The following is a 72,089-nucleotide window of genomic DNA, read 5'->3' as shown; positions in this document are numbered from 1 at the left end:
TCACGAAACATCGTATGGAAGTGTCAAGTGTATGGCACTCTTACGAAATGACCGAGGCAATTCTGCCGGCATATCTTTCCAAAGCGATAAAAGATTTAGCCAGTATTTTTAATCGGCCTTTGAGGCAGGGGGTGGTCGCCGCTTTTTCCATATATAGGGTTGTCTTCGCCCTTTTGGAGATTATGCTATTCTGAGTAGTTATCCTCTTTTATAAAGTTCTCCTTTCCTGCGTTAGGTCCTTCCTCATTTCAATTTTGATGCCCTTGATCAAGTTCCCACTCCAATTCTTTAGTTTTACCATATTCATGGTTGCTACATCTGGGTCCGCTCGGTAAGGAGAAGAGAGCTCCACCTCTGGGCACTTTGTTCTGGGAGGGTATCTCCCATTATAAAAGACTCCCAAAGTTTGAGGTTATTGGGAGTATGCCTCGAAGTTCATTTCGTTAATAGGAGAGGAGCACCTTGAGTTGGTGAGGAAGGACTGTGGATGGGGAGAAAAAGTAACATTACGAGTACCTTCCTCAGAGGAGAGCATCATGGACTTTGCCGAGGGATTTTTGAACGTGTACACGTACCCCTTTATGTTGGGCCCCCTCGATGGGGTTGTGCTCGATTTCTGTCAAAAGTACCAGGTTACCTTGGCGCAGATTCACCCATCATTTTGGCGGATAGTATTGATAATGAGGTTCTTTGCGGAAGAAGTAGGTCTTGAATTCACTCTTAGTCATCTTATCAGGTTGTATCGGTCCTTTCACCATCGAAGCCTACTTACCCTGTGATACCGATCCACCACGCCTTTTGTTGTTGATGACGAAGAAGACGAGGATCGGGGATGGATGAGCTGATTCATCTGGGTACAGATTGTCGATATTCCAATAGAGTTCCTGCCATTTCCTGAGGAATGGAATTTTACATGTAAGTGGTACGCTCTTGCCTTCGTAGTTTTGTTTATAGCGAAGGCGGGCTCCGTAAATGCACCTTCTTTTCCTTTTCTGCAGCGATTTTGTAGATGCCGGGCGAGGTTCCCATTCTGCCAGATTGGGTTCAGAAGTTGGCGACCCACTCGACTTACAATGATCGTAAGTGGTAAGCTTTATCTAAGGATAGGTGGGAGGCAAAACATCACGGTACGTGCTATGTGATTTGATCCCCCTCCCCTCTTTCTCTCAGAAGGGCGCTTTTTCTTTATGCGTACTAACTCTGTCATCTTAGGCATTGGAGAGTCCCTTAAAGCGAGGTCGTGCCCTTTAGGAGAGGGAGAAAGACTGCCGGCTTCAGGATTGAGGGATGATAATAATAACAATAAGCAGGAGAGGCCTTTGCAGGACGACAGTGATTGTAGCAAGACTAGTCCAGCCCAGAGGTTTAGATAGGGCACATCAGCCGAACTGCAGCACCTGAGGTCTCTGGCTCCGGAGAAACAGTCCCTCCTCTGCTTCCATCTTTCTTCACCATCGAAGGTGCTTCGAAGGGGGACGGTTCTCTGCCACTGGCTTCTTCTCCTGTCGAAGGCACTTCAAGGGAAGTTCGACGCCAAGGGGCGCGTATATCGGGCGACCGTGTCCCAAACCAGGGTAGATGGAGCCAGACCAATAGATGTACGCTCAACTCTTGAGGAAGCTCAATGGCTTTACTTGGAGGCAGGTTTAGGTCGTTCGTACTAGTTTTATAGTTTTGTAATTTTCACTTTCTTACCATGTTTCTCTTCCACAGGCTTCTAATAAGCTCAAATATGAGATGCTTCGCCATGAGGCCAGATTGCGAAAAGCCATTGACGGGTGATAAGTTGGTATTTTACCAATATATCTTGTCTTTAAACCTATACTTTTGATATGTTTGAGTGATAAAATCGTGTGTTTAATGTCATTTACTTCTATTTTATAGGTTGTATGTGATTTAGAGGTAATGGTTAAGAAACCAAGTCAAAATAAGTCAAAAAGAAGCTAAAATGGACAATGAGAAACTACCCAGTGGTTTACTCTTCGCGAATGCGAATGTACAACACGAATGCAAAGAAGCAGGCAGCTAGACCTTCGTGAACGCAAAGTACACAATGCGAACGTGATGAACCTGAACCTGGACCTTCGCAAATGTGAAGGACCAAACGCGAATGCGATGCCTGAGGAAAGCAAACCTTCGCGAACGCGAAGGTGTGATCCGAACGCGATGAAGAAACTGGCGTGAAAATTGGGTACTTCTGGAATTTCACATTTTTGACCCCAAACCCTTTAATACCCAAACCAGCTCATTTGTAAAAGCTCTTTGGCTTATTTTCAGTTCCAATAGACTAGAGAAGAACAAATTTTGGAAGCTAGGGTTTGTACACACACTTGGGTTTTGAAGATTTCAAGTTTGTGGTTAAGGATTTCTTATCCATTTATGTTGCTTTCTTCATTTCCTTGCTTTATATTGTATATCTAAGTGTGTAGTATTTTATTCAACACTTGAATCTTGTTTATGGAAATATTCATGTTTAAAGTGTGGTTTAAATACCTTGTTGTGCTTATGTATTGAATGATTTTTATCCTTTTATGAAGTGGGTTATTGTTACTTTAATTATTCTTGTTCTTTAATGTTTCCAAAGAGATTATCTAACCCTAGGACTCGCCCATGAACTCCGAATTAATTTTGGAAAAGATAATTTGGGGTTGGAAAAGATTAATTAACTAGAACTTGAGGCTTTAACCCTCATTTTATAGATTCTACCTAGGAATAGGATTGAACTACTTGTAGCCATTCCGAGGGAGCTTCATCTCTTAATTAGGTTAGGAATAATTCAATTAGGAAGTCTTGTTAGTCTTCGGAAGAAGCTAATTAAGAATTATTATCTGTGGCTAATTAACATAAACTCGCTCATATTTGTAAAATCGTGAAATACATTGGATCGTTACTTGAGTGTAATTCCCGATGCATTCATACTTGTAGCCATTGATCATTTTACTTGCTTTCTAGGTTAGTTTACATTTCCTCGTTGGATAGAAATATTTTCAAAAATCAATTCTAAGCGTTTGGCATTGCATAACAAGTGATAATTCTCTTACATTCCTAATCGCCTACATATTGTTCTCTGTGGGATTCGACACCGACTCATAGTTGGGTAAATTATATTGCATACGACCATGTACATTTATTTTTTAGTAGTGGATTTGGACGTCATCAAAATTGGAGAAATCCCTTAGGCTTCTTTGCGATGAAAGGGAAGATGAGTTGGCATGTTTACGGTATGAGGCGAGTCAGAGGTCGAATTACGAGAGCTACCTGAAGGAGCAGGTAGTTTTGTTCTGAGGAAGTGAGTGTTCCTTCTTCTAGCTCCTAAGGCTAATGTTTTGTTATTTCAGTTGCAGAAAACGACAGAGGACCTGGAGCACCTTTGGAATGAAGTTGCCCAAGCCAAGCGCGAGTACGATGAGTTAAAGGCTCAGGAGGACACTCAGGCTTCAGCGGGGACGGGTGCTCTGGCTAAAACCTTCGCCTTTGAGGTTCAGCTTCGCTTAGCTTATGATAATAGATTGGTTTGAATAGATATAATCACAAAGCTCGAGTTTGAGCTTTTGACGATAAAGGCCGAGGTTGTGGATACCCGGGCTAAAGCCGTAATGAGCCGAACTAAGGTTGACAAGAAAGTGGCGGTCTATTTAAAGGACGTTGCCGATGCTCAAGTTGAGCTGAGAAGGACTCTTGACTGCAGGGGCAGGAGCAAGGATTACGCTCGGTGTAAATCTCGAAGGGAAACCCTCGAGGAGATCCATGCTAGGGGTTTTGACCTCTCGGAAGAGGTGAAGCGGGTGAACGCAGACGAACATGGCGCTAAGTCACTTCTGTCCAACACAGAGGATAGGGAGGATGAGGCTGAAGGTCCATAGTCCCCAAGGGGGACGTAGATTTCCTTTTCTGTTTACATATATAGTACTTTCAAAGTACATTGTAAATGGAGTTTGTATTTTCTCGCATATATGTATAAAAGAAAAACCTTGCGGTTTCGTTTCTCCTGCATTTCCTTTTGCCTTGATTTTAGCCAGATGAACTGGTCTTTGAGTTAAAAGGAATCCTTATATTCGTGGTATGGCCCTGTGGCTCATTAGGCTGGCCCGTAGGCTCTTACATGCTTGGTCGATATGACCTTTTTAGTATAAGCCGACGTTCGAGCTCTTATGCTTGTGCTCTTAGGCATGTTTGGTCAACTATTTTGGGTTTAGTCTCCGAGTTGGGTATCGACTCGAGCTCATTCAACCCTCAAGTTTTTGAATTTCAAGTTGGTCCTTAGGCTTTTACACTTTGGGTCGGTACGACCTTTTGTGTAGGCTGGCGACAATGGCTCTTACACTTTGGATCGATACGACCTTTAATATAGCCTTTTATTTTCCCTTGATAAGGATTTTTTGAAATAATGTTTTCCTGACTGTTCGACAGGTTGATAAAAACCTCGATTGTGAGTCGTTATATCGAGATGATCGAGTACCTTGGGAGGTTTGGCTTGGGGCTGAGTATCTCGAAGCCTGTATTTAGGAGCTGACATAGTCGAAGCTCTTTTGCCTATGTTGAGGGTAACCTGTTTAACCGGTTCTTTTCGAAGTATATTCAAAGTAATTGAAGGCCTATGATTTTATAGCGATGGTCAGGCATCCCCGAGTCATGTTAGTTTGGCTTTTACAGCCTTGTGACCGTAGTCATTTGTGTTTGGCCAGAGCCTTTCAGTCCCCCGAGTGAAGTAGTTTCGGAGTCTATATCGAGGGTATACCTTTTTAGGGGTCTTACAAGTTCGATATATACCCTAAACTTTAAGATCGGGATTATGCCTTTAGAAAGGTCTTACAAAATTTACATGTCTTTGAGGTCTTATAGTTTTATTTACTTGGTACAAGTATATTTCATGCCTTACTTGAGGTCTTATAGGTATTGTTGTTGCTCACTTGGTACAAGTGCAGTTCATGTCTTGCTTGAGGTCTTACAGATATTGTTGTTGCTTTATATAGGTCTTACGAGACCGAGGCTGCTCGTATGTGGTCTTATGGCCTCGGACTTTGATAAGTCGATGGAGATGGCCAGTGACGGTAGTCCCCGAGTCATCGTGGATTTCTCGGCCCGGGATCCATTACTTGTATACTTGGTATTGCCTCATTGAGGGCTTATGATTTTGGGGTTTCCGACCCAGAGGTCATGTGGCCTTGGGTTTTTGACGCCAGTCCCCGAGGGTTCAGGACGTTTTTGGCTCTTGAGCCATTTATTAATCTCGATGTTGCCTTATTGAGGGATTTCAAGTTTGAAGCTCCGACCCGGGGGTCATATGGTTTCGAGTTGTTGACACTAATTCCCGAGTGTTCGAGACTTTTTTGGCAGAGGAGCCATTTTTGCAAAAATACCGAGCTTCTTTGGAATGCAAAATGCTTTTGGAAAGTATTTTTTGATTACTTGGTACAAGCATACATGCCTTTTGTTGTTTAGGGCACAGTTATTCTATACGGACACGGTTCGTTCGACCGTTTGGCCGGGTACATTATTTTCCTATCGAGACCCTGTTTGGTGCATCTTGGCTTATCCGAGTACGTGACCTTCCGAGGGGATACCCCATAGTATTGGAGGTTGATTGTAAAAGAAGCTTTGAATACTTGTTGATTTTTCCTTAGGTAGCATATAGATGTTGCCTCGTTAAAAACCTTGCCGGTAAAACCCTTCTTGGGATAAAATCCTAGTCGAAGGAAAAGAGTGCAACGCATGCTTTTGAAACCTAAGGCCTTCGAGTTGGGAAGCGCTTCGGTCATTTTGATTAGATACTTGTATTCAGGTTAGTATAAATTGTAACTAAAAAAAGGGGAAAGGCCATACCTTAGTGCTGATGGCGCTTCGGATCTCGATGTGGTTCAATCGTTTGTTACGAGGACTCGGTACGGTCCTTTGTTTTGTTTAGTCGGTCTTAGCCGAAGACATAGTTTTCTATCACTATTTTACTATTTTATTACCCTTTGGCTCCTTCGAGGGTGGAGGTACTGGTGTCGGCGTCACATCATGCACCGCGAACATTTCTCTTGCCGCATGTTGTTCCCCGGAGACGGTTTTAATCCCATCCTTTGTTAGGAATTTCATCATTTGATGGAGGGTGGATGGTACTGCTCTCATGCAGTGTATCCATGGCCTTCTGAGCAAGGCGTTGTACCTCATATCTCCTTCGATGACATGGAATTTGACATTTTGGGTTATGCCGACCACGTTGACTGGGAGGGTGATTTCCCCTTTCGTTGTTTTGCTCGCCATGTTGAATCCATTGAGGACTCAAGAGGCGGGCACAATTTGGTCAAGCAGTCCAAGCTGCTCTACCACCCTCGACCTGATAATGTTGGCCGAGATACCTGGATCCACAAGTACATGTTTGATTTGAAATGTATTCATAAGGAAAGAGATTACCAATGCATTGTTGTGAGGCTGAGACAAGGTCTTGATGTCCTCGTCACTGAATGTGAGAGCATCCTCGGGTATGTAACCCCAAGTTCGCTGTCTCTAGTGATGGATATTTTTGTTCTTCTCATCATGGGCTCCTATGGGGCATCGATGCCTCCCAAGATGATGTGGATGACATGTTGTGGCTCATTTGTTTCGTTCTTCTTGGTCGCCTCTCTTTCCCGAAACTGATTTTTGGCTCGGTCGCTAAAGAATTCTCGAAGGTGACCTTTACTGAGTAGTCAGGCTACTTCTTCTCAGAGCTGGTGGCAATCCTCAATCCTGTGGCTATGCGTGTTGTGAAATTCACACACTAAGTTATGATTTCTTTGCGAAGGATCTGATTGCACAAGCCTGGGCCACCTGGCGTCTTTGATTTTACTGATAGAGAACATGATGTCTGATATGTCGAAGTTGAAGTTGTATTCCGGCAAGTGAGGTGCCTTCGTTGGCCCTGTATGCCTATCGAATCCAGCTCTTTTGATGAGTCCCTGAGGATTCTGGCCTCGGTCCATCCTTCGATCATAACGGGGTATGTTGCGCCTCGAGGCATTTCTTCTATCTTCGGTGTATGGCTGGTACCTTTATTTGTTTGGCTTTGGCTTCTTTGCTAGAAGCCTGCTTAGGTATACCCAGCCCGAGGGGGATCCTAGTTGGTCATCCACGACCCTGATTATTGATTGATATCGGTTGTGAACATCCAGGTCACGGCGGGATATTCAACTAGGTTTTGTTTCAGTTGCCTCGAAGCCACCGAGCTTCGTTCATTCAGGCCTTGAATGAAGACTTGTACTTCCCAATCATCAGAGACTAGTGGTAGTTCTATTCGTTCCATTTGAAAGCGATATACGAACTCTCACAGTATCTCATTCTCCCTCTGCTTGATCTTGAAGACGTCGGATTTCCTTGTTGCTACTTTGATGGCACCAGCATGTGCCTTAATGAAAGAATCTGCTAGCATGGCAAATGAATCTATCGAGTTTGGGGCCAGGTTGTGATACCACATCATTGCCCCTTCAGAAAGCGTTCTCCAAACATCTTCAGTACGACACACTCGATCTCGTCGTCCTTTAGGTCATTGCCCTTCATTACACAAGTGTAAGTGGTAACGTGCTCATTGGGGTCGGAGGTTTCGTTGTACTTCGGAAGGTCTGGCATTCTGAACTTCTTTAGAATGGGTTTCAGGGCCGCTTCCAGTGGGAACGGCTTCTGTACGAACTTCTTTGAATCCACACCTTTCTGGATTGGGGGTGCGCACGAAATTTGGTCGACCTTGGAGTTGTAGGTCTCGACCTTCTTGTCGTTAGCTTCTATCTTCATCTCGCCCGATTCGATCCTCCTTGTGAGCTCCTCGAGCATATTTACAATGGCGGGGTCAGCTGCCGACCTGTTGTTGCTTGATCTTTCTGGTACCTGCTCGGCTAGCGGAGCCATCCCTGGTGCTACCGTGCTGGGAGTTTTCTGGTGACTTTGCAGCTGGGCAATCACCAGCTGTTGTGCCTGCAACATTTCGAAAATAATGTGAAGGCTAACCTTCGGTTCTTCCCTAGCTGGGGATTTCTGAGCTTCTTGTTGGTCTCCTTGGTGCACACTCCTATCAGTGTGGGAGCTTATATCGACGTGTTGGGCATCGCGTGAGACCGCGTCCACGGGAATTGGTTCTGATGCGTTCTCAGGGTTTCGTGGTGGTACACCAACACCTGGAACATCCACACCGTTCTCTCCATGGTTCTCAAGATTGTTGTTTACTGAGTCAGACATTTTGACCTAAAATCAAAGATCTTGGGGAAGAAAAAGTGTGAAAGATAACTTGCGCTACGTAGTAAAACCAGCAAGAAAATAATCACTATTATTTTTAGTCCCACGGTGGGTGCCAAACTATTTAACGTAAAAATGGTAATAACAATAAAATTTGATTTTGTGGTTCTAAAAATATGTGATCTATTTTTATGCTAGTTGTTAGGGCAATAGATGCTAAGTGATGTACTTGGAATCAAGATAAGAGCTTAAAACAAGATGTTAACCAAACCGAATGGTTGTCGATCGGGGCTTCGAGCTTGCTTATTCGGGGCCTCGGGGTCGAGTCTAATGTCCTGTCGAGGGTAGTAGATGGAGACTAGCAGTTATAATAAAATAAATGATGGCTATTTATGGCCAATAATAAGCAATAAATGAAAAATAATAAATAGAACACAATGGATATGAACAATAAATGCAAGTAACGGGAGAATATGTTAGAGAGTAGAGACAATTTCTTATGTATTTAGTATTGAGCAACAGGTGACTACAAAATGACAGAGATCCCCTTTATATATGAGGGGAAACCCCAACATAGTACAAATATATTAATTACAAAGATATGGAGATGGTACAGCTAGTTAATGCCATGATGCACGCTTAGACTAGCTTGACAAACTTTGTCGGCTCTAGCTATGCGCCTTGGGAACTTCCCATTTTCTCTCTATAACCGTCGGTCTGTACTGACCTGAGGTCGAGTGTCGATGGCCCTTGAGGGATGAAACACAACCGTAGTCTCGAGCCTTTGAGACTTGCTTACGAGGCATCGTAGCGATGGAAATTGGACCCTCCGATTTTACCGTATATAGTTTGTCGCCTAGTGTTTTACATTTTGAGCAACCTAGGCTTAGTCTATAACTATCCCAAATAGAGGTACTAATATGTGATGACCCAAAAGGTAATCTCTTGTTTAGGAAGGCAAATCTATGTTCTGAGGCCTTAAAATCTCATTTTCATCCTTCTCGATTTGAGTGCACAGTCCGACATATACCCGGAAAGCCCTTATGTGAAAAATTTTAGGAAATAATGAATTTAGTTTAAAAGATAATTTTTGTTGACTTCGATCAACGTTTTGGGTCAACGGACCTGGACCCGTGTTCTGACGGTCCCGCAGGGTCCACAGTAAAATATGGGACTTGGGCGTATGATCGGAAACGAATTCCGAGGTCCCTAGCCCGAGAAATGAATTTTTTAAGAAAATTATTTGATGGAAAATATAAGGAGTTTTAGAAATTGAATAATATTTGAACTTGATGGTATCTGGCCTGTATTTTGGTTCCAGCAGCCGGTACAGGTCCGTTATAATTTGTAAAATTTGATAAGAAACGGAAGCAATTTGACGTGATTCGTACCTTTAGTTGGGAAAATAGGAAGTTTGAACTATCTTGAAAGTTTCATCAGTTTTGATGTTAAATTCGTTGTTTAAGATGTTATTTTGGCGATTTAATCACACGAACAAGTTTGTATGATGTTTTTAGACTTGTGTGCATGTTTAGTTTGGAGCCCCGAGGGCTCAGGTGAGTTTTGGATAGGCCACGGAGTGTTTTGGAACCTTAGGGAAATTGATGGTGTTTCAGATTTTGCGAAGTCTAGCTCACAATTGCGAAGAATCATCGCAATTGTGATGATTAGGCTGGACAGGGGACCTTCGCATTTGCGAAGTTCATCGTCGCAAATGCGACATGTACAGTAGCCGCAATTGCGAACATTTGTTCACATTTGCAGAGGTAGCAGGCCAGGCCAAGCTTCGCATTTGCGAAGCATTGGTCGCATTTTCGAGTACGCAATTATGAAACTGTGATTGCAAATGCGATACCTGCAACTGTTCAAAAACCAATTTTGACGGAATTTTCACTTCACTTCTCAAATTTTCAAACCCTAAGCTCCTATAGTCGATATTGAAAAGTAGAGTTCTTCCACAAACCATAGGTAATCAACTTCTAACTCATTTCCTTTAATCTAATTCATCTTTTTACAAGATTTTTTCACAAAATCTAGGGATTTTCATGAAGGAAATTGGGTGTTTTTGGGTAGAATTTAGGAATTTTGAAATTTGGGGATTTAGACCTCAAATTGAGGTCGGATTCCAAAACCAATTGTATATTCGAGCTCGGGGTTGAATGGGTAATCGGGTTTTGGTCCGAACTTTGAGTTTTGACCAAGTGGGCCCAAGGTCGGGTTTTGACGTTTTGGAGAAAATGTTGGGAAACCTATAATTAAGCATTGGAGTTGAATTTTTTAGTATTTATTGATGTTGTTAAGTTAATTATGACTAGATGCAAGCGGATTGGAGGTGGAATCGAGAGGTAAAGCGGTATTTGAGGCTTGATTGTGGCCGTGGAATCGAGGTAAGTGTTGTGGCTAACCTTAGCTTGAGGGATTAGGTATTGTTTGCCCTATTTGATACTTGTTAGTCTTTTAGTATGACATATTGGTGCGGTGATGAGTATCTATACGTCGTTGTCAGGTCATACCATGCGAGTGAGTTATGTACTTGTGACAGTTGTGTTTCTTTATACATATTTTCATACCTAAGCTAGTTACTCTTCATGTTGAACAAGTTTGGTTATATTTTCTTGTTATTGGGTAATTGTTGAGTGTTGACTCAAGTTGAGACTTACATTATGAATTTAACTGTTAAAACGATATTGGTTATAGTTGATTTCCTTGCCGAGATATTATTGTTTCTATTGTTTGGGCGAGGAAAGAGTGGTAAAGCACGAAGGGTGATGTCGTGCACATTCATACTTATTCATATGGTGAGGAAGAGTGATAAAGCACGAAGGGTGATGCCGTGCAAATTTACATTTATATTGATCCATATGGTGAGGAAGAGAGATAAAGTATGAAGGGTGATGTCGTGCACATTTCTATTATTCATATGGTGAGGAAGAGTGATAAAGTACGAAGGGTGATGTCGTGCACATTTCTATTATTGATTGCATGGTAAGGATTGAGAGTAAGAGCATGAAGGATTATGTCGTGCATTTTTTATTTATTGTGATTAATTGTTATTATCGGTAGCGTTTTAACTGTTTAATTTCTGTTGCTACTATGATTCCTTATTCTGGTACCCCCATAGCATGTTGCCCCTTCCCATTAATTTATGTTTAGCTTCTATTATTGTTACTCTATTTGTATATTATTTAACTGCACAGGTTTATGTTAGTTCCATGTTCTAGCCTCGTCACTACTTCACGGAGGTTAGGCTCGACACTTACCAATACATAGGGTCGGTTGTACTGATACTGCACTTTCTATGCAGATCTCGGTGTCGGCCTTGTGAGTAGAGTTGGGTGGCTACCTTCAGTCTATTGGAGACCCAAGGTAGTCCTGCAGGCATCCGCAGGCCCTAGCTCCCCTTCTATCCTATTTTTTTCTGTTTTATCTACTTTCGAGACAGATGTATATTTCTTGTTCAGACCAATGTTTGTAGTATTCGTAGACCGTTTGTGAGTTGTGACACCAGTTTTGGGTGGAGTTTTATTATGGTTTTGTTATTAGTATTAATATAATCTGTTAAATTCTATTCTTCCGTATCTATTCCGCTGATTTACATTTATTAGTTTGTAAATTGTTAAAAGATAAAGGAAAAATGTTAAATATTCTGTAACGTTGGCTTGCCTAGCGAGTACAATATTAGGCGCCATCATGGTCCCGACAGTGGGAAAATTCGGGTCGTGACAAGTTGGTATCAGAGCTCTAGGTTGCTTAGGTCTCACAATTTACGAACAAGCTAGGTAGAGTCTGAGGGATCGGTACGGAGACGTCTGTATTTATCCCCTAGAGGATACAGAGTTTATGAATAACCTCACATCTATTCTTCTTTGTCATGCAATTTGCTTTCTCAATGCTAATTGAACTTCTACTATGTTCTTTCGTAGATGGAGAGAACATGTACCACTTCATTAGCTGATCAGCAGCTCGAGCCCCCAATGGCAGCTCCTACGAGGGGTAGAGGACGAGGTCGAGGCCATGATAGAGGCCGAGGAAGGGGCAGGGCTCAGCCTAGAGCAGCAGCACCAGCGGCGGAATCTCAGGTAGAGTTTGATGATGAGGTTCAGGCCCAGACTGTTCCAGCGAGCCCAATTCAGCTTCCAGAGGGGTTCATCACTACCTCGGTACTCCAGGATGCTCTCGTTCGTCTAATGGGCCTTATGGAGAGTGTCACTCAGGCATGCATATTTCATGTAGCAATAACCATCTCTCAGGCTGGGGGAGGAGCATAGACTCCCTTTACTCGCACTCCGGAGCAGGTGGCTCTCCAGTTTCAGACTCTAGTAGCTCAACCAGTGGGGGTAGTTCCACCGGGTGTTGTAGCTCAGACCGGTGATGGGTCAGCTATATCTTCAGATGCTTTGTGGAGATTAGACAGGTTCACCAAGATTTTCACTACTACCTATGGTGGTACATCTTTAGAGGATCCCCAGGACTATTTGGATAGCTGTCACGAGGTTCTCTGAAACATGGGGATAGTGGAGACCATTGGGGTCGACTTTACTGCTTTTCGTCTGTCAGGTTCTGCCAAGAAATGGTGTAGGGATTATTGTTTGGCCAGACCAGCTAGGTCACCTGCTTTGACTTCAGACCAGTTTTCGCAGCTGTTTCTAGAGAAGTTCCTTCCCGTCACTCAGAGAAAAGAGTATCGCATATGGTTCAAGCATCTTCAGTAGGGTTTAATGACTGTCACACAACATGAGAGGAGGTTTATTAATTTGGCTCGTCATGCTCTTCTTATACTTCCCACCGAGAGAGAGAGAGAGAGAGAGAGAGGGGGTAAGGAGGTTTATTGAGGGAATCACTTAGCCTATTAGATTGCAGATGGCTAAGGAGACGGGGAGCGAGATTTCTTTTCAGGATGCGGCCAATGTGGCTAGGCGGGTTGAGATGGTTCTAGCTCAAGGGAACGGTCAGGGGTCTGACAAGAGGCCTTGTCATTCTGGCAGATTCAGTGGTGCCTCGTCTGGAGGCAGGGATTCTTTTGGTAGGGGCCATCCTCCCAGGCTGTTTCATTCAGCGCTTCAAGCTTCTCATGGTGCCTAGGTGGTCATGGTTCTCATATATAGTATTCTGATCAGCTACCCTAAAGTGCACCACCAGCTCCTATCAGTGCACCTCCGCTCCAGATTTTTCAGGGTGGTCATTCAGGCCGTCAGGGTCAATTTCAGGGTCAGCAGTCTCAGCAGCCGAAGTCTTATTATACTTGTGGCGATCTATGGCACATTGCTAGATTTTTCCCTCGAGCCTCGAATAGTTCTCAGCATTAGGGTTCTCGTGCCATGGTTCCGGCATAGGGTGTTCCACCGCCTACTCAGCCAGCTAGGGGTAGGGGTCAGGCAGCTAGAGGTGGAGGTCGAGGTGTTAGAGGTGGAGGTTAGGCCACTAGAGGTGGAGGCCAGCCAGTAGGAGGTCGTCCCAGGGATGTAGTTCAGAGTGGTGGGCCCCAGCCCTGATGTTATACTTTCCCAGCCAGGCTTGAGGCTGCGTCCTCCTACGCAGTTATCATAGGTACGGTTTCAGTTTGCGGTAGAGATGTTTTAGTTCTATTTGATCCAGGGTCTATATACTCTTATGTGTCATCTTATTTTGTTGCATATTTGGTTGTGCCTCGTGATTATTTGAGTGCTCATGTATATGTGTCTACATAGGTGGGTGACTTTGTTATTGTATATCGTGTCTATCGTTTGTGTGTGGTTGCCATTTGGGGTCTTGAGACCCGTATAGATCTCCTACTTCTCGATATGGTGGATTTCGATGTCATTTTAGGGATGGATTGGTTGTCACCTTATCATGCCATATTGGATTGTCATGCTAAGACCATGACCTTAGCATTGCTAGGGTTGCCTCGGTTGGAGTGGAGAGGGACTCTTGGTCATTCTACAAGCAGAGTTATCTTTTATATGAAAGCTCGGTGTATGGTCAATAAGGGGTGTTTGGTTTATTTGGCATATGTTCGTGATTCTAGTGTTAAGGTTCCTTCTATGGATTTTGTGCTAGTTGTTCGTAAGTTTCCAGAGGTATTTCTTGCAGACCTGCCGGGGATGCCACCCGACAAGGATATTGACTTTTGCATTGATTTGGCTCCGGACACTCAACCCATTTCTGTCCCGCCATATCGCATGGCCTCACCAGAGTTGAAAGAATTGAAAGAACAGTTGCAAGACTTGCTTAATAAAGGCTTTATTAGACCTAGTGTCTTGCCTTGGGGTGTTCCGGTATTGTTTGTTAAGAAAAAGGATGGATCGATGAGGATATGTATAAACTATTAGCAGTTGAACAAAGTCACATTCAAGAACAAGTATCCATTGCCGAGGATTGATGATTTATTTGATCAGCTTTAAGGTGCCAAAGTATTTTCGAAGATTGATTTGAGATCTGGCTACCATCGGTTGAGGATTAGGGCATCCGATGTCCCTAATATAGCTTTTCAAACTCGATACGGGCATTATGAGTTTCTAATGATGTCATTTGGATTGACAAATGCCCCAGCAACATTTATAGATTTGATGAACCAGGTGTTCAAGCCCTATTTGGATTCCTTCGTGATTTTTTTCATTGATGATGTCTTGATCTACTCCCACAGCTGGGAGGAGCATGAGTAGCACCTTCGAGTCATTCTTCAGACTCTGAGAGACAACCAGTTGTATGCTAAGTTTTCAAAATGTGAGTTTTGGTTGAGTTCAGTAGCATTCCTAGGTCACGTCGTATCAGCAGAGGATATTCAGGTGGATCTTAAGAAGATTGAGGCAGTCAAAGACTAGCCTAGACCCACATCAGCTACAAAGATCCGGAGTTTCTTGGGTTTGGCGGGTTATTACCGTCGGTTTGTGGAGGGGTTTTTATCTACAACAGCTCTAATGACCAGGTTGACCCAAAAGTGTGCCCAGTTCAGGTGGTCGGACGAGTGTGAGGCGAGCTTTCAGAAGCTCAAGATAGCTTTGACTATGGCGTCGGTGTTGGTATTGCCCATAAGTTCAAGGTCATATAAAGTAGATTGTGATGCATCTCGCATTGGACTTGGTGCGGTGTTGATGCAGAATGGCAAGGTTATTGCATATGCTTCGCGACAGTTGAAGATCCATGAGAAGAATTATCCAGTTCATGATTTGGTGCTTGCAACCGTTGTTCACGCGCTGAAGATTTGGATGCACTATTTATATGGCGTGTCATGTGAGGTGTTCATGGACCACAAGAGTTTGCAATACTTGTTCAAGCAGAAAGAGCTAAATTTGAGGTAGATGAGGTAGTTGGAGCTATTGAAGACTATGATATCACCATCTTGTATCATCCTGGGAAGGCCAATATAGTGGCCGATGCTTTGCATAAGAAGTCAGCCAGTATGCGCAGCCTTGCATATATTCCAATTGGTGAGAGACCGCTTGCTTTGGATGTTCAGGCTTTAGCCAATCAGTTTGTGAGGTTGGATATTTCTAAGCCTAGTCGTGTTCTAGCTTGCATAGTCGCTCGTTCTTCATTATTTGAGCGTATCAGAGATCGGCAATATGATAATCCTCATTTGCTTGTCCTTAGAGACACGGTGCGGCACGGAGGTGCCAAGCAGGTCATAGTTGGAGATGACGGAGTTTTGAGGATGCATGATCGAGTTTGTGTGCCTAATGTGGATGGATTTTGTAAGATGATTCTAGAGGAGGCCCATAGTTCCCGGTATTCTATTCATCCGGGCACCGCTAAGATGTATCAGGACTTGCGACAACATTATTGGTGGAGAAGGATGAAGAAGGATATTGTTGCGTATATAGCTCGGTGTTTGAATTGTCAGCAGGTAAAGTACGAGCATTAGAGACCTGGTGGTTTGCTCCAGCAGATTGAGATTCCTGAGTGGAAGTGGGAGCGTATCACTATGAACTTCGTTGTTGGACTCCCATGGACTCAGAGGAAGTTCGATGCAGTGTGGGTTATTGTGGATAGGCTGACTAAGTCAGTGCATTTCATTCTTGTGGTAGTTTCCTATTCCTCAGAGCGGTTGGCAGAGATTTGTATCCGTGAGATTGTTCGTCTTCATGGTGTGCCCATGTCTATCATTTATTACCGAGGTATGTAGTTTACCTCGCATTTCTGGAGGGCAGTACAGTGTGAGTTAGGTACGTGTGTCACGCCCCAACCTTGGGAGGCGTGGCTAGCACCCGGTGTCGCACTGGCCCGAGCGAACCACTCTGTAACTTATCCCTTCCTTTTGTGACTATCATGGCCAATATGGCCACAACTAGTAATGTACAATTGTAAGTGGACAAATGTTATATCAATTAACCATCGTTCAGAAAACATGAATTCATATGGGTCGTCAAGGCCTCTGACATACTGTACATAATAAACTTATGTCTACAAAGCCTCTAAGATTATTTGACATAAAATGGGACAGGATACCGGCCTACCCATAAGTCTGTAGCAAAACTCTGGCACGATATCTTATAGACACGGCTGCACTCCAAATGAGATGGAGTCTTACCGATCCTTCGCTGAATGCCAATTCCGTCTACTATGAGGGCTCGTCAAACTGATGGTCTATACCTGCAAGCATGAATCCAGTGTCCCCAATAAAAGGACGTTAGTACGAATAATATACTGAGTATGTAAAGTAGAACTGAAACATAACAATAAGTTAATATTTATTTAAAGACATATAAGAATCAACCTGTAAGTCTGGATAACTCTGTAAATCATGAAATAATTATAGTGTCATGCATATGGGTATGAATATCATATCGTGCATAGGTACATGTGCTCATAACATCATCAAGCCTCTGAGGGTATCCCATCGTATCATCTCGGCCACTATGGGCAAAATCATCAACGTATACCAGCAGATCAGGTAGTTGTGCGTATATAATACCGTAACCTTTTTCCCATATCCCATATACATATATTTACATATATACGCATATATAACGTCATCTGGTACCACTATGGGCAAAATCATCAATGTATACCAGCTGATTAGGTGTTAGTGCATATATAACGCCGTAACATTTATATATATATATATATATATATATATATATATATATATATATATATATATATATATATATATATATATATATACGCATATATAATGACATCTGATCACGGGTCAATGTACATGTATAAATGAATGAAATGCATGAAAAATATGTAATAATCTCAATATTCCTTCTGGATAAACTTTTTCAACTGCGTATTATTCTGAGACCCACGAACAGAAGATATAATAATATGTCACATGGGGAATCAAGAACACAGAGACCCCTAATATTTATATGAATAGAGCCGTTTATGAAAACTTTGCATATGCTCGTTTCTTCTGTATAACTTGGATCATGCCAAAAAGAAAGAAGAGATGGCTTTAACATACCTCAACCTCAAGAGAACTTCCACTACAAGGTACAAGCCAAGCGGCAGATACTCATGCACTCTCCATACACGATTATGATAACTGGACTAGATCTCGTTTAGCACAGTGTGGTAGATATGTCTTGAGTTAATATGCACTCTGAATACACATTTCTTTTATTGGCTTCACACAAGGGAGCTACCTAACGAGAACGGCTTTTCAACATGGTAAGTTACTTCAGTGAATGATGCATTGTTGCTTTCATAATTATGAACCAATAAGGTATACATATGTGCAAATACCATTCATAATCCCTCGTATAGAAGTCCCTATATCACATCATTGGTTTGATACATCTACGCTCCATGACAGGACGTACATTTTATTTCTAGGAATAAGATACCAAATCAAATACAGACCGTGTCTGACAGAAAATTGGTGAGATACGTCTTGAACCAAAAAGAGGTTGTCGTTTGAAAAGTTAGATTCATTTAACCCCTTGATATTCCTTGCGCCCAGACACTAAACTACTTAACTCCATTTGTTTCCAAGAGATGTCATTCAGTAAACTTATTACTACTAAGTATAAATAGGTATATAGCTAGATATAAAATTTATCCTTACCACTTCCCAATCTGTTGAGGTTGGCGATCTAACTATTGTGCCAACTAATATCGATAGAGCTGCTATAATACAAGTCCCAATATTTTACAAGCCTCCCGCAACAGAACTCAATCTTAAAACCAAGCCAGATATCTGATAATTAATGTATGTTAGCCTTCTGTTAACATTTATTATATTCCTTCAAGATTATGGTCAACCTCGCAATCCATAAGGGAGTCTAATGATAGTAATCCTAAGATTTTTTGTACTATTTTTATTCCACTTTCTAGGCTTCCTAATCTTAGTCACCCAGCAGTTCAAATATACACGCAAGCAAATCGAGATATAACTTTGAATAATTAAAAGTCATACCAAATTTTTCTTGTTAACACAAAATTAGACAGAAGTAGCAGTAGTGCAATAGAAAACACATGCAAGCGGACAAGGTACATTTCAACATGTTTCTTATATACAACTGCAAATATAATAAATATATTATGTACCTATTCTTTTAAGTAGAAGTATAATGTACATTTTGGATTCCTGAATAATAGATGACATATTATAGAACACCTGATAGATAAATAAAAACTTATAGAACACCCATAGATAAATAAAAATTGCTCGATCATTTCAAGTATATCATCAAATAGGGTGTACTTGACAGTGACAACTATTCATATGGATGACAGAATATCCAAAGTAGCCACAATAGGGTGTACTTGTCCGTTCCAAAAAGAATGACCCATTTTAAATTTGGAAACAATTTAGCTTAAACTTATAATTCTACCCTTAATGAAAAACTTTTATAACCACACAAATACTATGGGTCCCTTTTTAACTTGTTTAGGACCACAAATTCCAAAAGTCTTCATTTTTTCTTAAACTTCGTGCCCAGTCAAACAGGTTCACATAAATTGGAACGGAGGGAGTATTTTTTTTTAATGGAACCTAAGCACATTATTTACTTATTTTTAATGGAACAGAAGCACATTAATTTCTTGATAATGTGTAGGTTCTTCTCTCAAGTGCTTTACCTTTTGATTGCGGTACCAAGAAATGGGAACATACTTCATAACTAAGGAGGAACGAAAAAGAAATTAAGTTAATTGGTTACCCAAGCAAATCATATTTGTATCAACCAAATGTCCAAAATCATTAATGTAGGATTAATTTCCAAGCATGCATTTATAAATTAGCGACAAATACTGATATGAATATACAATAGAATAGAAAAAACTAATATATACCCATCAAAGTCCCATTATACATAACCGATTGCATTAAACCTGGATATTCCTATATATCATTATTTATGTACCTATTTTGTTATCACTTTAGAAAGTTTAGCAAACACCTGGAATTTTTTCTTGTTTCACAAAAAGGAGCACAAGATCATCCAGCATTAAAAATGAATAGCTCATCGACCTATAAAGCGAAAGTAAAATTAAACAATTTCACTTTTAGAATTAAAATTAAACAATTTAACTTTTAGAATTAAAATAATGAAAAATGAAGCACAGTTAAAGAATATAAGCTGGAGGTTCTATGAACATGAAAAAAATTATGCTTACCCTAGGAGGAAATTAATATCGGAATGTCTATTTGAACCATTCAATCCTACCCCCTTCTCTGCATTGCCGGATTTTGAGAACACCCAAAACGAAAGCTTAATTTTACAAAAACAAATACATAGATACATAATAAAATATGTACACAAAAATCAAATCAAGCATTAACACATAATAGGAAAAGGGAAAACACACAAATCAAGCATATACAGAGAGACACAGATAAAGAAACAAAAGAGAAAAGGAAAATCTTTTGGAAGAGAAGGGCGGATGCAGAAACAGAGGAACTTTCAAAAAGAGGACTGAAATTCGAGGCAGTACTGAGTTATATTTTTTTTATCATAATGCCAATATTTGTTATTTTGTAGAGAGTTACACGTGTATTACACATGTTTATTCACCAGTGAGTTAGGCCAATATTTTAGTACAATCTATACAACATTTTGTACAGCTTTATACTGCCTTGTTCGTACACCCACTTCACATTTATATATAGTAGTAAAGTAATATACATATATATATATATATATATATATATATATATATATATATATATATATATATATATATATATCAGTATCAAGGTTGTTAAACTTACGTGGTGTAACAACGTGGGTCGAGTTGAGCACAACATTTCATTCTCAAACAGACGGACAGTCCGAGCGTACTATTCAGATTTTGGAGGATATGCTCCGAGCATGTGTTATGAAATTTGGAGGTTCTTGGGATCAATTCTTGCTATTAGCATAGTTTGCCTACAACAATAGTTATCAGTCGAGCATCCAGATGGCTCCTTATGAGGCATTATATGGTAGGCGGTGTCGGTCGCCGGTTGGGTGGTTTGAGTCGGGAAAGGCTCAGTTGTTAGGTACAGATTTAGTTCAGGATGCCTTGGAAAAGGTTAAGATCATTCAAGATAGGTTTCGTACAGCTCAGTCCAGGCAGAAGAGTTATGTCGACTGTAAGGTTCGTGACATGGAATTCATGGTCGGGGAGCGAGTGTTGCTTTAGGTGTCGCCCATGAAGGGCGTGATGAGATTTGGAAAGAAGGGCAAGCTAAGCCCGAGGTTCATCGGGCCTTTTGAGATCCTTGATCGAGTGGGAGATGTGGCTTACAGACTTGCATTGCCGCCGGATTTATCAACTGTGCATCCAGTCTTTCATGTATCCATGCTTCGGAAGTATCACAGGATCCATCCCACGTGTTAGACTTTAGCACCGTTCAGTTGGACAAGGATTTGACCAACGAGGAGGCACTACTAGAAAATGGTCCTATTGGAACAGTTATTTAGTAACGGTTATGCAACTGTTACAATAAATAACATTTTGGAACGGTTTTAATCGTACCAATAGAGTCAAAATGCTTTTGGGACACTTCTAGAGAAAAACCGTTCCAATAGTATAACAACTGTCACCATAAGTTTAGCTATGGAGACGGTTTATAAAGGCAACACGATAAAGTAATTTGTGGGAACGGTTTATGAAATAAAAGTATAATGGAACGGTTTATTTTTCCCCCTTAATTTCCCTCCTACATATTTACTCCCCGCCAATATTTTAATAACTTAGTTTAAGTTATATTTTAATTAAAAAAATATAGAAAAACCACAAACCCTCAAAACAGACGCTATTTTCTCTAAATCTGAAACCCCCCAAATCTCTCTCAATTTTCAACCTTGAAAATCCGACGACTGGCTGCTCCGGCGAATGACGACATGCTCCGGCTAATGACGACTGACTGCTCCGACGACTGGCTATTGGTATTTTCCCCTGTTCGATATTTGTATGGTTGTTAGCTGAGTATTGAAATTGTTCGCAGCTTCTTCGATCTGCTTTCTTCTTTGGTAATATTCTTTGTAAACCCATTATTCTACATACTTTTTGTAATTTGTTTTGCTAAAAAATTGTTGTTTTGCTCGAATTTTGTTTAAGATTTTTAGTTTGTAAAATTGGGGATTTTGTTGGTGGGTTTTTATTTCGTGTTAGAAATCCATGCTCGATGTTTGCTATCAATGTTCGATGCTCGATGTCTTCTTTGTTATTTTGTATCGCTAGGCTCTTTATCGTTGTATAAGCCAATTGTAAACATACGTTGATGCCTTGGTTTCTAATTATTGGTTAAAAAACATGAAATACCTATTCTGAATGTGAAGAGTTTGAAATACAATTCTTGAAATTGTTCCTGTGATTCACGCTCTAATATCCCGACTCCACCTATCAATCAGTTCACTACCTCGAAGGAGGTCTGTCTTCGTGTTCTTTATTGTTCTTTAGTTTTCTGTTGATTTGATATGCTAAAAATCTATTTCATTTAGTGGTGGTAACAACTATATATTTTATCTAAAAAAGTTTACATACTATTTCAGTTATAAATAATGTATCAACAATAGTAATATGGTGATTTTCTTTGGCTCGTATAACTGTAAGACTTTCTGTTCAAAAAAGAAAAAGAGGTAACTCCTTAAATATTGGAACTCTGAAAAATTCCAGATATGTATATTTCTTTCTTCTTCTTCTTCTTGGCCATTGCTATTTTTTTCATCTTTCGATCTGCATTACTGCTGTAATTTTCTTCTTTCTCTACGTTACTGCTGCAGTTTTTCTTCTTTATCTGCATTATTGCTGCAATTTTTCTTCTTTCTCTACGTTATTGCTGCAAAATGTTAATCACTGTTTGCTGTGATTTTTCTACTTTCTCTGCATTAGTGCTGCAGTTTTTCTTCTTTATCTGCATTAGTGCTGCAATTTTTCTTTTTTCTCAGCGTTACTGCTGCAATTTTTCTTCTTTCTATGCGTTATTGCTGCAAATTGTTAATCACTGTTCTTGGCTGGTTGCCGATTTGCATTATAACATTATCATTTGTTGTTTCTGTAAGTACTGTTGGAAAGTGTTACAAGGTTTACAAGGTGTTACAAGGTTTAATGTGAGTTTTTACATTTTACTATTGGAAAGAGTTACTGTGAGTTCTTACACTTTATACAATGTAGCTTCTTACTGTGAGTTCTTACATTTTACTAAAATGTAGCTTTGGAAAAAGTTCTTACTTCCGTTCTTTCATATGCCTTGTGCTTGGAGCTTGTTATGTATTTCATAAATGAATACACGTGATTGGAAATCTCATATCTGAATCTAATAGCCACTATTTGTTAAAATATTTGCTATCGTTGTTCGATGTCTTGTTCGTTATTGTGGAAAATCATTTCGATGCTCCTTTTCTTTTCTCCGGTAATATTGCTAATAAGCCTACTATTTTGCTTTCTGTTGTTAGTATTATATGATACATTTTGTAAATTTTGGTTTGCAAAATTGGCGGTTTAGTTGGTGGAATTTAAATTTCGTGTTAGAAACCATGAGATTTGCCTTACGTAACTGTTTATGTGATGGTTTTGGTGACTGTTAAATTTTGCAACAGTTAAATTCATATAATTTTGATAATAAGTGACTTTTTCAATCTTTCTTATTATTTGATTTTTTATTAAGAGTATATAAACCAATTTTATACTAGTTGTTTTGGTGTTATGTAGGATAAAATTAATTTAATGGATAATGGAGATAAAAGGTGGATGGGCCTTCGAAGGTCAACTGATGACTACATACAAGGAGTGAATAAATTTTTTGATAAAGCATTTGAACGAGCTTCCCAAGGAAATCAAATATTATGCCCTTGTAAAGTGTGCGCTAATTGTTTTTGGCATCATAGGAATGTGGTGGAAGACCAATTGATTGTTAATGGTTTTGTTCATAGATACATCAAATGGGTTTTCTACGGGGAAGGATTTTCCTCGAGAAAGACTCGATGTCGAAGCAGTAATGATGAAGGTTCTGACATGTATGACGATATTGATGGATTACTTTATGATACATTTCGAAGTGTCGAGGATGATTTGGGACATGAAGGAGTGAGGGATGGACCATCAGAAGATGCAAAAAGATGTTTTAAATTAGTAGAAGAAGGGAAAGAAGAATTATATCCAGGGTGTGAGAATTCTACAAATTAGGTTTTACGATTCGGTTGTACTTGTTTAAATGCATTCATGGGATGAGTAATGTGCCATTCACAGACTTGTTGGAGTTGTTAAAAGAGGCATTTCCATTTGCTCAGCTACCCGAGTCTTTCTACAAGGCAACAAGCATGATAAAAGATTTGGGTCTTCATTATGAAAAAAATACATGCATGTCCTAATGATTGCATGTTATTTTGGAATGACAATATAAATGTAGATACTTGTTCTGTGTGTGGGTCTTCTAGATGAAAGAATATTGTTAATGTCTTGACTAATAAAAAGACCAAAACCCTTGCAAAAGTTTTAAGGTACTTTCCATTAAAGCCTCGGCTTCAGAGGATATTCATGTGTCCCGAAACAGCTGAAGCTATGAGATGGCATGCCACTGAATGACCGAATGATGGAAATATAAGACATCCTACTGATGGTGATGCTCGGAAGGAATTCGACTCCTTGCACCCTGAATTTTCTAGCGACCATCGCAATGTTAGATTGGGTCTTTCAAGTGATGGTTTCAACCCGTTTCGAACAATGAGCATTTCCCATAGCACATGGCCTGTTAAGTTAATGAACTATAATCTATCGCCTTGGATTTGCATGAAGCCAGAGTATATAATGTTGTCAATGATCATCCCAGGTTCGTCATCTCCGGGAAATGATATAGATGTGTATCTACAACCACTAATTCTTGAATTGAAGGAACTATGGGAATTCGGTGTAGAAACATTTGACGCCGAATCCAACCAGATGTTTCAAATGCGTCCAACGTTAATGTGGACAATTAGTGATTTTCCTGCACTAGCAATGCTTTCTGGATGGAGTACAAAGGGAAAATTTACATGCCCCACTTATAATTATGGCACATGTTCTCAATATCTCAAGCATAGTCATAAGATGTGCTACATGGGTCATCGGGGCATTTTTGCCTCCTAAACATCCGTTTCGAAGAGATAAAAAATCATTTGATGGTAAGGAGGATCATAGACTTGCACCTACTCCTTTGTCGGGTATAGAAGTCCTCGAAGAGTTGCGTGAATTCAAGAATGTCTTTGGAAATGGCCAAAAGAAAAGGTCTCGGGATAACAAGTGTCCATGGAAGAAAAGATTCATCTTCTTTGAACTACCATACTGGGAAACTAACAAATTGAGGCACAATCTTGATTCGATGCACATTGACAAAAATATATGTGATAGTATTCTTGGGACATTATTGGAGATAGATGAAAAGTCAAAAGATCATGTAAATTCTCGTTACGATTTGCAAGAAATGGGAATACGAAAAGAGCTTCCACCAATACAAGATGTTGTAAGTGGAACAATTTCATTGGCTAAAGCTTGTTTCTACATGAATCTAGAAGAGAAGAGGCCATTTTGCACCGTCTTTAAAATGGCAAATTGCCAAAAGGCTGTGCCTCGAATATATCACGTTGTGTGCATGAGAAAGAGATGAAAATATCGGGGTACAAGAGTCATGATGCTCATTTTATAATGCATTACTTGCTCCAAGTTGTTGTTAGAAAATCATTACCCAAGAATATTTCTTTGGCATTGATTAGGTTGGGAAACTTCTTTAGAGCCATATGTGCTAAGGTTGTAAGGCGAGAGGATATTGATAGATTGCAGACTGAAATTAATGAAATTACATGTGAGCTTGAAATGATCTTCACTCCAACCTATTGTATGCAGTAGTATAACTCTATAGTGTTGTGCCAAATTGCAAAAATTCTGGTGCTTCTTTTGCAACTAATATCGATAGAGCTGCTATAATACAAGTCCCAATATATTACAAGCCTCCCGCAACAGGACTCAATCTTAAAACCAAGCCAGATATCTGATAATTAATGTATGTTAGCCTTCTGTTAACATTTATTATATTCCTTCAAGATTATGGTCAACCTCGCAATCCATAAGGGAGTCTAATGATAGTAATCCTAAGATTTTTTGTACTATTGTTATTCCACTTTCTAGGCTTCCTAATCTTAGTCACCCAGCAGTTCAAATATACACGCAAGCAAATCGAGATATAACTTTGAATAATTAAAAGTCATACCAAATTTTTCTTGTTAACACAAAATTAGACAGAAGTAGCAGTAGTGCAATAGAAAACACATGCAAGCGGACATGGTACATTTCAACATGTTTTTTACATACAACTGCAAATATAACAAATATATTATGTACCTATTCTTTTAAGTAGAACTATAATGTACATTTTGGATTCCTGAATAATAGATGACATATTATAGAACACCTGATAGATAAATAAAAACTTATAGAACACCCGATAGATAAAAAAAAATTGCTCGATCATTTCAAGGATATCATCAAATACGGTGTACTTGACAGTGACAACTATTCCTATGGATGACAGAATATCCAAAGTAGCCACAATAAAGAAACGAAAAAAGAAAAAAAAGTCAGAATTTCACAATTCCAACTTCACCTTCTTAAGAGCCAAAAAACTAATAATTAAACATGAAAAGCATTTAAGTCTTTTCAATCTGAAATTTCCCGTCAAACTCAATTATTCATCGCCACACTTAGATTTGACAAACAAGATCAAGCACCATGTGCTAGTTGCTTTCACAACTATTTTATAAAACTTGTACTCCCTCCACTTTAATTTATGTGAACCTATTTCCTTTGTTGTCCGTTCCAAAAAGAATGACTCCTTTTTAAATTTGAAAACAATTTAGCTTAAACTTATAATTCTACCCTTAATGAAAAGCTTTTATAATCACACAAATACTATGGGTCCCTTTTTAACTTGTTTAGGACCACAAATTCCAAAAGTCTTCATTTTTTCTTAAACTTCGTGCCCAGTCAAACAAGTTCACATAAATTGAAACGGAGGGAGTATTTTTTTTTTTAATGGAACCTAAGCACATTATTTACTTATTTTTAATAGAACAGAAGCACATTAATTTCTTGATAATGTGTAGGTTCTTCTCTCAAGTGCTTTACCTTTTGATTGCGGTACCAAGAAATGGGAACATACTTCATAACTAAGGAGGTACGAAAAAGAAATTAAGTTAATTGGTTAGCCAAGCAAATCATATTTGTATCAACCAAATGTCCAAAATTATTAATGTAGGATTAATTTCCAAGCATGCATTTATAAATTAGCGACAAATACTGATATGAATATACAATAGAATAGAAAAAACTAATATATACCCATCAAAGTCCCATTATACATAACCGATTGCATTAAACCTGGATATTCCTATATATCATGATTTATGTACCTATTTTGTTATCACTTTAGAAAGTTTAGCAAACACCTGGAATTTTTTCTTGTTTCACAAAAAGGAGCACAAGATCATCCAACATTAAAAAAGAATAGCTCATCGACCTATAAAGCGAAAGTAAAATTAAACAATTTCACTTTTAGAATTAAAATTAAACAATTTAACTTTTAGAATTAAAATAATGAAAAAATGAAGCACAGTTAAAGAATATAAGCTGGAGGTTCTATGAACATGAAAAAAATTATGCTTACCCTAGGAGGAAATTAATATCGGAATGTCTATTTGAACCATTCAATCCTACCCTCTTCTCTGCATTGCCGGATTTTGAGAACACCCAAAACGAAAGCTTAATTTTACAAAAACAAATACATAGATACATAATCAAATATGCACACAAATATCAAATCAAGCATTAACACATAATAGGAAAAGGGAAAACACACAAATCAAGCATATACAGAGAGACACAGATAAAGAAACAAAAGAGAAAAGGAAAATCTTTTGGAAGAGAAGGGCGGATGCAGAAACAGATGAACTTTCAAAAAGAGGACTGAAATTCGAGGCAGTACTGAGTTATATTTTTTTTATCATAATGCCAATATTTGTTATTGTGTAGAAAGCTACACATGTATTACACATGTTTATTCACTAGTGAGTTAGGCCAATATTTTAGTACAATCTATACAGCATTTTGTACAGCTTTGTACTGCCTTGTTCGTACACCCACTTCACATTTATATATAGTAGTAAAGTAATATACATACATACATATATATATATATATATATATATATATATATATATATATATATATATATATATATATATATATATATCAGTATCAAGGTTGTTAAACTTACGTGGTGTAACAACGTGGGTCGAGTTGAGCACAACATTTCATTCTCAAACAGACGGACAGTCCGAGCGTACTATTCAGATTTTGGAGGATATGCCCCGAGCATGTGTTATGAACTTTGGAGGTTCTTGGGATCAATTCTTGCCATTAGCATAGTTTGCCTACAACAATAGTTATCAGTCGAGCATCCAGGTGGCTCCTTATGAGGCATTATATGGTAGGCGGTGTCGGTCGCCGGTTGGGTGGTTTGAGCCGGGAAAGGCTCAGTTGTTGGGTACTGATTTAGTTCAGGATGCCTTGGAAAAGGTTAAGATCATTCAAGATAGGTTTCGTACAGCTCAGTCCAGGCAGAAGAGTTATGCCGACCGTAAGGTTCGTGACGTGGCATTCATGGTCGGGGAGCGAGTGTTGCTTTAGGTGTCGCCCATGAAGGGCGTGATGAGATTTGGAAAGAAGGGCAAGCTAAGCCCGAGGTTCATCGGGCCTTTTGAGATCCTTGATCGAGTGGGAGATGTGGCTTACAGACTTGCATTACCGCCGGATTTATCAACTGTGCATCCAGTCTTTCATGTATCCATGCTTCAGAAGTATCACAGGATCCATCCCACGTGTTAGACTTTAGCACCGTTCAGTTGGACAAGGATTTGACCAACGAGGAGGCACTACTAGAAAATGGTCATATTGGAACAGTTATTTATTAACGGTTATGCAACTGTTACAATAAATAACATTTTGGAACGGTTTTAATCGTACCAATAGAGTCAAAACGCTTTTGGGACACTTCTAGAGAAAAACCGTTCCAATAGTATAACAACCGTCACCATAAGTTTAGTTATGGAGACGGTTTATAAAGGCAACACGATAAAGTAATTTGTGGGAACGGTTTTATGAAATAAAAGTATAATGGAACGATTTATTTTCCCCCTTAATTTCCCTCCTACATATTTACTCCCGCCAATATTTTAATAACTTAGTTTAAGTTATATTTTAATTAAAAAAATATAGAAAAACCACAAACCCTCAAAACAGACGCTATTTTCTCTAAATCTGAAACCCCCAAATCTCTCTCAATTTTCAACCTTGAAAAATCCGACGACTGGCTGCTCCGGCTAATGACGACTGACTGCTCCGACGACTGGCTATTGGTATTTTCCCCTGTTCGATGTTTGTATGGTTGTTAGCTGAGTATTGAAATTGTTCGCAGCTTCTTCGATCTGCTTTCTTCTTTGGTAATATTCTTTGTAAACCCATTATTCTACATACTTTTTGTAATTTGTTTTGATGAAAAATTGTTGTTTTGCTCGAATTTTGTTTAAGATTTTTAGTTTTTAAAATTGGGGATTTTGTTGGTCGGTTTTTATTTCGTGTTAGAAATCCATGCTCGATATTTGCTATCAAGGTTCGATGCTCGATGTCTTCTTTGTTATTCTGTATCGCTCGGCTCTTTATCGTTGTATATGCCAATTGTAAACATACGTTGATGCCTTGGTTTCTAATTATTGGTTAAAAAACATGAAATACCTATTCTGAATGTGAAGAGTTTGAAATACAATTCTTGAAGTTGTTCCTATCAATCAGTTCACTACCTCGAAGGAGGTCTGTCTTCGTGTTCTTTATTGTTCTTTAGTTTTCTGTTGATTTGATATGCTAAAAATCTATTTCATTTAGTGGTGGTAACAACTATATATTTTATCTAAAAAAGTTTACATACTATTTCAGTTATAAATAATGTATCAACAATAGTAATATGGTGATTTTCTTTGGCTTGTATAACTGTAAGACTTTCTGTTCAAACAAGAAAAAGAGGTAACTCCTTAAATATTGGAACTCTGAAAAATTCCAGATATGTATATTTCTTTCTTCTTTCTTCTTCTTCTTCTTCTTCTTCTTCTTGGCCATTGCTATTTTTTTCTTCTTTCGATCTGCATTACTGCTGTAATTTTCTTCTTTCTCTACGTTACTGTTGCAGTTTTTTCTGCTTTATCTGCATTATTGCTGCAATTTTTCTTCTTTCTCTACGTTATTGCTGCAAACTGTTAATCACTGTTTGCTGTGATTTTTCTTCTTTCTCTGCGTTAGTGCTGCAGTTTTTCTTCTTTATCTGCATTAATGCTGCAATTTTTCTTTTTTCTCAGCGTTACTGCTGCAATTTTTCTTCTTTCTATGCGTTATTGCTGCAAACTGTTAATCACTGTTCTTGGCTGGTTGGCGATTTGCATTATAACATTATCATTTGTTGTTTCTGTAAGTACTGTTGGAAAGTGTTACAAGGTTTACAAGGTTTAATGTGAGTTTTTACATTTTACTATTGGAAAGAGTTACTGTGAGTTCTTACACTTTATACAATGTAGCTTCTTACTGTGAGTTCTTACATTTTACTAAAATGTAGCTTTGGAAAAAGTTCTTACTTCCGTTCTTTCATATGCCTTGTGCTTGGAGCTTGTTATGTATTTCATAAATGAATACACGTGATTGGAAATCTTACATCTGAATCTAATAGCCACTATTTGTTAAAATATTTGCTATCGTTGTTCGATGTCTTGTTCATTATTGTGGAAAATCATTTCGATGCTCCTTTTCTTTTCTCCGGTAATATTGCTAATAAGCCTACTATTTTGCTTTCTGTTGTTAGTATTATATGATACATTTTGTAAATTTTGGTTTGCAAAATTGGCGGTTTAGTTGGTGGATTTTAATTTCGTGTTAGAAACCATGAGATTTGCCTTACGTAACTGTTTATGTGATGGTATTGGTGACTGTTAAATTTTGCAACAGTGAAATTCATATAATTTTGATAATAAGTGACTTTTTTCTATCTTTCTTATTATTTGATTTTTTATTAAGAGTATATAAACCAATTTTATACTAGTTGTTTTGGTGTTATGTAGGATAAAATTAATTTAATGCATAATGGAGATAAAAGGTGGATGGGCCTTCGAAGGTCAACTGATGACTACATACAAGGAGTGGATAAATTTTTTGATAAAGCATTTGAACGAGCTTCCCAAGGAAATCAAATATCATGCCCTTGTAAAGTGTGCGCTAATTGTTTTTGGCATCATAGGAATGTGGTGGAAGACCAATTGATTGTTAATGGTTTTGTTCATAGATACATCAAATGGGTTTTCTACGGGGAAGGATTTTCCTCGAGAAAGACTCGATGCCCAAGCAGTAATGATGAAGGTTCTGACATGTATGACAATATTGATGGATTACTTCATGATACATTTCGAAGTGTCGAGGATGATTTGGGACATGAAGGAGTGAGGGATGGACCATCAGAAGATGCAAAAAGATGTTTTAAATTAGTAGAAGGGAAAGAAGAATTATATCCAGGGTGTGAGAATTCTCCAAATTAGGTTTTACGATTCGGTTGTACTTGTTTAAATGCATTCATGGGATGAGTAATGTGGCATTCACAGACTTGTTGGAGTTGTTAAAAGAGGCATTTCTATTTGCTCAGCTACCCGAGTCTTTCTACAAGGCAACAAGCATGATAAAAGATTTGGGTCTTCATTATGAAAAAAATACATGCATGTCCTAATGATTGCATGTTATTTTGGAATGACAATGTAAATGTAGATACTTGTTCTGTGTGTGGGTCTTCTAGATGAAAGAATATTGTTAATGTCTTGACTAATAAAAAGACCAAAACCCTTGCAAAAGTTTTAAGGTACTTTCCATTAAAGCCTCGGCTTCAGAGGATATTCATGTGTCCCGAAACAGCTGAAGCTATGAGATGGCATGCCACTGAATGACCGAATGATGGAAATATAAGACATCCTACTGATGGTGATGCTCGGAAGGAATTCGACTCCTTGCACCCTGAATTTTCTAGCGACCCTCGCAATGTTAGATTGGGTCTTTCAAGTGATGGTTTCAACCCGTTTCGAACAATGAGCATTTCCCATAGCACATGGCCTGTTATGTTAATGAACTATAATCTATCGCCTTGGATTTGCATGAAGCCAGAGTATATAATGTTGTCAATGATCATCCCAGGTTCGTCATCTCCGGGAAATGATATAGATGTGTATCTACAACCACTAATTGTTGAATTGAAGGAACTATGGGAATTCGGTGTAGAAACATTTGACGCCGAATCCAACCAGATGTTTCAAATGCGTCCAGCGTTAATGTGGACAATTAGTGATTTTCCTGCACTAGCAATGCTTTCTGGATGGAGTACAAAGGGAAACTTTACATGCCCCACTTATAATTATGGCACATGTTCTCAATATCTCAAGCATAGTCATAAGATGTGCTACATGGGTCATCGGGGCATTTTTGCCTCCTAAACATCCGTTTCGAAGAGATAAAAAATCATTTGATGGTAAGGAGGATCATAGACTTGCACCTACTCCTTTGTCGGGTATAGAAGTCCTCGAATAGTTGCGTGAATTCAAGAATGTATTTGGAAAGGGCCAAAAGAAAAGGTCTCGGGATAACAAGTGTCCATGGAAGAAAAGATTCATCTTCTTTGAACTACCATACTGGGAAACTAACAAATTGAGGCACAATCTTGATTCGATGCACATTGAGAAAAATATATGTGATAGTATTCTTGGGACATTATTGGAGATAGATGAAAAGTCAAAAGATCATGTAAATTCTCGTTACGATTTGCAAGAAATGGAAATACGAAAAGAGCTTCAACCAATACAAGATGTTGTAAGTGGAACAATTTCATTGGCTAAAGCTTGTTTCTACATGAATCCAGAAGAGAAGAGGCCATTTTGCACCGTCTTTAAAAATGCCAAATTGCCAAAAGGCTGTGCCTCGAATATATCACGTTGTGTGCATGAGAAAGAGATGAAAATATCGGGGTACAAGAGTCATGATGCTCATTTTATAATGCATTACTTGCTCCAAGTTGCTGTTAGAAAATCATTACCCAAGAATATTTCTTTGGCATTGATTAGATTGGGAAACTTCTTTAGAGCCATATGTGCTAAGGTTGTAAGGCAAGAGGATCTTGATAGATTGCAGACTGAAATTAATGAAATTACATGTGAGCTTGAAATGATCTTCACTCCAACCTATTGTATGCAGTAGTGTAACTCTATAGTGTTGTGCCAAATTGCAAAAATTCTGGTGCTTCTTTTGTTCTTCTAGTGCTTAAGCAAGCAGAAGTGATCTTGAACAGATAAGACTTAAGACAAGAAATGAGACTTAAGGCAAGATAATAGTTCTGGTGATTCTTTTGTTCTTCTTTCACTTTGTTGTTGCTGCATATATTCTGCCTGTTGCTATTGTTATTTTATCTTCTTTCACTGATTTTTCTTTGTCATCACTACTGCTTTTATTTTAAATTTTGTTCTTGCATATGACCTTTGTTTTCCTTTTTTCCTTTGGTTTTTCCTTGTATTGCAATCTGAAACCTTTACTTGGAAACCATCATATATGCATCTTTTCCAACTTACCATGTGAGGCTCAAGTTTACTCTGAAACTGTCCTAAGCTGCGCATTGCCATAGTTTACTCTGAAACTATCATACGCATATCCTTAACTTATCATATGAAGCTGCACTTTATTTGGAATTCTACTGTTGTCATTTATATAATACCTAATAAAGCTATTTTTATTTGTATTCTTCATCAGATTTGATAGATATGAGTCAAGAAAGACCTTCAAAGCCCAAAAGAAAGACAAGCGCAACATACACAAAACCTGGAACAATGACATCTTTGGCAAACCAAATAAGGACTTCGTTTAGCCAAAAATATGTTGTTCCCGCTAGACAATCAAACAAAGAGCGGCCGAATATTATTGTAGAGAATCTGCCAGGAGCAGTAGCCCATGCACAAACTAGATCAACCACTTCTGCAAAATATGTTGCTGCTGCTAGACAATCAAACAAAGAGCGTCTGAATATCATCGAAGAGAATCTGCTAGTGCCACAATATTCAGAAGTACCAGCCCATGTACAAACAAGATCAACCACTCCTACAACAAAAGTAATAGAGGAACAAGTAGAGGAACAAGTTTAGTTGGATTCTACAACTCCTGTTGAAGATGAACAATGTGAAGAACAAGGTAAGAACCTATAGACTTTATCTAAAAATATTTACATCCTATTTCAGTCATAAAAAATTTACCAACAATAGTGATTTGGTGGTTTTGTTTGGTTCGAATAGTTGAAGGCCCTTCTAATCAAACAAGAAAAAGAGGAAAACGAAAGATGAAAAGTGTACATGGACGACATGAGCGTAAATTGATTTTACTTAACAACTTAAATCAACCCGTCGGTCCTCGTGACGCAGTTGTGACAGAGTTTGGAAGCTTCCTCAGCACATTGGCAAGGAATGCGACTCTATGTCCTCTTGATATTTTGGATTGGAGGAAGATGGACACAAAAGAGGATATATGGGAATATACCAAGGTCTGAACTTCTTAAGTTTTAATTTTTGATTGAAAATCTTTCATATTTTCTGCACTAACATATTTGACACCAATTGTAGGATAAATATGATATTCCTGAAGCTGCAAAAAAATATACTTTGGAAGATGCTGCTGTAAATGTTTTCAATTGCTAGATGGTAAATTATAGGAGTACATCCTATTCATTCCTTCCTTTAAATTACATATACACATTCTCAAAATATCTGATGGAGCAGCTCTTTTCCCTGGTACCTGGTCGTAGGCTTCTGCTGTAAATGTTTTCAATTGCTGGGGTTGAGGCTTTTGGAGCAGTTCTATTAAGAATAAAAGAACATTATTTTAACAGGAAGCATTAATGAGATTGGTGCTTTTCATGTTTATTGTTGTACAAAACATTAGCAGAATTATGGGCCTGCTCATCGTGCATCTTCAATGTTTCATCACGCACCTTCTGCACCTTCTTTTTCTTCTTCCTTGTTGCTGCCTTTGAAATTGGTGTATTGATCTTTTGTGCATTGGTAGGACTGGTATTTTGCTCATCACAAACCTCGTAATTGTCCAGTGAATCAGCTTCGTTTCCTTTCTTCTCCTCAACCTGATCTGCCCAGCTTTTGGATACATACTCGTCTTCATCTTCTTCGTATTTCTTGTCTAAATCATAATCATATTCTCCTTCTTTATAACCAATCCTTTCCTTAGGCTTTTTTGTTGCTGAAGACATCATCGGCAGTGTTTGTTGATGGTGTGATAAGTGTATTGAGTTCCCTGATCGACCAGCAAGGTCATTAGATGGTATTTCATGATTGGAAGTATTCAAACCAACTCCAACATACTCGTTCCTCAATGGTAAATCAGCTTTAGGTGCTTCGGGGATGAAGTTATTAGTGAGTGCATTGAGAGGATTCAAATTCTCCAGTATTTTAGCTCCTACTGTCATGAGGTTACCAGATACTGTAGTTCAATCCCCCTTCATATTTTTATCCTCGTTGCTGCCCAAATTATGTGCATTCAGTTTGGCTATAGATCTGTTAGCATTTCCAGCAGAAACAGCACTGCCACTGAGATGTGGTGCTCCTGTTGACTGTACTGCTTGTTGCCCAGTCCTATGATCTTTTTTATGCACCTCACCTACTGGTTTTTCAACTAAATCAACAAGTAGAGTTAGGATCCCCAACAGTAGGTCGATCACCAGTTGCATTCAATGCAACAATAGCCTCCAACTTTGAACGTACAATAGCTGCTTCAATTCCAGATTTCTCATGTCCTACTAATACATTTGTTGCATGATTCGAAGACAGCTTCACCATAATAGCTTGATGCAATCCCTCCTCCTTTGCGAATTCCATCCGTTCCTCCATTGAAAACTGAATTGTTGGAACTCCATGTATAACTTCAATAGGTTTCAAGTATTTTTGGTTCAAAGTAGCGGCTGTTTTTGCTTGGTACAGGCGTGCAACATATGTATTTTGATTGTTATTGTTTTGGATGCTCTCTTCAATGGTTGGAGGGGGCTCTCCCACAGCCAAAGGCTGGGGAGAGAGAGGAGCAGCCATGGCTGCGGCCCTAGTTCACCATTCTTGTCGCCAGAGAGAGGAGAGAGGAGAGAGTGTAGGAGTGGGTTTAACAGGAAGCATTATATATGACTCCGGTACCTTTCTGTTTGATATTTTAACAGGAAGCATTATATATTTCATTGTTTGATGTTTCTTTCTGTTTACAAAGAATATCTAAAGCTAACATTGAGAAACGGAAAAAGTTGAAGAATTCTCACACTGCTGGAAAAAGAAGTTTTGCTTTAGTTCGCTCTAAGTTGGCGTGTAACTAGCAAATCGCGGCAAAAAAATTTCAATTTTAGCTTTTGTTTAATTCATGGCAGATCGCTAGGAATGCTAACTCACTTTCATGTAACTAGGAAAAAGACAAGAAAACTTCGGATCCTTTATCAGCAAAGGAAGTCTTTGTTGCTACAAGGAAAAGAAAAGTTGGGCGATCATACAAGTCCGCGGATGAAGATACAACTAGTAAAATTGTGCGATTAATTAATGTTATATTGAGATCAATTATTTGTTTCTATTTGGTTACTTTTTATTTACTTGAATTATATTTTTTTGATATTGTTTTGTAGGCTGAAATGGAGGAAATTGAAGCACAACAAAACAAAAATGGCAATGAGTCTGTTGAGGCATTTGCATCTGTCATGGGACCTGAACATCCGGGACGTCTGAGATTGTATGGACGGGGGGTTACAAGAACTTCTTTGAGAGGGAAAGTAAGATGTTTTGAACCCTCTTCGAATACTTCAAATTCTATACAAAAATTGGAGGAGAAGATACAAAGAATGGAGGAAAAAATTGAGGAACACAAGGCAACTATCCGTCAAGAAGCTGTTGCAGATGTCCTTGCACGACTTCAGCGTTTAGGAATTGATATTGATGCTAACATTATTCTAGCGGCATTGGGTGATAATTCATTGGGAGAAGCTCCATCTGCTCAGCAAACAGCACTGCAACCAATTTGTCATCCATCTACTGGTACCAACAAAGAAGGCCAACTCATTCCAGGTATTAACTCATTGAAAATTTAATAATTTTCGTGAGATCTACTGTCTTAGTTTGGTACTTCATGTGCGCATTCTGTATATTCTGGGCCATGCCAAGTGCCATCCAATCACATGCAACATCCTTGAGAGTAATAAGTTAAGTTTTGATAGTTTAAAATCATAAATAGTTATAAAAAGAGAGTTCAGATTGTGGAAGCTAGCTGCTTTCTTTTTGTAGCCAGAAATTGGATCCATTCCATGCCCATATAAGTGTCAGTGTGTCTTATTCTTCTGCTGGGGAAAGTAAGTGAAGGTCAACTTCATTTTGTTTTCAATACAAATTAACTTCAGTTGGCAAGTGAAAGAACTCTTATTCAGTCAAACACAAAAGTTATGCGCTCCAGGCTTTAAGATCATAATTTACTTTCCCAATGAATAAGTTAGTATATTTATGAAGTTCTCTTCTATCTGACGGAGGGTATTTAAAACAAACTTGTTAAGGGTAAGATATGGGCAACATATTTTTTGAACATAAATATAGAATTGGATAAGCAGAGTAATAAGATATAATTCAGACCTCTCCAAATTTGGTATCTGCAGAATTCCCCATTGCAGAGTCCCTGATCCATTGAGTGAGTAATTATAGAAACCGTGTATATTGAAGAAATCTTACTGAATGGAGAGAACAAAATTTTGATAAACATACTTTGCATCGACACTTTTAATGAATGTTGAAAATACTCGACATTTACCATCAGTGGATGTTGTTGCTAGGAGAATCTGCAGGAATATTGTACCAAAAGTTCTGTTTAACAGACTAGCTAACCCTTACACTTAAATAAAGCCACTGAACTTATAGTAGCAAGTGTATCAAACATTTAGTTAAACCATTATCTTGACACAAAACATAAGATTTACCAAGATTTGGCAGTGGGCTGAAACAAGCAAAGTTAGCTTTGTTATAGGGATCAATATGAATGGACTGCATAAAGTATTAACAAAATGTAGGGGTGGGCATAAAATCCGAAAAGCCGAATTCCGAACCGAACCAAATTAATTTGGTATTTCGGTTTCGGTTTTTTCGGTATTTCGGTCTAATTCGGTACTGGATTTTCGGTATTTCGGTATTTCAGTTCGGTTTTCGGTATTATAATTTTACAATTTCGGTAAACCGAAATACCGAAAATTTGGTGAACCTATATAATATATATGACTATATCTAAGTTCTAAGCCCAATTACCTATTTAATAGCCCATGCCCCATAGTCCCATACCGTCCCGGCGTCCCACCCAGGCCCAGCTCCCCCAACTCCCAAGCCCAATCCCAATCAATTACCCAAGTCAGTTAATACCCAAGACCTAAGTCGAGAATCAAATTAGGCATTCTCATCAAAGTAGGGCATTAGCCATTAGGGCTTACTGCTTAGGAAGGATATCATCGAGAAGAAGACGAGAATCGACTGCGAGTCTAGGATATCAGTCTGCGAGTCTAGACGAGAATCGACTGCTTAGGATATCAGTCTACGAGTTACGACTTACGAGTTACGACCAGTCGACAGTCGAGCTCGAGTCTCATCTCATCTTCACCGGTTAACTTCACTACTTTTGTAAGTTTTGTAAGTCTCATCTCATCTCATTCTCATCCCAGTACTCGACTACTCTCTGAGGTTTTTTCTGAGTTTTTATATTTTTAAGTTTTGAACTTTTTGAGTTCAGAGTTCAGACGATAAATTTTTTAATTTCTGATTTTCTGCATCAAACTAATTTAGGGTTATAGGCGGCGATTTCCAGCTCGATTCGATTCCTCACTCCTCACAAATTCCGGGCAAACGAAGTGTCGAAGACGCTGCTGTCCTGTTCCAGTGTTCCGAGCTCGATTCAATTTCAATTTCAAAGGTATGTTTCGCTTTCTTTTGGTTGTACTGTTGATTGAATGAACTGTTGTTCCGAGCTTTTCCCTTTAGTAGGAAAATATCATCTGTATCACGTTCATGCTGTTTAATTCATTTGCTTGTATAATAACAGTTATGAGTACACGACTATGTGTTAGGCTTACCATATGATTACTTTGTTTAGGTCTGATTTTTAGAACTTTCCATGCATTTTTCTTGTGATAGACACTTTAGGATGATGACAGTTGAGTGAATTCACTGTTAGTCTTCTTTGTTGTGACATTCTTATGGTTGCTGGTTTGGAAAGATTTAAATAATTGTGGAGCGTGGACTTGTCACTTGAGTAATAATGGCCATGATTTTTTATTTATTTATAGATGGCTAGAAAAGGATATTGTTAATGGCTTCTTTAGCCTTTTTAGGTTTTGCTTAGCCTGCAGTTACATTAGACTGTTGCTGCATCTATTGGAAAAATATTGTTAATTCGTTATAGTAGAAACATGGTAGTTTAAGCTACTTATAGCTAGTTTGAAATAACTAAAATCTAAAAGTGCACTCTCATATTTACATTCTCTCAGCATTACTGATAGCAAGGTAGTTAATTTGTTGATTTTTAATTTATGTTTATATTTGTTTAATTTTGTATAGATGGAAGATACAAGTAAAGTAAGTGATGTTGGTTCTAGTGAAAGTTTACCTATTACGGTAGATAGTAACACCAACACCATTGATACTCAAGATTCCAAGAAAAGGAAAGCAATGCAACCTAGGTCTGACGTTTGGAACCATTTTGATAAATTTGAGGTTAATGGGGTTGGGAAAGCACGGTGTCGATATTGTAAACAAGCTTATGCTGCTAATTCATCTAAGAATGGAACAACAGGATTGAAGAATCATTTGCTTAGATGCAAAGAATACCCACTTAAAATTGCAGAAGATAATAGTCAAACAAAGATAAATTTTCAATCTTGCCAAAATGATGAAGGATCAATTTGGAAATTTGATCAAAAAGTAGTTAGGAGGGCCTTAATTGAGATGATAGTTACTGATGAACTACCATTTAGCTTTGTAGAAAATGAAGGCTTTATGAAGTTTATGAGAAAAACTCAACCACTATTTCGTCTTCCTTCTCGTAAAACAATAACAAGGAATTGTTATGAAGTTTACGATGAATTGAGGCAAAATCTAAGAAGTTCTTTTAGAGAAGCACAACCAAAAATTTGCCTAACAACAGACACTTGGACTTCATTACAAAGAATAAATTATATGTGTTTGACAGCCCACTTCATTGATAGGGATTGGAAGTTGCATAAAAGAATACTTAATTTTTGCCCTATCACTAGTCATAAGGGTGAAGAGATGGCTAAAGCTATTAGGGATTGTTTGCTTGAATGGAAATTAGACAAGGTTTTCACTATTACTGTGGACAATGCTTCTTCAAATGATGTCACTGTCAAAGAATTGTCTAAACAGTTAGATATGTGGAAAACTAATATGATGAGTGGTAAACATCTTCATGTGAGATGCATGGCTCATATACTAAATCTAATTGTGCAAGATGGTTTGAAAGAACTTGATGCTTCTGTGACACGTGTTAGAAATATTGTGAGGTATGTGAGATCTTCGCCTGCAAGGACCTTAAAGTTTAAACAGTGTTGTGCACATGTAAAGGTAGAATGTACCAAAACGCTGTGTTCGGATGTTCCTACCAAGTGGAATTCCACCTATTTGATGTTGGATACAACACAACACTTTGACAAAGCCTTTGACAAGTTGCATCTTTTTGATGATGAATTTTCTGCATATCAATGTTCTCATCTTTGTGAAGATGGTGGTAATGCAGGTCCTCTTGAATCTGATGATTTGGTGAATGTGAGGAATGTGATAGAGTTTCTTGCAAGATTTCACGAGCTAACTAAAAAAGTTTCAGGTTCACGTTATGTCACTTGTAATTCTCATTTTGAGGATGTATCTGAACTTTATTGTCATTTGAAAATGTGTTTAGCTAGTGAGGATGAGCATTTGAGAAAAATGGCTCAGCAAATGCAAGAAAAGTTCAAGAAGTATTGGGGTGAGCCTGAAAAGATGAATAAAATGATTTTTATTGCTTCCGTCTTGGATCCACGTAACAAATTTGAATATGTTGAGGGAGCACTTGAAGAACTTTTTGGGGAGGAAAAAGGGAAGAAAATAAATGCTGAGGTGTATGCTTATATGAATTCTTTGTTTGGAGAGTATCTAAAAAAGTATTCAACCGAATCTTGTCCTCAATCTCCATCTAGTTCTACTTCATCTAACAACACATCTAATACACCTAGTGGGAGTGTTATAAGTGCATCAAAAATAAGGACTAAGCTTAGCTTGAAGAAACAAAAGGAAGACAATGGAAGTGGGGGTGCTAAATCGGAGTTGGATAAATACATTAGTGAAGAACAAGAGCCTTTTAGTGAAGAATTTGATATCTTGAGTTGGTGGAAAACACATGCTCCTAGATTTCCTATTCTTTCGGAGTTGGCTCGTGATGTGTTGGCAATTCCAATTTCTAGTGTGGCGTCAGAATGCGCGTTTAGCACTGGTGGCCGTATTCTTGATTCATTTAGGAGTTCATTGACTCCTAAATGTGTGCAAGCTCTTATTTGTGTTCAAGATTGGCTTAGAGAAGAGAAGAATCCTACTAGTGTTGAAGAAGACTTGAAGTATCTTGAGGAACTCGAGCTTGGTAAGCTTTAATATTTTGTGTGTATTTTAATTCAAAATAATATATCATGCTTTTTCATTTGTATGACATATTTGGTCGTATTATCTTTAGATATGGAAAATAATGGAAGCACTACTAGCATTGTTTGATGTATAGTTGCAACTTGCATCTTGAGTGGTAAGTTTAATACTCTATTTGTTTGGTGATAATGATATACTTAATATTTTGTAGTTTTGTTTTATTATCATCAAACTATAATATTCTAACTTATGATTTATATTTTTTTTAGGTTCAAGTGCAATCATGCCCCGTGCTACTGCTCAACGCTCCGATATTTGGGAATACTTTGTGGTGAAAGAAGATAACGGAGAAGTTCGCAAAGTAGAGTGCAAACATTGTGGTCAAGTATATAATGTTAATCCAAAGAGGAATGGAACAATTGGTTTAAGGAAGCATATTAAGCGTTGTCTTGCGCGTCTTCCTGGAATTCATGTTTAAGAATTAAGACTGTTTGTTGAGGGATGCCCTCTCTGTTTTTGTTGCACTATGTTTAACTGTTTAAGTGTTAAGACTGTTAAGACTTGCAGTTGGCCAGTTGCACCGTGTTTAAGTGTTAGACTATTTTTGTTGGACTGTGTTTTTATTGCACCGTGTTTAAGTGTTAAGTACTTAAGTTGTGTAATGTGTTGTGTAGTTGTGTACAGATTCAATTGTGTACTGTGTTAAGTGTTAAGTTGTGTAATGTGCAGTTGGCCAGTTAATTGCAGTATTGAACTGTCAAGTGTCAACTGTGTTTAAATTGTTTAATATAGTTGTGTAAAGTGCATTGTGCAGTTGGCCAGCTTTTGCTTTTCACTTGTATACTAATACTAGTGTGCAAAATGAAGATTGTAATATTGTATAATATGACATACAGTATACTGGCGTGCAACTGCAGATTGCCAGATTGTGAATTGGTTATCACAGATTCACAGGGGTTTCAGGTTTCAGCTAGAATTGCCAGAATATAATATGTTATTCTTGTTTCAGCCATGCACACATTGTGCAGTTGTGCACTGTTACATTGTGCAGTTGTGCACATTGTGAATTGCCATGTGAAAATTTCAATTGTGCATGTGCACTGTTAGCACTTAGCATTGATTATTTATTGATTGTTAAACTGAAACCGTACCGAACCAAAATAAGAAATACCGAACCGTACCAAAATATTTTGGTATGGTATTTGGTATACACAATTGATAAACTGAATACCGAACCGAAATTCTTACATACCGAACCGAAATACCGAACGCCCACCCCTAACAAAATGGATGATAAATCACATTCCAAAGTTTTATTAGGTGAGATCTATGACAGGTCAATAGGAGCTCAAAATACTCCTTGCATTAACATCAAGAGAGATTGGTGATAAAATAATATCTCCTATGTCAGCAGCCAGCGGGCCCTTAAAACTTTTCTTTCAAGATCACATTTTCATTTTTATTTAATAAGCAACATTACCTTCTTCTAGTTGACTCTACGCTATAACTAGTCATGACCCCTTCAAAGATTTTACTGGGAGTAGAAGGGCAAAGGCCTAAACCTATCACTATCCTTTTTCTGTTTAATTTTTCTTGTTTTGGGTGATTGCAGCTTATTTCAAACTCAATTAATGGCTGAAAGTGCATTATGACAACATAGAATTCTTTTTGCCCATGAAACGAGATTTGTGGAAGCATTTTAGGTTCACAATAAGTATTTTTAGCATATACGTGTGATATGTGGAAGGATCTTAGGTTCTGAAAAGAAATTGTATCATGTTTTAAGCAGGTTGAAAATTATGAAATAGTCTTATTTACAAATGATGTTTTGAGTAGGTTAAAATTTTTGGGATAGTCGTATTTACAAAGGAAATTCTGCTGAAATATTTAAGAATTTAGAGCGTTTGAAAATTTTGGAGTTATCAAATTGGTCATTCAATTACTTTGTGATTCAATTATCTTTTAAAAAATTTATTTAATTATTTTTGGTTGTCTTTTGTAGGTGCAACGATTGCGGAAGAAAGCAGTGACGAAGACCTTACTTGAGTGTTGTTGATCGTTGTTAAACTTTCGATCATCATGTTCAAAGATATTTTAGTTTAGAACTTTTTGTATGCAAACTCATCTATTTTGACTTTTGAATTGTTGATCAAACAATGTATTCACATTTTGTTTTTGTATATGAGTAATGCTAGTTGAATATTTTAATTTTATTTCGTGGTTTATATAAGTTATGAGGTAAAAATTTCATTGCATAGGAAAATATTCCTCATTTTGCTTCCATAAATATCAGAAATTCAATTGTGAATTGTTGCAATAGAGCATATAACCGTTCCAGTAGACCTAGCAAATAATAATATCATCCCCTAATAACCATTGTAATATGTTACAATACCCGTTGCAGTAAGGTACTGATAATTGTTCCAATATTACAAAAATTGTTGCAATATATCATCAAAACTGTTGCAATAGACTTAAAAAATTACTGGAATAATTATACCACAACGGTTTATAACCGTCCCAATAGAAAATACAATCGTTCCCATAGATAGAACAATGGTAACAGTACCGTAACCGTTACAATACCCCCTATATAGAGACGGTTTTGAAACCGTTACAAATAACCGTTCCAATAGACCTATTGTAACACTGAATCCCGGAACGCCTCCAAATCCGTTCCGATAGCCCTATAGGGACGGCTAGTGTATCTATTGCCATGGTTTTGGAAGGGTTGCCATTGACCTAATTTCTAGTAGTGAAGAGCCAGTGGCTATTCTAGACCGGTAGGTTCGACAGTTGAGATCGAAGAGTTTTCCATCAGTTCATGTGTAGTGGAGAGGTCAACCTGTTGAGGCAGCTACCTGTGAGTCCGAGTCCGATATGCGGAGCCAATATCCCCATCTTTTCACCGACTTAGGTACTTTTTTTTATGTTCGATCGAGGACGAACGGTTGTTTTAGAGGTGCAGAATGTGGTGACCCAAAAGGTCATCTCTTGTTTAGGAAGCCAAATCTATGTTTTGAGGCCTTAAAAACCATATTTTTATTCTCTTCGACGTACGTGCACAATCCTGGCATATACCCGAAAAGCCCTTATGTGAAATTTTTTAAGAAATAATGAATTTTGGCTTAAAAGATGATTTTTGTTGACTTCGGTCAATATTTTAGGTAAATGGACCCAGACCCGTATTCCAACGGTCTCGAAGGGTCCGTAGTAAAATATGGGTTTGAGCGTATGCCCAGAATAGAATTTCGAGGTCCCTAGCCCGAGAAATAAATTTTTGAAGAAAATTATTTGCTGGAAAATATAAGGAGTTTTAGAAATTGAATAATGCTTGAACTTGATGGTATCATGCCCATATTTTAGTTCAGGAGTCCGGTACAGGTCCGTTATAATATTTAAACCTTATTTGTAAAATTTAGTGAGAAACAGAAGTAATTTGACGTGATTCAGACCTTTGGTTGAGAAAATAGGAAGTTTGAACTATCTTGAAAATTTCATTAGGTTTGGTGTTAAATTCGTTATTTAAGATATTACTTTGGCAATTTGATCGTAGGAACAAGTCAGTATGATGTTTTTAGACTTGTGTGCATGTTTAGTTTGGAGCTCCGACGACTCAGGTGAGTTTTGGATAGGCCATAGAGTGTTTTGGAACCTTAGGGAAATTGCTGGTGTTTCAGATCTACAGACTTGGCAATTGCGATGATTGGGTTGGGCAGGGGACCTTCGCATTTGCGAAGTTCATCGTCGCAAATGCGACATGCACAGTAGCCGCAACTGCGAACATTTGTTCGTATTTGCAAAGGCAGCAGGCCAGGCCAAGCTTCGCATTTGCGAGTTTGCTATTGCGAACCTGTGATCGCAGATGTGATACATGCAACTGTTCAAAAACCAGTTTTGACGGGATTTTTACTTCACTTCTCAAATTTTCAAACCCTAAGCTACTATAGGTGATTTTCAAAAGAAGAGTTCTTCCCCAAACCATAGATAAATAACTTCTAGCTCATTTCCTTCAATCTAATTCATCTTTTTACAAGATTTCTTCACAAAATCTACGGATTTTCATGAGGGGAATTGGGTGTTATTGGGTAGAATTTAGGAATTTCAAAATTTGGGGATTTAGACCTCAAATTGAGGTCAGATTCCAAAACCAATTGTATATCCGGGCTCGGGGGTGAATGTGTAATCGGGTTTTGGTCCGAACATCGAGTTTTGACCAAGCGGGCCCAAAGTCGGGTTTTGACTTTTTGGGAAAAATGTTGAGAAACCTATAATTAAGCATTGGAGTTGAATTCTTTAGTATTTATTGATGTTTTAAAGTTAATTATGACTAGATACAAGCGGATTGAAGGTGGAATCGAGAGGTAAAACGGTATTTGAGGCTTGATTGTGGCCGTGGAATCGAGGTAAATGTTATGGCTAACCTTAGCTTGAGGGATTAGGTATTGTTTGCCCTATTTGCTACTTGTTAGTCATTTAGTACGACGTATAGGTGTGGTGACAAGTATCTATACGTCGTTGTCGGGTCATACCATGCGAGTGATTTCTATACTTGTGACAGTTGTGTTTCTTTATACATATTTTAATACCTAAGCTAGTTACTCTTCATGTTGAACAAGTTTGGTTATATTTTCTTGTTATTGGGTAATTGTTGAGTGTTGATCAAATTGAGACTTACATTGTGAATTTAACTGTTGAAACGAGATTAGTTATAGCTGATTCCCATGCTGAGATGTTATTGTTTCAATTGTTTGGGTGGGGAAAGAGTGGTAAAGCACGAAGGGTGATGCCGTGCACATTTATACTTATGCATATGGTGAGGAAGAGTGATAAAGCACGAAGGGTGAAGCCGTGCACATTTACATTTATATTGATGCATATGGTGAGGAAGAGAGATAAAGCACGAAGGGTGATGTCGTGTACATTTCTATTATTCATATGGTGAGGAAGAGTGATAAAGCATGAAGGGTGATGCCGTGCACATTTCTATTATTGATTGCATGGTGAGGATACAGAGTAAAAGCACGAAGGGCGATGCCGTGCATTTTCTATTGTGATTAATTGCTATTATCGGTTCAAGCGTTTTAATTTTTTAATTTCCGTTACTACTGTGATTCCTTATTTTGGTACCCCCATAACATGTTGCCCCTTCCCGTTAATTTCTGTTTAGCTTCTATTATTGTTACTCTATCAGTATATTATTTAATTGCACAGTTTTATGTTAGTTGTCGTGTCCTAGTCTCGTCACTACTTCACCGAGGTTAGGCTCGACACTTGCCAGTACATGGGGTCGGTTGTAATGATACTGAACTTTGAACTTTCTGTGCAGATCTCGGTGCTAGACCTTGTGAGTAGAGTTGGGTGGCTGTGTAACGACCCGACCAGTCGTCTCATGAGTTACCGCTTCGTTTCCCTCCATTTCTGCTTCTTTATGCTTCGTTATCCGTGTTTTATGGTATCGGATTGGTCAGATCGAATCCGAAATAATTTTGGTAAGGCTTGAGACACTTAGTCTCTTTTAAGAGAGTTTGAGTTGGAAAAGTCAACCGGATATTGACTTATGTGTTAATGGGCTCGGATGCGAGTTCTGACGGTTCGGTTAGCTTCGGGAGGTGATTTATGGCTTAGGAGTGTGATCGGAATGGGTATTGGAGGGTTGGAGTAGTTTTAGGCTTGAATTGGCAAAGTTGATATTTTGGCGATTTCCGGTTGGTAGGCGAGGTTTTGTTATAGGGGCCGGAATGGGATTCCGAGAGTTTTAATAGATCTATCGTGTCAATTGGGATATGTGTGTAAAATTTCAGGTCATTCGGAAGTGGTTTGGTTGGGTTTTTGATCGAAAGTGTATTTCGGAAGAATTTTAGAAACTTAGGCTTGAATCCGATGTGATTTGGTAGATTTGATGTTATTTGAGGCGTTTTGATGATTGGACCAAGTTTGAATAAGGTATTGTGTTATGTTTGTGCTTTTAGTTAAGGTCCCGGGGGCCTCGGGATGATTTTGGGTGGTTGTCAGAGAAGTTGAGATGTCATTGCAGCTGCTGAGATTTTTCTGCTTCTGGTGTTTTCGCACCTGCGGTTTGGGGACCGCAGGTGCGGCGCCGCACATGCGTAAGGGGAGCCGTAGAAGCGGATTTGAGAGGAAGAGCCAGGAGTCGCAGATACGGTAGTTGGACCGCACCTGCGGAGTCGCAGGTGTGGAGATTGGATCGTAGATGCGGAAGAGCCCGTTAAGTGATTTCTGCAGAAGCGGAAAAGAGACTGCATATGCGGTACTACAGAAGCGACAATGGTGGCGCAGATGTGGATTAACTGGGCAGAAAGTATAAAAAGGGTTCTTCGCGGATTTTGGGATATTTCACCATTTTTGACTTCGGCTTGAGAGCTTTTTGGGCGATTTGAGAGAAGGATTTCAAGAGAACTTCTTTGAGGTAAGGAATTTGGACCTAAAACTCGTTCCTATGCTATTCTTTCATGGATTAGGGCTAGAATTATGGAAATCAAAGGTTAAAATTGGGGAAACTAGGGCTTGAGAATTTAGGCCTTTAGTTGTGGATTTAAGGGACCATTTGGGGTCGGATTTGAGAACTTTTGATATGTATGAACGTGGGGAGATAAGGAATCTATTGAAGTGAAAATTTTTGATTTTCGAGATGTGGGCCCGGGGGTCGAGTTTTGGTAATTTCAGGAATTGTGCCCTTTGTTGATTGTTTTCGCTTGGGCTTTGTTCCTTTAGCATATGTTGACGTACTCGTTCTGATTTTGGATAGATTCGACGCGCGTAGAGGCCGATTTGAGGGGCAAAGGCGTCGCGAGCTAGAGATTTAGCCGGTTCGAGGTGAGTAATGATTGTAAATAATGTTCTGAGGGTTTGAAACCCTGGATTGCACATCGTAGTGCTATGTTGAGGTGAGACACACGCTTGATGACGAGCGTGGGGTCGTGAACTATTGGGGATTGTGACTTGGTCCGTCCCGGTTGATGATTTTACCGCGTATTTGACTGAAAACTATTTACTATCATCATTATTTGGGCTGAATACCATATTTGGGCTTCGTGCCAACTATTTGAACCCTTCGGGTATTTTCATTGCTATTTCCTCATTATTTTGACTTTATACTTGAAGTCAGTCATGTTATTTTCCACTGTTTTCATACTCAGCCATGTTTTACTCAGTTTTAAGACATAAATGATATTTTTAAATGATGTTTGGGCTGAGAAACACTGTTTTACTATTCCCCAAGGGGCTTGTGAGTATTTTTGGCTGAGTAAGGCCGAGGGCCTAAGTTGTGAGGAAACACTGATATTGATTTGAGGCCGGGGGCCTGATATATATATATATATACATACCACGAGGTGGTTTGATTGATATGAGGCCGAGGGCCTAGTTTGATGCCACGAGATGGCTTGTTATTGCGTTTGGGCCGTAAGGGGCCCCTCCAGGAGTCTGTACACCCCTAGTGAGCGCGAATACCCATTGTGATGTGAGATTGAGCCCAAGGGGCCGGTATTGTTCTATGTGATTGCCCGAGGGGCTGGTACTGTTCCGAGATGTTGCCCGAGGGGCAGATTTTTTGATACTGTGCCCGAGGGGCGAACTTCTATTTGTTTACGTTACCTTAATTACCTGTCAATTACTTGTTTACTTGCTGAAAGAGGATTTTACTTGACTTTCCACTGTTTTACTGCTTCATTATAGAATGCCTTGTGTCTTACGTGTTTTCTTACTTTCAGTCGTTAATTACATTTGTTACTCACTGAGTTGGAGTACTCACTTTACTCCCTGCATCCTGTGTGAAGATTTAGGCGTAGCTAGTCCCGCTCCCGAGTGCTGACTCATTCCAGCTTCAGGCGGATCTTCGAGGAGTCTTTAGGTAGCTATTGGCGTTCGCAGCCTGGAGCTCCTCCCTATCTATTTCCTTTATGTTCTTAGTTCAGTATTTTAAACTCTATAGTTACATTTGAGGATTCAGTATTGTTAGATGCTCGTGACTTGTGACACCCCGGTTAGGGCTGTGTCGGGTTGTATTTCCGCTACTTATTATCATTAAATCATGTTTTAGAGTGCTTTCATGTTGTTTAGCTGCGTTAACAAGTGAATTGGGTTTAGTTGGCTGGCCTTGTTTTCATGAGAGGCGCCATCACGACCGGGTTCGGGTTTGGGTTGTGACAGGATTCCTTCAGTTCATTGGAGACCCAAGGTAGTCCTGCAGGCGTCCACAGTCCCTGGCGTCCCCTTCTATCCTATTTCGTTTCTGTTTTATTTACTTTCAAGACAGATGTATATTTGTTGTTCAAACCAATGTTTGTAGTATTCGTAGACCGTTCGTGAGTTGTGACACCAGTTCTGGGTGAAGTTTTATTACGGTTTCATTATTAGTATTAATATAATTTGTTAAATTCTATTCTTCCGTATCTATTCAACTGATTTACATTTATTAGTTTGTAAATTGTTAAAAGATAAAGGAAAAAGGTGAAATATTCTATAACGTTGGCTTGCCTAGCGACTACAATGTTAGGCACCATCACGGTCCCGACGGTGGGAAAGTTCGGGTTGTGACATAATACCTCCAGGGCCATAGGTAAGGGATGGGTAGTGCACGCATAGGAAACTAATTAGAATCGAATAGAGCACTTTAGATAACAATTGAAAGATAGTAATTGGGTAGTAAGGAGATGATAGTCCATACACTAAGTACTATGAGTAACACCCCGACGTGAGGGAGTTACAAGGTATTGCACGGGATGATCCTATAGGCTAAAAAACATAGGACTTCCCCATCTTATTCCTGTTTTAAAATAAATTGAATAGTTTTCCAAATTTCTTTCTTCCCCTTAGACTAATTCGCTTAATTTATGTTTGGCTGGGACCACCGTTGTGGACCTCGAGGGGTGCCTAGCACCTTCCCCTCAAGGTAATTTGAGCCCTTACCCGATTTTTGGTGATGTAAACTGGTAACATGAGTTATCTGCTCTAGGTGCCCTAACGCACCTTAATCCGTTAGGTGGCGACTCTTTCAATTCCAATTCCCTACCCTCTCAAAAAGGAGTTTTCAAAACGTCGAAACCCGATTTCTCAAGAAAAAGGGACGCGACAACGACTAAGGGAAGAGAGCATCAGTGTTAATTTGAGAAAAGGATTTGAGGAATGTGCTCTATAATTGGCCTTATCGATCCATGTTCAGGCTTTGGGAAGGTTTAGGATTTGTGCTTCATGTAGAGGTGATTTACAAGGAAAATGATTTAGCCGAGTGCTTCGATGAGAGGGTGTTCATGTGCTAGAAGTATCACAACCCAAAATTCGTTAAAGGTCGTGATGGCGTTGGACACCATTGTCAGGCAAGCCAACACTAAATAGTTAATTAAATCCTCATTTTAATATTTTTGAAATCATAAATTTTCCTTCAATTTAACTAGTAAAAAGATGAACTTCACAGAATAATTAATAATAGTTTCAAATCTTAATACTGAATATCCCATAATCATTCCAGTCACAAGTGCATGAGCATTTACTAGGAAATAAAATAAAATACAATAACAGTCCGGAATACAAATTTGGACAAGAAAGAAAATGCTAGTACTCTGAAGGAGACTCTGCTGGCTGCGGATCGTCTCATGAGATGCAACTCACCTAAGTCCCCATATCAATCGCGCCGCTACGCCCATAAGGCCACTGAACACATGTGCATGTACAACAAAATTTACAGCAAGTATAGTATGAGTACAAAAATAACGCGTGCCCAGTAAGTATCCAATCTAACCTCGAAGAAGTAGTGACGAGAGGTCGACTCCGACACTTACTAGTTGTCCAATAATAGGATAATATGAAATTCTAGTAAAGCATGATATACAATAATAAAACTCAGAACAAGAAATAATTGAACAAGTCTTCACCATATTTAAGAACCTAAATCACTTCCTTCTGTTAAAACATATGATCACACAAATAATGAATTTATGCCAATCATAAAAGGGACTTCCAGTTCTATTATCACACATGAATTCCACCGAGGACGTTCGGCCCGATCCAACATAAATGTAAACTGTGCACTGCCGAGGATTGAACGACGTGAACCATAGATGCATCTATTACCCCGCTCACAAATCATACATGCGATGCAGTCAAATGTAAATTTAAGGAATTACCCCGCTCGCAGATCATACTTGTGACGCATTCACACATATATTTCTTAAGTTATTATAGTATTCTTCCATTCTTTAAAAAATACAAAGTTCAAATGAAAACTTTTAAGATCCCAACTTTTCCTCAATTTCTACTCCTTTCAAAACATTTTAATAAGCTGTCACGACCCCAAATACCCGGTCGTGATGGTGCCTATCACATTACTAGGCAAGACAACCCAAACCATTAACTACAACAAATTCATTTTATAAAAACCATTTTCTAACACAAGTTTAAATACCAAATTTTCATAGTAAGTGTTTAAAACAACAAAATATAAGCGGAAGTCAAATAAACATGAACTACACAGCCTCAAATATCTGGTGTCATGAGTCTAGAGCCTCTACTACATAACTGAGTATCTGATACAAAAAAAGTCTAGAAAAAAGTGGAAAAGAACAAGATAAGAAGGAGAAAACAGGGATGCGGACGCCATGCAACTACCTTGAAATCTCCAGCAACCTCTGGATCAACTGAGGACCCTTACTCTGCCACTTGGGCACCTGGATATGCACACAAGGTACAGGGAGAAACGTGAGTACGCCAACTCAGTAAGTAACTAAAGTAAATAAGGTTTGAAATTAGTGACGAGCAGTTAAAAAATTATATAACTGAATAAACAGCAGGATAACAAATCCATTTTACAGTTTAAAACCAGTTTCGTCATAAAATTATCAACTTTAGTTTAAAAACTTGAAATCATATACTTAGCAATTTTTCCAGCAGAGGCTATTTTTAAAAGAAGAGTGAAATCAGTGAAAATATCATAACTAGGCTCCTCGGGCAAGGTATCACTCATAACATGGCCCCTCGGGCAGCCTCTCATTCACTCGTGACTCACTCTCGTCACTCAGTACTCACTCTCAGCACTCAGGCTCATTAATATCTCATAATAATAGAAATCATAGTAACCGCTGCGGCATGTAGCATGATCCGTAATTTATAGTCGACTACGCTCACTGGGGGTGTACAGACTCCGGAGGCGCAACTACAGCCCAAGCATCATATCACTGCAGCGCGCATCACAATCCAATATATATATATCGCTGCGGTGTGCAACCCGATCCAATATATATATATCGCTGCGGCGTGCAGACCGATCCATAATATATACACACAATATCCTCACTATTAGGTTCTCAATCTCTCTCAGTCATTAACCTCAGAGCCTCTTGGGCACAACAATAGAAATTGGGGAACTCAGCCCAAACAGTCCTCACAGTTAGAAGTGGAGTGATAAAACCAATTTTAAACATTTAAACAAGTAAAACATGACTGAGGATCTACTTTCAACAAATAAAGTGAGGAAAAATAGTAAAAATGCCCCTAAGGGTCTCAACAGGTCGGCACAAGACCCCAAACATGGCATACAACCCATAATACATTATAAATGACTAAAGTACGGAATAATATAACATTCCAAATCAAATATGCGGCTTAATAGTCACTACAGGACGGAACAAGTCACAATCCCTACCGGTGCACGCCCACACGCTCGTCACCTAGCATGTGCGTCACCGCATTTATTAAAACAAGTCAAATACCGGGGTTTTGTACCTTCAGTTCTAGATTTACAATAGTTAATTACCTCAAACCAGTGAAAATACTACTCCGCGACGCCTTTGCCCCTCGAATCGGCCTCCACTCGCGTCGAATCTATCCAAAATTAGAATCACGGCGTCAAAATATGCTAAGAGAACGAAGCCCAAATGAAAATAATCAAATTATACTAAAAATACCGAAATTGGCCAAACCTGACCTCGAGGACGTCTCGAAACTTGATAAAAATCACATCAACGGAATCATTATCCTCTCACGAGTCCATACATACCAAGAACACTGAAACCGGAGTCCAAATGACCCCTCAAATTCACATTTTAAAGTCTCTTGATCTCAAGCCCTAATTCCTCAATTTTAGGCTTAGCTTCTATGATTTATTAGGTAGATTTCACATTAGAATCGAGTTTTAAGTCCAAGAATCTTACCTCCAAGTGATTCCCCTTGAATCCCTCTTCAATCCCCTTCAAAAAGATCCAAAAACAACCAACAATGGATGAAATAAACCCCACATTCGCGGATAAGACGACCTTTTAAACCTTCTGCCCAGGCCTGAAATTCTTCTTCGCGAACGCGGTCAAAGCCTCGCGTTCGCGAAGCACAATTTAACTTTGACCATTTTTTCCTCTTTCGCGATCGCGACCTCCCCATCGCGAACGCGATTCCTTGATCAGACTAACCTTAGCGATCCCGTTCCGCCTCTCGCGAACGCGATGAACAAATTCCCTCTGAAGCTCAGCTGCCCATTCCTTCTATGCGAATGCGACACCTCCCCCGCAAACGCGATGCACAAATCCATAGCCCTTCGCGAACGTGTAGCCTTCCTCGCAAACGCAAAGGCTTAAATTCCACCTCCCTTAACTGACTCTTCGCAAAAGCGAGGGTTCACTCGCGAACGTGAAGAGTAAAATACCTGCTACAGCTGAAACCAAAATCTGCAATTTTCTTTAACTCAAAATGATCTGTTCAACCCTCCGAAATTCACCCGAGGTCCCCGGGACCTCAACCAAAGGCATTAACATATCCCAAAACCTTATTCAAACTTGTACCAATCTTCAAAACACCTCAAACAACATCAAATCAACCAAAACACCACAGATTCAAGCCTAAGTTTCCAAAAACTTCTAATTTACGCTTTTGATAAAAAACCGAACTAAACCACGTCCGAATGACCTGAAATTTTGCACACACGTCCCAAATGACACAACGGAACTACTGCAACTCTCAAATTCCATTCCGATTCCTATATCAAAATCTCACCTATCAACCGGAAATCACCAAAAAATCTGATTTTGCCAATTCAAGCCTAAATCTACTCCAAACCTCCAAAACTCATTCCGATCGTGCTCCTAAGTCCCAAATCACCTCCCAAAGCTAACCGAATAATCGGAACTCACATCCGAGCCCTCTAACATACAAGTCAACATCCGGTTAACTTTTCCAACTTAAACTCACTCTAAAGAGACTAAGTGTTTCAAACCTTACCAAATCCTTTCCGAACTCGATCTGACCAACCCGATACCACATAACACGGATAAGCAAAGAATAAAGAAGCAGAAATGGGGAAAACAGAGCGGTAACTCATGAGACGACTGGCCGGGTCGTCACATCCTCCCTAACTTAAACAAACGTTCATCCTCGAACGAGTCAAGAAACATACCTGAAGCCTCAAATAGGTGAGGATATCTGCTCCACATCTCCCGCTCGACCTCCCAGGTAGCCTCCTCCACGGGCCGACCTCTCCACTGCACTTTCACTGAAGTTATATCCTTTGACCTCGACTTTCGAACCTGACAACCCAAAATAGCTGCTGGCAACGCATCATAAGTTAACTCACCATCCAACTGAACCGTGCTGAAATCCAAAACATGAGATAGATCTCCAATATACTTTCGGATCATAGAAACATGAAATACCGGATGCACACTCAACAAGCTAGGTGGCAAGGCAAGCTCATAAGCCACCTTATCAATCCTCTGAAGCACCTCTAAAGGCCCAATGAACCGAGGACTCAATTTCCCTTTCTTCCCAAATCTCGTAAACCCTTTCATGGGTGAAACCTTCAACATAACCTTCTTGCCAACAATGTAAGACACATCCCAAACCTTCCTATCAGCATAGCTCTTCTGCCTCGACTGCGCTGTACGAAGTCTCTCCTGAATCACCTACACCTTTTCTAAAGCATCCTACACCAAGTCTGTCCCCAATAGCCTAGCCTCGCCGGGCTCGAACCAACCAACTGGAGATCTACAATGCCTCCCATACAAAGCCTCATACGGAGCCATCTGAATACTCGACTGGTAGCTATTGTTATAAGCAAACTATGCAAGTGGTAGAAACTGATCCCAAGACCCTCCGAAATCAATGACACAAGCACGTAACATGTCCTCCAATATCTGAATGGTGCGCTCGGACTGCCCGTCCGTCTGAGGGTGAAAAGTTGTGCTCAACTTAACCTAATTACCCAACTCTCGCTGCATAGACCTCCAAAACTGCGAAGTAAACTGAGTTCCCCCATCTGAAATGATGGAAACTGGGTCACCATGCAACCGAACAATCTCTCGGATATAGATCTCTGCCAACCCCTCTGAAGAATAAGTAGTACACACAGGAAAGAAGTGTGTGGACTTGGTCAGCCGATCCATAATCACCCAAATAGTATCGAACTTCCTTAGAGTCCGTGGAAGTCCAACAACAAAGTACATAGTGATCCTCTCCCACTTCTACTTGGGAATATCCAACTGCTGAAGCAAGCCACCTAGTCTCTGATGCTCATATTTCACCTGCTGACAATTGAGACACCGAGCTACAAATCCCACAATGTCTTTCTTCATTCTTCTCCACCAATAATGCTTCCCCAAATCCTGATACATCTTCGCGGCACCTGGATGAATGGAATACCACGAGCTATGGGCCTTCTCCAGAATCAAATCCCGAAGCCCATCTACATTGGGCACACAAATCCGGCTCTACATCCTCAACACCCCATCATTACCAATGGTCACATCTCTAGAATCATCATGATAAAATCTGTCCTTAAGGACAAGCAAATGCAGATCATCATACTGGCGCTCTCTGATGCAATCATATAAGAAAGATCGAGAAACCACGCAAGCCAATACCCGAATGGGCTCCGAAATATCTAACCTCACGAAACGATTGGCCAAGGACTGAACATCAACTGCAAGAGGTCTCTCCCCAACTAGAATATATGCCAAACTCCCCATACTTACTGCCTTTCGGCTCAAAGCATCGGCCACCACATTGGCCTTCCCCGGATGGTACAATATAGTGATATCATAATCCTTAAACAACTCTAACCACCTCCGCTGCCTCAAATTGAGATCCTTCTATTTGAACAAGTGGTGGAGGCTAAGATGATCAGTAAACACCTCACAAGACACCCCATACAAGTAATGCCTCCAAAGTTTCAACGCGTGAACTATGGAAGCCAACTCCAAATCATGAACGAGGTAGTTCTTCTCATGGGGCTTCAGCTGACGAGAAGCATAAGCAATAACTCTACCTTCCTGTATCAAAACACAACTAATACCCACTCTCGAAGCATCACAATACACGGTATATGAACCTGAAGCTGATGACAAGACTAACAGTGGAGCTGTGGTCAAAACTATATTTGAGCTTTTGAAAGCTCTCCTCACACTCGTCTGACCATACAAATGATGCACCCTTCTAAGTCAACTTGGTCAAGGGCGATGCGATAAGTGAGAATCCCCGAACAAACCCGCGATAATATCCTACCAAACCAAGAAAACTGTGAATCTCTATAGCTGAGGACGGTCTGGGACAACTCTGAACCGCCTCTATCTTCTTTGGATCAACCTGAATACCCTCGCTGGACACCACGTGCCCCAAGAAAGCCACTAAAATGAGCCAAAATTTATACTTGGAGAATTTTGCATAAAGCTTCTCCTCCCTCAATCTCTGCAACACAACTCTCAAATGCTCCGCGTGCTCCTCCTAACTACACGAATACACCAGAATATCATCAATGAAGACTATGACAAACGAATTGAGATAAGGCCGGAACACGCTGTTCATCAAATGCATGAACGCTGCTGGGGCATTGGTCAGCCCAAAAGACATCACCAAGAACTCATAATGACCATATCGGGTCCTGAAAGCTGTCTTAAGAATATCCGAGTCCCTGATCTTCAACTGGTGATAACCTGAATGGAGATCAATATTGGAGAACACTCTCACTCCCTGAAGCTGGTCGAATAAATCATCAATGCGAGGCAAAGGATACTTGTTCTTAATTGTTACTTTGTTCAATTGCCTATAATCAACGCACATCCTCATAGTTCCATCCTTCTTATTCAGAAATAGAATCGGTGCACCCCAAGGTGAAACGCTAGGCCGAATGAACCTTTTATCAAGGAGTTCCTGAATCTACTCCTTTAATTCCTTCAATTCAGCTGGTGTCATACGATACAGAGGAATAAAAATGGGCTGAGTGCCCAGTACTAGGTCAATACCAAAATCAATATCCTTGTCTGGTGGCATGTCCGGCAGGTCTGCAGGAAACACATCGAGAAAATCCCTCATAACTTGAACAAAATCAATATTCGGAGTCTCAGCACCGACATCCCTCATAAAGGCTAGATACGAAAGACAACCCTTCCTAACCATATGCCGGGCTTTCAAGAATGAGATCACTCTACTGGGAACATAATCAATCATACCTCGCCACTCGATCCGTGGCACACCTGGTATAGCCAATGTGATTGTCTTAGCATGACAGTCCAGAATAGTGTGACACGGAGATAGCCAATCCATGCCCAAAATGATATCAAAATCCACCATACACAATAATAAAAGATCTACGGGTCTCTAGATCCCTAATAGTCACCACACATGACCGGTACACACAGTCTACAACAACGGTATTGCCCACTGGAGTAGATACATGAACAGGTGAAATAGGAGACTCACGGGGTGTATCTAGATAACAGGAAAAGTGTGATGACACATAATAAAAGGTGGAACCGGGATCAAATAATACAGAGGCATCTTTGTGGCAAACTAAAACAATACATGAAATCACGACATCTAAAGCAGCAACATCTGGTCTACCCAGAAGAGCATAGAAACGGGCCTGACCACCACCTGATCAACCTCCCCCTCTAGGGCGACCCCTGGCTGACTGACCTCCACCCCTAGCTGGCTGGGCGGGTGGTGAAGTAACTGGAGCAGAAGTCGAGGGCCGACCCCTCTACTGAGACTGACCATCATGAAGACGAGGACACTACATCCTCATATGCCCAAACTCTCCACACTCATAGCAACTCCCCAGTGCTAGAGATGGGGACTGAAGGGAACCCATGGCACCAGAATGACCAGTAGAAGGACCTGGCATGGAAGAACCCTGCACTGATAGAGCACAGGATGAACTCTGGGCTGGAAGGGCACTGAGTGATGAGTGCCCTTGATGAGAACTGTGAGAACCATGACCCAATGATGCCCCACGATACCCTGGGCGAGCTGAATGAGCCTGTCTAAATGGACGACCTCTGCCCTACTGGAACTGACCCCTCGAAGGAGCACCACTAAAGCTACCAGATCCCCGAGGCCTCTTGGCCTCCCTCTCCTCTCGCTCCTGGTGGCGAATCAACTCAATCTCATGGGCGATGTCAACAACCTCCTCAAAAGTAGCACCTGTCACCCTCTCCCTAGTCATGAGAATCCGAAGAAGATATGTAAGACCATCAACAAACCTTATAATCCTCTCTCTATCTGTCGGAACCAACCAGACCGCATAACGAGCTAACTCAGAGAATTGCATCTCATACTGCATCACAGTCATCTCTCATTGACGCAACTACTCGAACTGCCTGTGCAGCTCTTCTCGGTGAGACTATGGCACATACTTCTCCAGAAAGAGAATAGAGAACTGCTGCCAAATAAGGGGCGCTGCACCAATAGGCCTACCCCTCTCATACGCCTCCCACTAAGTAAAGCCAGCCCCAAAAAACTAAAAGGTGGTAAAAGCCACACCACTAGTCTCTAGAATACCCGCTGTATGAAGCATCTCTAGCACTTATCCAAGAACTCCTGGGCATCCTCTCCCTTTGCACCGCTAAAAGTTGGAGGCTTGAGTCTACCAAACCTCTCTAGTAGACGCTACTCGCTGTCCGGCATAACTGGTACCACAAACTCCTGAGTTGGTGCAACCAGCTGGGCTGGAGGTGCCCCCGGTGTCTGGAGTCCCTGCACAACCTACTCAGGTGTGCGAGCAACAGGAGTATGGGTGCCTCCCCCGGCCTGAGAGTAGCTGCAGCCATAGTAACTGAAAGCACCTAAGCTAAACTGGCACACACTGATAAGATCTGAGCTAAGGCCTCCTGAAGGCTAGGAATCACAATGGGCACAGCTGGTGCCGCTGTAGCGTCCACAACTGGGACCTAATCCTAAACTAGGGCAGCTGGTGGATCTGTAGGTGCTGCCCTAGCTGCTCTGCACCTACCACGGACTCGGCCGCATCCTCGGCTTCTAGTGCCCCTAACTAGTGGTACTGGTGGTCGTCCACCCTGCCAGGTAGCACGTGTCCTCACCATTTGTGAGAGAATGGAATAACAGAAGTTTAGTATTTGGATCAATAGATTCACACAAAAAGACTTTCAAGAACATGAAGATTTTTCTAAAGGTTCTGCAGCCTCTCGAGGATAAATACAGATGTCTTCGTACCGATCTGCGAGACTCTACTAAATCGGCTCATGAATTGTGAGACCTACGTAAACTTGGCTCTGATACCAACTTGTCACGACCCCAAATACCCGGTCGTGATGGCTCCTATCACATTACTAGGCAAACCAACCCAAACCATTAACTACAACAAATTCATTTTATAAAAACCATTTTCTAACACAGGTTTAAATACCAAATTTCCATAGTAAGTTTTTAAAACAACAAAATATAAGCGGAAGACAAATAAACATGAGCTACACAGTCCCAAATATCTGGTGTCACGAGTCTAGAGCCTTTACTACATAACTGACTGTTTGATACAACAAAAGTCTAGAAAAATGCAAAAACGAAAGCGATAAGAAGGAGAAAACAGGGCTGCGGATGCCATGCAGCTACCTTGAAATCTCCAAAAATCTCTGGATCAGTTGAGAACCCTCACTCTGCCACTCGGGCACCTGGATCTGCACACAAGGTGCAGGGAGTAACGTGAGTATGCCCACTCAGTAAGTAACTAAAGTAAATAAGGTCTGAAAGCAGTGACGAGCAGTTAAAAAATCATATAACTAAATAAACAACAAGATAACAAATCCATTTCGCAGTTAAAACCAGTTTCGTCGTAAAATTATCAACATAAGTTTAAAAACCTGAAATCATATACTTAGCAATTTTTCCAGCAGAGGCTATTTTTAAAAGAAGAGTGAATTAGTGAAAATATCATAACTGGGCTCCTTGGGCAAGGTATCACTCAGAACATGGCCTCTCGGGCTGCCTCTCAGTCACTCGTGACTCACTACGTCACTCAGTACTCACTCTCAGCACTCAGGCTCATTAATATCTCATAATAATAGAAATCATAGTAACCACTGCGGCGTGCAACCCGATCTGTAATTTATAGTCGACTACGCTCATTGGGGGTGTACAGACTCCGGAGGGGCTCCTACAGCCCAAGCGTCATATCGCTGTGATGCGCAGCCCAATCCAATATATATATCGCTGCGGCGTTCAGACCGATCCAATATATATATATCGCTGCAGCGTGTAGCCCATTCCATAATATATACATAAAATATCCTCACTATTAGGTTTTCAACCTCTCTCAGTCATTAACCTCACAGCCTCTTGGGCACAACAATAGAAATTGGGGAACTTAGTCCAAATAGTCCTCACAGTTAGAAGTGGAGTGATAAAACCAGTTTTAAACATTTAAACAGGTAAAACATGACTGAGGATATGCTTTCAACAAATAAAGTTACGAAAAACAGTAAAAATGCCCCTAAGGGTCTCAACAGGTCAGCACAAGGCCCCAAACATGGCATACATCCCATAATACAGTATAAATGACTAAAGTACAGAATAATATAAGATTCCAAATCAAATATGCAGCTTAATAGTGATTAAGGGACGGACCAATTCACAATCCCTACCGGTGCACGCCCACACACTCGCCACCTAGCATGTGCCTCACCGCATTTATCATAACAAGTCAAATACTGGGGTTTTGTACCCTCAGTTTCAAATTTACAATGGTTACTTACCTCAAACCGGTGAAAATACTACTCTGCGATGCCTTTTCCCCTCGAATCGGCCTCCACTCGCGTCGAATCTATCCAAAATCAGAATCACGGCATCAAAATATGCTAAGGGAACGAAGCCCAAACGAAAATAATCAAATTATACTAAAAATCCCGAAATTGGCAAAACCCGATCCCCAGGTCCACGTCTCAAAACTCGATAAAAATCACATCAACGGAATCCTTATCCTCCCACGAGTCCATACATACCAAGAATACTAAAATCGGAGTCCAAATGACCCCTCAAATTCACATTTTAGTGTCTCTTGATCTCAAGCCCTAATTCCTCAATTTTAGGCTTAGATTCTATGATTTATTAGGTAGATTTCAGAATAGAATCGAGTTTTAAGTCCAAGAATCGTACCTCCAAGTGATTCCCCTTGAATCCCTCTTCAATCCCCTTCAAAAAGCTCCAAAAACGACCAACAATGGAAGAAATAAAACCCACATTCGCGGACAAGACGACCTTTTAAACCTTCTGCCCAGGCTTGAAATCCTTCTTCGCGAACGTAGTCAAAGCTTCGCGTTCGCGAAGCACAATTTAACTTTGACCATTTTTCCTCTTTCGCGATCGCAACCTCCCCATCGCGAATGCGATGCCTTGCTCAGACCAACCTTCACGATCGTGTTCCGCCTCTCGCGAACGCGATGAACAAATCCCCCGTGAAGCTTAGCTGCCCATTTCTTCTATGTGAATGTGACACCTCCCCCGCGAATGCGATGCACAAATCCTTAGCCCTTTGCGAATGTGTAGCCTTCCTCACGAACATGAAGGCTTAAATTCCACCTCCCTCAACTGACTCTTCGTGAACGCGAGGGTCCACTCGCGAACGCGAAGAGTAAAATACCTGCAACAGCTGAAACCAAAATCTGCAATTTTCTTCAACTCAAAATGATCCGTTCAACTTTCCGAAACTCACCCGAGGCCCCCGGAACCTAAACCAAAGGCACCAACATATCCCAAAACCTTATTCAAACTTGTACCAATCTTCATAACATCTCAAACAACATCAAATCGACCAAAACACATTAAATTCAAGCCTAAGTTTCTAAAAACTTCTAAATTCCGCTTTTGATCAAAAACCCGACCAAACCACGTCCGAATGACCTGAAAATTTGCACACACATCCCCAATGACACAACAGAACTACTGCAACTCTTGGAATTCCATTCCGACCCCTATATCAAAAGCTCACCTATCAATCGAAAATAGCCAAAAAATCGGATTATGCCAATTCAAGCCTAAATCTACTCCAAACCTCCAAAACTCATTTCGATCGCTATACCAAGTCCCAAATCACCTCCTGAAGCTAACCGAACCATCAGAACTCACATCTGAGACCTCTAACAAACAAGTCAATATCCGGTTGACTTTTCCAACTTAAACTCACTCTAAAGAGACTAAGTGTCTCAAACCGTACAAAATCCTTCTCGAACTCGATCCGACCAACCCGATACCACATAATAGGATAAACAAAGCAAAAATAAGCAGAAATGGGGAAAACAAAGCGGTAACTCATGAGACGACTGACCGGGTCATCACATAAGCAAACTCAATCTCGCTCCCTCTCAAGGAAAACAATAAACATAAATCAATTGTCATGACCCAAACTAATGGGCTGCGAAGGGCACCCGGTACCTTACTCACCCAATTACAAATATAATGTATCTTTTTGTATCATGCTATCATAGGTAATGAGATGGAAAGGCTATCATAGGATAACTAAAATAAAACATGTAATACCAACTTATACATAAGACATACATGCCTATAAGACCCAAATGACCGCTCGTACACTGAACATAGGCCGACAAGGCCATACAATCTTTCATATACATAACATCTGTCTACAAGCCTCTAAGAGTACATACACATTATAAAGGTTGGGACAGGACCCCGCCATACAAAACAATACGCATCTAAATCATACTGACCAAACAAGCAACTCGAGATCAAATGGAGCGCATCAACATTTTCCGCGGAGCTGATAGCCTACTTGGAGGACTCTCGACCCATCTATTTGGACCTGCGGGCATAAAACGCAGCATTCCCAGGCAAAAGGGACATCAGTACTGTACCAAGTATGTAGGTACCTAAATAAGTTCATAAAAGACATGCAAGAAATATAGAGTAAATGACTCAACCTGTAAGTCTGGATAACTCTGTAAATCATGAAATACTTATAGTGTAATGCATATGCATATGAATGTCATGTAGTCACATTTATTCATAACATCATCAAGCCTCTGAGGGCATCCCATCATATCATCTCGGCCACTGTGGGCAAAATCATTAACGTATACTAGCTGATTAGGTGGTGGTGGTGCATATATAACGCCGTAACCTTTTCTCATATATATATATATATATATATATATATATATATATATACATATGTGTATGAATGTCATGTCGTGCATAGGTACATATGTTCATAACATCATCAAGCCTCTGAGGGCATCCCATCATATCATCTCGATCACTGTGGGCAAATCATCAACGTATACCAGCTGATCAGATGGTGGTGTGTATACAACGCCATAACCTTTTTCCCATATCCCATATCCCATATACATATACATATATATATATATATATATATATATATACGCATATATAGCGCCATCTGGTCATGGGTCAATGTACATGTATATGTGAATGCAATGCATAAGAAGTACGTCAATAAAATCTTTCGGAACATCATAAGACCATTATGCCTTTGAATATTATCATGAAGTAAACTTTTTCAACTTACGTATTTTCTGAGACCCATGAACATACGATAGAATAATAGAACATATGGGAATTCAAGAACATAGACATCTCTAATACTTTTATGAATAGAGTCATTTATGGAATTTATGCAATTACTTGTTTCGTTCGTATCGTATAGATCATGCCGAAAAGAAGAAGGGATAGACTTAACATATCTGAGCCGATTCTCTTGACAATCCCTCTAATACATGTCAATCGCGACGAAACACGTAACGACGGATCAAAGTAGGGAAAAATCCATATGATATTCTTGAGAAAGATTGTACTAGGTTCCCTTAAAATTGCAAATTCCGTTGCTATTATGTTATGTAGTCTCATATGGATTTTGTGGATTTCATTCGATAGCTTTGAAAACATAAGAATCTCACTTCTTAGTGATATGGGAAAATCTATTAAATTTGTTGGTTTATATGAGCTTTTGGGTGAAGTTCCATACGCTGACCTTTCAAAATATATGCATTTGATTGACTTATGTTGGTGTTTTATCAAAGAGATTGGGGACCACTTAAGATGACTTAGCAACAATATTCCTCAACATTTGCCACCTATCCATATGATTCAAGAGTCACACATTTGGGATTTAATCAATTCCCCTTGGCTTCCACATTGAAGTTATTTAGGCTTATCCAAGATTATCATCAATTATCCACTAATCTCTTGATCAACTTGTTAATCTCCCATTAACCAATAATTACCCAATTATCCACATAATTAGGAATTATCTCAAATTACTTAAAATACTACTCACTTTTAACACACCTTGTATACCTTACTATTATGGTCATGTGCTACCTTGTATGGCACTAGTCCATAAATACCGGGTAATTTAACTCGGGCCGTATTTTATCCCAAAATGTCAAACTTCGACGAAATTTGTTTTCTTCGATTTTCTTATTCTCTCACCTTTACGAATTTACTCATCACTTGATTGAAATAGCAAAATTCCTATAATCTAATCCCATTCCCGAACTTATGTCAATTAACTTACAATGAAACTTTAATGTACGAAAATGCGGGATGTAATTTCTCATTTCTGAGCTTTCATCAATTTACTTTTATCGTACTTTTACGTATGAAAACATGGGGTGTAACATCATTCCCCCCTTTGGAACATTCGTCCTTGAATGTTGACTGATGCATTTATCATTCTAATGACCCATAGCTTTTGCGAATACTTTAATACTCTTTTTGCCATTTAGGCAACTATTCTTTGATTCAATCCAAAAGCTAGGGCATTCACCCCTTTATGCCTCTTTCTCACACCACGACTTGTATTCGGAAATCCTTCCAATATCGTAACTGTTTCTACCTTCTGTCATGCAGCTTGTATGATTCTGACCTTGTAAGTGTGCCTATGTGACTCTTCTCTCCTCTTTCCTCCGGCATTTAGCCAATCTCATACAAAATTATGACAAGTTATCCCTCTGGGCATCATTAGCTTTACCACATCTAAGTAGGCCATATTATACCTTTAACTCTTACTTCGATTCCTTGTTACTCCCGTGGCGTATAGTATATGTATAAATCTAAGTCCTTTAATGCTTATTTACTACTTCTCATCTTATGGCCATATCTCTTATCATACTTTGTAACTTTCATCCATCCATTGTTGATTCACCTCAATATTGATCTACAATCTACCACTGATAACTTGAAACTTCTTATGTAATCACTAGGGCTCACGTCTCATCGGGGAACATCTGAAATGGTTAGACTGGTTCACCTGGGGATATACAAGCTTTCATAACCGTATTTCACATGTGATTCATCTTACATGGGTATTTTAATCCTATACAATTCATGAAATACCTTTATTTTCTTCTTCAAAGCATTACTCAATCGAAAGCCCAAATGTCATCCTTTATTTACCACAATTACACCCTCATTCTACTACCAGGGTAGCATTCCATCTCTTCTAAATGCTACTAGTCTTAGAGTCTTTTGAGTTCACTCAGGCTATACTGAGCTTTCTATAACTTTAGAGAAATCATCTATTTTTCTTTTTTTCATGGGCTTAATCCTGAGGACTTATCTAATCTCATCACCTTCTCACTCTTTATTTCTCATCCTTGCTTATGTCATAAAACCTTGTCGTTTTACTATACTTTAGCTTGCGATCTATACGTATCTATTTATATTACTTGTAACCCTCTTTCAACTTACTTGCACCATAGATTTCCTTGTGTTATTTTGAAATACCAAGCGAGGCATCACATCATCTTTAACTCTTCTTTACTTTCTCAACTAGACCTCTCAGTACCTAGAAACCATGGGCCTGAAAATATGCAACTGACGACGTCGCTATCATTCTTGAATACTTAATCCCAGTGCTTCTAGCCTTCTATCTAAAGTATGATCTATTCACAACCTTCTGTTTTTGAGTATCTCATACGTTTTCTCCCTTTACCTTACTTACCTTAAAAGCTTGCATCACATCTTCTATCTCTTTCATGACCTCCCTTCCACATAGGTATAATTCACACCCACAACTTGAAGTTCTACTATAATACTTGCACCTTTGGTGCATACACAATCCAATGGAAGCTTCATGCTAACTTCTTATGAGGCTAGTACTTTTCTAACTGGATTTATCATAGATTCATTATAAAATATGGTTATCGTACTATCTCTCTTGTACCTATGATATTAAGGGTGATCTTGCTCTGTTCCCAATCACGATTTCTATAATTTTTTGGGTTCCATAATTAGACTCCTGATTTACTTAGTTGATGTAACTCTTTAGTTTCCTCTTCCATCTGATCAACCTTTGTGTAGGCCTAAGCTATCTTCCAATCTGCAGCTCCTAGTATTAGTTATTACTTTAGTCTTTCATAGGCGTTATGGATCCATGATACAATCTTTTAACAATTCAATCCACTGCCTATGCCCTGGACCTAATTCCTTTTTTTTAACTTATACTGGAGTCTTCAACGGCTGATCATTAATTGAATAATTCCTTTCATTCCCTTTCAGTTTTCTTCAAAGGTATGCAATTGCTTTTCCTGGTCTTTTTGCCCCCTTTTGCATACATATTTAGCTTATCTAATTTCTCACGCATGCCAAAGTTTTTGTGCAACTCATATGGTCTCTAATATTACTTTTGGTTTTACTCCCCGCTCATTAGCCATGGTAGGTACAACTTTCTTTTGGAGTGCATACAATTTTTTTAGTTAGACTATTGTTACACAACTATTTCCTCTTTTGGTCATTGTGCTTTGGTTGAAGCCTTCTTCCTTATTTCCTCAACTAGTCTTTCATTGTAATATTTAGGGGGACCCTCTGACTCTTGTAAAGCTGCGAGCTTATTACATCGTATACTCGACGGACATTTTGATGTCCTTACTTGCCTATAATTATCCATAGTTACTTACCTCCACGCCCTTATGCTTGTAGGGCTACTTCTGAACTGATATTTTGATTTTTTTCCCAATGGAACTCTCTTTTATTCCCGTAACATTCATATGGTACCTTTAACTACCCCAATTCATGTCCAAATATTTCTCAAGTATTACAATGACATTACTACAAGGCTGAATTCATTATATTGGGGTTTACTATGTTTATCTTGCATGATCTATTGATTTGTCTGTATCCTTTTGTCTAGCCATAACTAGACTCTTCCTGAATCAACTGCTAACTGTTCATTGGCTCATTCTCATAATAATATTTTGCGTAATCTTTCTTGGGTTATTTCTTTTGTCTTAATTAACGTCTCGCACTGGCTTCTTATCTATTAATAACATCTTGGGCACGAGCCATTATTTCCTCTCCTTGACGGCGTGCTTGCTTAATGTTCTGGAATCGTAGCATATATGTAGGATATGGATAAGTGCACCCTCATTCCTTTTTCATTATGATCTCATTCTTCCATTACCATTCCATAGTAATTATGTTTACCTTGAAATGGTAATTACAATTATATTTGATTTTGTGGTTCTAAAAATACATGATTTATTTTAATACTAGTTGTTAGGTAATAGATGCCAAATGTGAGCTAGCAAAGTAGAGTAAGAGTAAGAGGCAGTGTTGTTATTCAAATCCGAACGGTTGCTAATCGGGGTCTCGAACTGGCCTAGGTTAGGCCCCGAGGTTGAGATACTGAGCTTGACTAGGGATGATCGATGAAGGACTAATGGTTCCAGGGGCCTCAATAAGGCTCTTTATGATCAATGATGAATAATAAATGAGGAACAATTAATGGAACACAATAAATGTAAGCAATAAATCAAAGGAAAGGCAATGAAGAATGTTTATGTTAGAGAGTAGAGAATGTTCTTGTTCTTGTATTATATAACATGTGTGCAAGAAATAACAAGGGTCCCCTTTATATAAAAGGGGGAATCCCAACATGGTACATGTATAATTATTACAAAGAAAAGTAGTTGATACAACTACTTAATGGTCCGGTATGGACTTGTACTATTTTTGCAGGCGTTGTCAGCTTTGATCACGTGCCTTGGGAATTTCCCGTTTTTCCATGATAGCCACCAATTTGCACTGCCCCGAGATCGAGCATAGGAAACCCTCGGGATCAAACCTCGAGCTGTGCCTCGAGCCTTCTAGAGACGGGCTACGAAATGTCATAATGATCATAAAATCGGACTCTCTGATTTTAGCCGTATACACACTAGAACCTCTTAATTTTGACTTAATGCCACATTACTCCATTTTCCCCCCTTTATGGGAGTACTAAGAGTTGGAGCTACGACGATCTACCTATAGATGTTTTACCTCTTCATCTTTGGTGTCTTTTCATATCATCGATGACCCTTACTCGCCTTGTGGTAACCTTCTGTACTAAGGATAACAAATTTCCTTACTCGCGAAGGTGACACTTAGTATAACTAGCACATACAGCCCCTTAAGCTGAACTTTGCTCACATTGCTTTCTTTAAGGAAGCGTCTTCCTGAAGGACCATTTTCTGAATTTCTCATGAATCTTCTTCTATTGTCCATTCTATTATTGTTGGAACGAAATCTGAAATTCTCATGATGTCGACTATTACTCAGTCTCTAATTCATGTTTAGTTTATCTTATTCATCAGTCCATACTGATTTCTATTTTTCTGGTGGTCAAACGTTTCTTTCTAGCAATCATGTTAGAGTCACGGACTCATTTCTCGAAATGAGGATATGACTTTATGGCCTATATTCTTTTGTTGTCTCCAGGCCTGTCACCAATCATCTCTTTCTTCACTTGACTATAGATTCTGTAATACTGTCATCTTTTGAACTGCCATTTGTCATCCATGTATCACATCTTACTCATAATGCTTCCTTATGTCTCTTCTTATTTCCTTGCTAATACTTCTGCCTATCCTTTTCTTTTGAAACTTTCAACAAGACATTCTTTTGCTTTTAGATCCCCTTGCTTCATTCATTGGCTCTTCGGTTTGCTCAACGTTCTCTCTCTAGTAGGGATATGAGCCACACTAAGGTAATATTTATTCCTTCCAGGTTTTCAATGCCTATCTTCTGATTTTTTTTCATGCTAGTATTCACATCTAATTGTAATATCCTAGAGTGCACCATCTGGGTGTCTCACAAAGAGGTCTATTAGTACCTTTGTAATATCCTTTGGAAATGTCAACAAACCTAAACAATCCGTATATCATTTTGGGTTACTTTAAACCCAGCCTGATCCTTATATCCTTTCCTTCTCTTAAACCATATCTGTTAGCTCCCATAGGGCATGACTGAGATGGGTGTGGCCGATTGTACATACATCTGTTGCTATTGAATGTAACTCAAAATGCTTATATCTTTTAGTACACACATGATATGCTGAAGACCTCACATTTACCCATCATAAGCATCATGCAAAATCGAGTTCCTCTAACTCAACTCTTCCGTAGCCACATTCAATCTCTTATCAACTGTAGGTAACGTCTTATTACGAATGAAATAGAAGCTAGGAGTTTGGATTCTTATAGGTGAGCTCTACCACACGATTTAGAGTAAGAAGAAAGAGTGACAGTTCTAAATTCCCTATAGCCTCCTGCTTATAAGTGTGGTGCACAACACACCCATAAACAAGACTCTACTAGACACGGCTTATAGACTCCCTAGGACAGAACTGCTCTGATACCACTTTTGTCATGGCGCAAACTGATGGGCCGCGATGGGCACCTGGTACCTTACTCACCCGAGTACTAACATAACATATCTTTTCGTATCATGCTATCATAGGTAATGATATGGAAATGCTATCGTAGGATAACTAGAATAAAACATGTAATACCAACTTATACATAAGACATACATGCCTATAAGACCAAAATGACCGCTCGTACAGTAAACATAGGCCGACAAATCCATACAATCTTTCATATATATGACGTCTGTCTACAAACCTCTAAGAGTATATACACATCATAAAGATCAGGATAGGGCCCCGCCATACCAAACAATACATGTCTAAATCATACTGAACAAACAAGCAACTCCGGAGCAAGTGGAGCACACCAACATCTTTCGCGGAGCTAATAGCCTACTTGGAGGACTCTAAACCTGTCTATCGGGACCTACGGGCATGAAACGCAGCATTCCCAGGCAAAAGGGACGTTAGTACAAATAATGTACCGAGTATTTAAGGCACATAAATAACTAAATAAAAGACATGGAAGAAATATAGAGTAAATGACTCAACCTGTAAGTTTGGATAACTCTGTAAATCATGAAATACTTATAGTGTAATGCATATGCGTATGAATGTCATGCCGTGCATAGGTACATGTATTCGTAATATCATCAAGCCTCTAAGGGTATCCCATCATATCATCTCGGCCACTATGGGCAAAATTATCAACGTATACCAGCTAATTAGGTGGTGGTGGTACGTACATAACTCCGTAACATTTTCCCATATATATATATATATATGTATGTATGTATGTATGTATGTATGTATGTATGTATGTATGTATGTATGTATATATGTATGTATGTATGTATGTATGTATGTATGTATGTATGTATGTATGTATGTATGTATGTATGTATGTATGTATGTATGTATGTATGTATGTATGTATGTATGTATGTATGTATGTATGTATGTATGTATGTATGTATGTATGTATGTATGTATGTATGTATGTATGTATGTATGTATGTATGTATGTATGTATGTATGTATGTATGTATGTATGTATGTATGTATGTATGTATGTATGTATGTATGTATGTATATAATGCCATTTGGTCATAGGTCAATGTACATACATATGTGAATGCAATGCATGAGAAGTACGTCAATAAAATCTTTTTGAATGTCACAAGACCATTATGCCTTTGAATAATATCATAAAGTAAACTTTTTTAACTTACGTATTTTCTAAAACCCATGAACATACGATATAATAATAGGACATATGGGAATTCAAGAACATAGACATCTATAATACTTCTATGAATAGAGTCATTTATGGAATTTGTGCAATTACTCGTTTTGTTCGTGTGGTATAGATCATGCCGAAAAGAAATAAGGGATAGCCTTAACATACCTGAGCCGATTCTCTTGACAATCCCTCTAATACACGCTAATCACGATGAAACACGTAATGACGGATCAAAGTAGGGAAAAATCCGTATGATATTCTAGAGAAAGATTGTACCGAGTTCCCTTAAAATTGCATCCCTTTGCTATTAAGTTACGTAGTCTCGTGTGGATTTTGTGGATTTCATCTGATAGCTTAGCAAACATAAGAATCTCACTTCTTAGTGATATGGGAAAATCTATTAAATTTGTTGGTTTATAAGAGCTTTTGGGTGAAGCTCCATACACTTCCTTTTCAAAATATGTGCATTTTATTGACTTATGTTGGTGTTTTATCAAAGAGAGGGGGCTCACTTTAGGATGACTTAGCAACAATATTCCTCAACACTTGCCACCTATCCATATGATTCAGGAGTCACACA

The 72,089-nt window shown here is 39.2% G+C and overlaps 1 protein-coding gene across 3 annotated transcripts; it reads left to right on the top strand.

The window, feature by feature from the left end:
- The first annotated feature begins 28,838 nt into the window (after nucleotides 1-28,838).
- LOC104233395 (uncharacterized) lies at nucleotides 28,839-39,297 on the top strand. 3 transcript variants are annotated; one of them, XM_070162321.1, is made up of 7 exons: nucleotides 28,848-29,075; nucleotides 30,735-33,023; nucleotides 33,448-33,882; nucleotides 33,984-34,228; nucleotides 36,140-36,256; nucleotides 36,353-36,788; nucleotides 38,535-39,297. In XM_070162321.1, exons 4-7 carry the CDS (start codon nucleotides 34,028-34,030, stop codon nucleotides 38,540-38,542), a joined length of 762 nt encoding a protein of 253 aa, XP_070018422.1. In that variant the 5' UTR covers nucleotides 28,848-29,075; nucleotides 30,735-33,023; nucleotides 33,448-33,882; nucleotides 33,984-34,027; the 3' UTR covers nucleotides 38,543-39,297. The 3 variants fall into 3 exon arrangements, with proteins under 3 accessions (XP_070018421.1, XP_070018420.1, XP_070018422.1); XM_070162320.1 differs by lacking the exons at nucleotides 36,140-36,256; nucleotides 36,353-36,788; nucleotides 38,535-39,297 and having other exon boundaries at nucleotides 28,839-28,991; nucleotides 30,735-32,857; nucleotides 33,984-34,013; XM_070162319.1 differs by lacking the exons at nucleotides 36,140-36,256; nucleotides 36,353-36,788; nucleotides 38,535-39,297 and having other exon boundaries at nucleotides 28,839-29,075; nucleotides 30,735-32,857; nucleotides 33,984-34,013.
- Nucleotides 39,298-72,089: the final 32,792 nt, after the last annotated feature.

The sequence above is a fragment of the Nicotiana sylvestris genome, chromosome 11, assembly GCF_000393655.2.
Source record: "Nicotiana sylvestris chromosome 11, ASM39365v2, whole genome shotgun sequence".
NCBI lineage: Eukaryota > Viridiplantae > Streptophyta > Magnoliopsida > Solanales > Solanaceae > Nicotiana > Nicotiana sylvestris.
This window is presented reverse-complemented; position numbering and strand designations above follow the sequence as displayed.

Coding starts and splice junctions, on each gene's coding strand:
- LOC104233395 (XM_070162320.1), top strand. CDS start 32,377: ATGCACATTGAGAAAAATATATGTGATAGTATTCTTGGGACATTATTG. Junction 32,858..33,447: donor TGAAATTAATGAAATTACAT/GTGAGCTTGAAA, acceptor ATTCTTCATCAG/ATTTGATAGATATGAGTCAA.